Source organism: Lycium barbarum, chromosome 6 (assembly GCF_019175385.1).
Source record: "Lycium barbarum isolate Lr01 chromosome 6, ASM1917538v2, whole genome shotgun sequence".
Classification (NCBI taxonomy): domain Eukaryota; kingdom Viridiplantae; phylum Streptophyta; class Magnoliopsida; order Solanales; family Solanaceae; genus Lycium; species Lycium barbarum.
Genome location: NC_083342.1, coordinates 101,740,832 through 101,812,920, shown reverse-complemented (window position 1 = coordinate 101,812,920; position 72,089 = coordinate 101,740,832). Strand labels below are relative to the sequence as shown.

The following is a 72,089-nucleotide window of genomic DNA, read 5'->3' as shown; positions in this document are numbered from 1 at the left end:
AAACGGAAACTTAGAATAGACAATCGGATGAATGTACTACTGCATATTGAGTGATCGACAACATATAACTTAAAGAAGCTGAGCAGAAAATTATAGTTACCTGTGATATATTCGTTACAACTCTAGTTAACACGTAAATGCTAGCTACTCTATAATACAGGCCATTTTTCAACCATCGCTTCCAAGAAGGACCACGTTGAATTGTCTTGTGAGATACTTGTTTCACCCTGCACAAGATATGTTATGCAGCAGTATCTGAAACCAGATCCAAATACACATTAAATCTGGTAGTTTGTTTCCTCATTAAACTGAGAAGGTAACAAACCTAGGCTCTTTAGTTCCAAGATGAAATATAATTACAAAGCAGCATCCGATCAAACCTGTGATAGTTGCCAACAAGTGGTACTGCAAACGTAAAATGGTTAAGTACAACACAAAGCACGTGCTCATGCATACATAAAAGAGAACTTGATGTACCTGCTCCTTGATTTCAACTTGTTTGACGGATGAATTGAAAATGAAAAATCCAATTCCATATACGATTAGGCTTGCAACCTTCCCCAAATATTGGTTCACAATAACAGACGAGGAAAAAGGTTAGTTTGTTTAGTATTACAGCAAATTTGCAGGTAAGACAAGTTATGCACGGAATAATGTAACAGAATATCAACCATTGTAAAAGCATTGCGACAGCTGACGCATGCCACTCTACTTGTTTGATCCAGGGTAATGCCATTCACCATTGCCCTACAACACGTTTATAATTTTAGCCAAATAATAGAATGATTCTGTACAAGAAAATATGAACACAAAACTTTATTAATTTTGAAAGAAAGATATGAAAATCACTTGCACATGAGAATAGATGAGTTAAGATGATTACATATGTGATACTTGAGTACATGACCATCCACCACTGAAGAGTATATCAAACATATAATATCCAATCATTTGCACAAGAGGCGTATCAATCCCTATAATTTTGCATGGAACGCAAACACCCCAATAAAATGAAGAAAAAGCAAGAGAGACAAGAACAGAGCCCACAGCATGCCATATTTTGAAATGTCCAAATCTGTCTATCTGTTGAAAAATATAAGCAAAACAAAGCAATTCATGATCGGAAATTTTCTCATGCATATCAAAAGCTTGAAGTGAAACATTTAGTATAGAAACTTCTAATGACATTACATTACATGCTTTTCAAGTGTAACAAAAAAAAAAATGGATATTGTGGAATGACTAGGTAATGATATGAAGATATATACCAGTTCGCCAGCAATTATGGTCATGGTTGCATCTGTGAATTGCCCTGTAATTGCTAGTGCTGCAACTTGCCTGTGAAACAGACCAAAAGTAGAGTTAAATCAACCAAATCTCATAATGAAGTTCAAACTAGTGTGCTAAAGCCACTGAAATCAAGTATCTTCTAATGATGCTCTAAGCTAATACTTCTCTTTCCAAACTTCTCTGAAACAAACTTTTAGGTGTACATCACAATCCACAGTAGTATCCTTGTCACAAAGAAGTAGTAGCAGGATTATGCAAAAAACCATCTTATACTGGTTTAAGAAGTCCTTTTAGTTTGGCTTTTCTATTTTGGCTTTTCCATAAAATCTTGGAATACCAAAACAAAGACCACCAAGGATGCGGTGGAATGGTAAAGGGTTTTTCCACCTCCTTTAACCAGAGGTCTTAGGTCTGAGCTAGGAATGAAATTCTCTCGGCAGGGAGCACTAAAATACGGAATCGTGGGCTTTCTAAGGCGTGAATTCGGATTAGTTGGGACCAGTAGGTTCTGAGCACCAGATGGTTAAACGAAAAAAAAGGAACGTAACAGCAAAACAAAGAAAGAATTGCCTAAACTAGCTGCAACAAGATGTTCATATAATATAAAACAAGATATAAAAGGAAAGATAGATCTAATGAATTGAATAAATGCAAAAGGGAGTGTGCAAACCTTGGAGGCATTCCAATACTGGTCAAATAGAGCAAGAGGTAAGTGTACCAATAGGTGGATGTTATGTCATTAAGCACATGACCTACACCATACGCTAAAACAGACCATCTTCCCAGTGGCTTTGATTCATCATTTTCCATAGTGCTACCAGTCATGATGGAATATGCATATTCCAAGAATTCAGATTCCCAAATTCACTGAAAAAATCTGCGACCTGTTTTTATAACAACACAAACTATATAGCTTATGAAATGTAATTAAATGCTAAATTAATCAAGTCTTAAATGACACTAAAATTGGTTTAACAACCTTGGAGTTCTCTGCCGTTTGATGAAATGCAGAAATTCTTTGACATAAACGACACATCAAATCTGTTTGACATGGACTGCAGGTTCCTCAATCAGAAGCAAGATATTATATATAATTAAAGTATGGTGACACCTCCAATTAAAAACTATTTTCAACTATTGCTTGCTGATTCAAGTTTTCCTGTAGAGTCATCAGCCAAAGATCCATCACAAACAAGAAGCCAATGAATGCAAACGTGAGCGCCATTTAGTCCAATTCTTGTTTTAGTGATTTTTCTTCTGTTCTATCAAAGATAAGTTTTTCTAAAAAATATATATAGTACTTTAATTCAAGAAATGCAATCATGAATAAAAATATTATTTTACGAACTCAAGGGCGTGGCCTAACTGTGAATAAACAAAAGGGTTAAATTCCAGTGAAAAAGCAAAAGAAATGGGTGATTTATTTCATCTGACTAAACTATGATGTGTAAATTGTAAATTTACTTGGAAACCATGTTGGTCAGAGGGAATATGCAAACTCCAAGTGAAATAGTAGAGATGTGCCCCGGCAAGACAACATAAAAAATTCTGTGAGTATTTTCCAGTGAGAGACAAATTGTTTTCATGTATCTCATTTCGTAACAAATAACAAGACGTCAAATTAGGTCCTAATTATCGTAACTAACTTCCTGCAAAAATTATTCTCAGGTGTTTGGCAACTGAAACGCAATCTTAATTGCTTACTAACTGTAAATTTAAAACGTCCACTCCTTAAAAATATCTAGATTACGGTGACAGAAAAAGGTCATTTGAGGAAAAAAAAAAAAAAAGGGCATTGAGTACTTCTAAAGCCAATATATTTTTTGTTTGACAAAAATTGCTTAGAAAGAAAGTTCTATCAAAACATAAAAAATCACGTATTTGGGTACCCTCTTGTGTGGACATGATCTAATGTCGTTATCAGCCAAAAACAAAAAACTCCCCAATGCATATTCATTAACTGAAGTTTATTTGCTCTAAGTCTATGGGGCGTCTATAAAGCAGAAGTTTAATAGTGTGAATATGTTAAAATCCCCCTAAAGTATCATTTTGCGAGTTTTATATGTTGGATGTTCACATTATCCCCTAGACTATAGCTCCCTTAAGATTATCCCTCCCCCCAACTTGCCGAGAGGCGTGTGGGAAATGAAAAAAAGTCTTAAAAATGAGTCCACCCGGCACAATGAGTTCATGATAATTCAGGGGGTTTCTGTGGACACCCAATAATTTAGGTATGAAACTCGCAAAGTAATTGTTTAAGGGGATTTTAACCTATTCACTCAAAAAATCCACATATACTGCCACTTGAGACTATTTGAAGGAGTACTTGGAGCGTAATGTTCACACAATATGTCGTATTCCTCTAGAGATATTTTAATATGTGTTCATGGTATAGTTCAGTTTTTTTTTTTTTTAACTATTACAGTAATAATTTAGATATGAAACTCGCAAAACAGTACTAATAATCTAGTGAATTTTTAACTTATTCTCTTTTTTAAATATTATATTTTTTAACCTATAAGCAAGAAGATATTGGGACATTTTATAGAATAAATAAGAGGGAGAATTCTTGAGTGGTAGTTGGATTAACAATATCTGATTGTCTCAAATCTCAACCACCACCCTTTACGGGTAATCGAGATGGTGACCTCTTACAGAAAAAAGATAGGGAATGATTTAAATAGAGCCCCCCTGCCTTCATCTGCAATGGCCCAGACCATTGTTAGTTCTATACAGTGATGTCATGCAATAGATGCAAAGCTCAAGCTTTCATCATTCCTTTAAAGAAAAAAATATAGGGAAAGTTACACATTTGACAGCTAGTAAAAAATAATTACAGCCGAATTGAAAAAACTAATAGAGAAAGATACAGAATTTGAGAAATTTTCCTTGTATTCTACTTCATTGATGATGTATCATATTTATACAAGTATTGTATGTACAGAAAAATAGGGAATATCCTAAAACACTTGGTCTAATCTTATTGGTTAGAAAAAATAACAAACTCTGTACAAAACTTTTATTTGTCATGTTGCTAATTATGGTAGGACAGCTGTGTGCTGAGTTGTATTTGTTTCTGGGCCGTGCTTGACAATTGGGCCAACACCAACATAGTCTGTGTTTGTGGGAGTTGGGCTTGAGTGATGATTTGGCCCAAGTATTTCTTTATCTGGTCCAAGTATTTCCTTATATGATCCAACACATGGCTACTTCATAGACTTAGGAAATACCGAAGTTGACTTCTCCATTTCTTCTTCTTCACTTTGTTTATCGACATTATTGAGTTCAATAATGTCAACACCCCCCTTAATTTGGAGGGTAGGGGAGAAACACCCAACTTGCTAAGAATCGAATGATGAGAAGGCCGTGAAAGAGATTTGGTGAAAATGTCAGCGATCTGAGACGAAAAAGGCACGAAATTCAGGGAAATCAGCCCAGCGATGAATTGTTGCCGTACGAAGTGGTAGTCAAGATCGACATGCTTTGTACGCTCGTGAAAAAGGGGATTCCGAGCTATGTGTAAAGCGGCTTGGCTGTCGGAGTGGATCGGAATGGGAAGAGGAGGTGGCATCGACAAATCTCCTAAAAGACGATTCAACCAGGTAAGTTCTGCAACAAGTCTTCGCATAGATCTGTATTCCGCCTCTGCGGAAGATAGAGATACTGATACTTGTTTGTTTGATTTCCATGAAATAGGGGATCCTCCCACACTGATGAAATAACCACTTATAGAGCGTCTGGTGTCAGGACATGTAGCCTAGTCCGCATCACAAAATGCGAGAATGGACATAGAAGGAGAAGCATTCATGAATAGACCAAGACTAGGAGATGTGCGAAGATATCGTACTACGCGAAGAGCAACATCAAAATGTGGTAATCGAGGATTCTGCATAAATTGGGAGAGATGTTGTACAGCAAATGACAGATCGGTCTGGTATGTGTTAAATAATTCAACTTTCCTATGAGTCGTCTGTATGTGAGAGGATCCTTAAGCAAATCACCTATTGTAGCTGATAATCTTTGAGTAGGATCTAAAGGAGACGAGACGGTAGGCAAATGATCACAATTGAATTCTGAAAGCAATTCCATGGTAAATTTCCTTTGATTCACCATCAATCCTTGTGGTTCCCGAATAACTTCTAATCCCAAGAAATAGTGTAATTCCCCAAGATCCTTGATTTGAAATTCATTATGTAAAAATTCTTTCAAATGTGATAACTCAAGTGAATCATTTCCAGTAAGCAATATGTCATCCACATAGACTACCACTATGGAAATAGACTCACCTTGATGTTTAAAAAATAGTGAATAATCATTTAGGGAAGAAACAAAACCCTTAAAATTTAAAGCTGCCCTAAGTCTAGCATACCACTATCTTGAGGCTTGCCTCAGACCATATAAAGATTTCTTCAACTTGCATACCAAAAAATTAGGACTGGAAAGTTCCATTCCAGGAGGGAACTTCATATAGACTTCTTCTTGCAAATCCCCATGCAAGAAGGCATTATTGACATCTAACTGAGATATGGGCCAATTTTTCTTTGTAGCAACAACAAGCAAACACCTAATTGTTGTCATTTTAACAACTGATGAATAAGTTTCATTAAAGTCTATGCCTTCCCTTTGTATGTCCCCCTTACAACAAGTCTTGCTTTGAGTCTCTCTATAGTACCATCAGATTTGTGTTTTACCTTGTATACCCACTTACAAGGTAAAGCCTTCTTTCCACTAGGCAAGACAGTGATGTCCCAAGTCTTATTTTGTTCCAAAGCCTGAAACTCAGATTCCATTGCCTTTTGCCAACCAGGGTTGCATCATAGCATGGGCAAAACTGTTTGGTTCTTGAATTGTAGAAATAGAGTTCAACACATTCTGGTTATTGACAGATAAAGCAGAAAAAGAAAAAACTGGTGGTTGAATAGGAGTGGTGAAACATGCAGCAGTAAGATTTGTAAGATAAACAGAATCACATACATAGTCATCAAAGTAGGCAGGCCTTTGAGTAGTCCTCTGTGTTCTTCTTGCTGCAGGAATGGGAGAAGGATCAAGAATAGGAACATCCTGATCAGCAATAGGCAAAGCTTGCTCAACTAGAGGTGCATTAGGAACAGATTGGTCTGTAATTTCAATATTTGGTTGAGTAGGAAGAATATTGGGTGAAATATCTTCAGGGACTGGTGGTTGAGTAGAAAATATAGGGGGTGAAGGAACACTAGAAGCAAAAGGATAAACCTGCTCATAAAATTGTACATCCCTGGAGATAAACAATTTCTTGGTTTTCAAATCCATTACTTTGTAACCCCTATTTCCTGGAGGATAACCTAAGAAAACACATGGTACTGCCCTAGGTGCAAATTTGGGTCTGTTATGTGCCAAAGTGGAAGCAAAACATAGGCAACCAAAACACTTGAGATATGTGTAAGAAGGAGCTTGACCAAACAGAATGTGATAAGGTGACTTTTCCTTAAGAACACTTGAAGGGAATCTATTAATTAAAAAAGTAGCAGTTAGTAAACAATCTCCGCAGTAGGAAATATGTACTTTAGATTGATGTAGTAAGGCCCTAGATGTCTCAAGAAGATGTCTATGCTTCCTCTCAACAATCCCATTTTGTTGAGGGGTGGCAGTACAAGAGGTTTGATGTTGAATCCCCTGTGATGCAAAATAAGAAGATAAAATAGAACCAGAACCTAGTTCTAGAGCATTGTCTGACCTAATAGACTTTACTTTCGTACTAAACTGCCTCTCAACCATGCCTAGAAAATTTTTGATCATGGGAAAAGCATTACTCTTGGTTGTTAACAAGTAAGTCCAAGTACCCCTGCTAAAATCATCCACAACATTTAAGAAGTATTTAAAACCATCATAGGTAGGATGCTTATAGGGTCCCCATGTATCAATATGAATAAGTTCAAAAATTTTCTTGGTTTTAATGGAACTCTGTGTAAAAGGCAATCTAGATTGTCTTGCAAGAGGGCAAACATCATAAATGCAATCATCAGAAGAATTAGGTAAATTGAAACTAAGATTTCTTATTGTAGTAAAGGGCATATGGCCTAGCCTTTGATGCCAAAGTCTTACATCATCCTTACCTCTTATAGGAACAGAAAAACAACTACTAGGAACATTACAACTTGAAATAGATTTGCTAGACTTAGTGCTAGTACTTTCTTGAAAAAAAGATTGAACAGAATTAGAAGAATTGAGCAAGTAGATCCCATTCCTTTCTTCACCAAGAACCAAAGGCTTCCTCATTGAAAGGCCCTGTAAAAGACAACATGTATGAGAGAACGTTAGAGTACATATGAATTGAACACAGAATTTATGTACTGAGATTAGGTTTATTCTGAATGAGGGGAGAAATAGCACATCCTTCAACACTAGGTCAGGAAAAAGAGGAACAGATCCTGCATGAGTCACCTTGACAGTGAAAAAGTTAGGTAATTTAATGGTTAAAGGAACTTTTAGAACTGATAAGGTAGTGAAAACAGCAGGATCATAGAACATATGCTCTGAGGCTCCTGAATCTAGAATCCAACACCCAGAATTTGCATAAGTAAAATATGCTCAAGGATTGTTTTGAAAGATACCAGCATATTGAATCACATTAGCTTGCACATCTGAAGGTGCATTGGGAGGGAATGCACTTTGCCCGAGTTGTACACTCTGAAACATTTGATTCAACTGCATATACTGATCCTGGGAGAAAGCTCCATTGGCAATACTAGGGTGCACACCTGTAGGTTATCCCTGAGTGAAGGGTCCAGACATCTGCTGTCCATGCCCTGTGAAACCAGGCTACATACTTGCTACTTGCCCTTGAAAGTAAGGTCCAGACATCTGCTGCCCATAACCTGAGAAGACAGGTTGAAAACCTGTTGATACATTGTTAGCAATTCTATTAGAATTTTGTGCTTTCAAACCCTTTGTAAACTTAAAATCTGGGGGGTATCCTATCAACCTGTAACACTTTTCAATTGCATGTCCTGTTCTCTTGCAATATGAGCAATAAAGATTGCTATTATAGTTGTTTTTCTTTCCTTTGGAATTCTGATAGAAATTTCCTGCACCAGATTTCTGTTGGTAAAAATTTCCTGCACTAGACTTCTGTTGAGTCACATGAAAAGAGGATGTTGCTCCTGGGAAATGTGGGTTAGCATAAACCTTCCTTTGTTTCTCATCTTGAATGAGAAGAGAATAAGTTGTGTTAACATTTGGTAAAGGAGACAACATGAGTATGCTGCTTTTTACAGGTGCATAAACCTCATTTAAACCCATCAAAAACTGAATCAACCTTTTATCTTGGAATGATTTAAGCATCTTTTGTTTTCCTTCACAGGATCAAGCATAAGAACAACTTACCTTGGTGTACAAGGTATCTAGCTCATTCTAGATCTTCTTTATTTTGGTGTAATAAGCTGCTATGCCTGATGCACCTTGTGTTGAATCCACAAGTTCTTTTTGCAGCTGATAGAGTTTGGCCCCATTTGGCTGACCAAACCTATCCTCTAGATCTTCCCATAGCTCCCTAGCACTTTTGGAATAAAGGACACTTCCAGCTATGTCCTTTGATAGGGATTTCAATAGCCATGAAGTCACCATGTTGTTGCATCTATCCCAAAGCTTGTGCTCAGGTGAATCTGGTAAAGGAGCTTTGCAGGTTCCATCAATGAACCCCAGTTTGTTCTTTGCTGCAAGTCCAATGAATATGGACCTCTTCCATCCACCATAGCAATGACCATCAAAGGTGAAGTTGACAAGATTCATGCCAGGTGAATCTGAGGCATGAAGATAGTAAGGACTGCTAGAATCAACAGACCCATTGTTAGGAGTTTCTTGTGTTTGAGTGGTGTTTTCAGCCATTTGTGTTGATGTGAAGAAAAAGAGATCACAGAAGAAAAAGAAGGAACAGATTCAAGTTGATATTAAAATGAAAGAAAAAAAAATGAAGCTTCAGTAGATGAGGATCTCACTGGTGCTCTGATACCAAATTGAAAAAACGAATAGAGAAAGATACAGAATTTGAGAAATTTTCCTTGTATTCTACTTCATTGATGATGTATCATATTTATACAAGTATTGTATGTACAGAAAAATAGGGAATATCCTAAAACACTTGCTCTAATCTTATTGGCTAGAGAAATAACCAACTCTGTACAAAACTTTTATTTGTCATGTTGCTAATTATGGTAGGATAGCTGTGTGCTGAGTTGTATTTGTTTTTGGGCTGTGCTTGACAATTGGGCCAGCACCAACATAGTCTGTGTTTGTGGGATTTGGGCTTGAGTGATGATTTGACCCAAGTATTTCTTTATCTGGTCCAAGTATTTCCTTATATGATCCAACACATGTCTGCTTCATAGACTTAGGAAATACCGAAGTTGACTTCTCCATTTCTTCTTCTTCACTTTGTTGATCGACATTATTGAATTCAATAATGTCAACACTAGCCAAATATATAACTCAAAGAAGCTGAGCAGAAAATTCTATAGTGATTTGTGATATGTTAATTATCACTGTGGTTAACACATAAATACTAGCTACTCTGCAGTACAAGCCATTTTTCAACCATCGGGTCCTGCAGTTATTGTCATCGTTGCATCTGTAAATAGACCTGCAGTTGCAAGTGCTGCAACATTTTTGTGAAACAGAACAAAAAGTAGAGTTAAATCAACCAATCTCATAGTGAAATTCAATACTGGAGGCTATATCCACTAATAAACCAACAATATCCAAGCATTTGTAAGCCCTAAAATAAGTCAAACTTATTAATTGAAAATACGATCTTAACATTAAATTTCCCTTTCAAACTTTTATGTGGCAATTTCTTCAATATACAATCACACATGCATTCAGTGGCGGAGCCACATTGATTTAAGGGTGGTCAATTGAATCCTGTTTTGCAAAAGATTACGCTGCACATAGATGAAATTTTCTTTTGACATTAGGAAAGCTTTCAGTATAGTGGCAAAGGGTGTTCGATATCCCGTATGTTACTCCCTAATCCTACAACGCAATGGGAAAATTTTAAGGAAAAAAAAAACGCAACATAATGGTTTAGCGGTTTGAGAGTCCCCTTGCCTCCATTGTCTTCGCCCCTGCAACATCTATATTGATATCAACTTCATGATATCCTGGCACAACAAGCGGTAACGGAACTATGCAAAACTTCATATCTTGATTTTAGTCCTTTCACTCTTTTGTTTACTTTTGTTGGCTTCCCTTTGAGGAAATCTAGGAATAGTGAAACAAAAGAATTGCCAAAACTAGCTGCAGCAAGATGTTCTGCAAAAGCTCATCCAGGAATTGAAGTTTATGGATTCTTGAGAATTTACTAGTTATATTAGATGATTTTTTAAGACAGATATCAAGTTTGAACCAAAGCTACTCAGTTTTGGCAAACTTGTATCGGAACGGTACATCCAGCCTTGGATGCTCGTGTATATGAAGCAGAGATAAACAAGAAGAGATGGTTCAAATTTCAAATGGATGGAAGAAAATTGAAGAAATTAGAGACAAGCTTTGAAAGAAGAATTAATTTTATGCAGGAACCTTGGAGGCATTTCGATACTGTTCATATAGATAAGTTTGAAAGTAAGTGGATGTTATGTCATTAAGAACATGACCTACATACACCATATGCTAAAACAGACCATCTTCCCGTGCTTTGCTTCATCATCTTCTCCTCTGTTACCAGTGATGATGGAATTTGCAACTCTAAGAATTTAGATTCCCAAATTCACCAAAAAATCTGCAATTATTGGCCAGAAGCAGGATGTTTACTAACAATTAAATTAAACTATGGTGACGCCTCGTTTGGAAGTTATTTCCTTTGAATAAATTATAATCACTCTCAATTTTACTAGGCACGAAGTTTAAGAAATAAAAATAGACTTTTGAATCTTGTAGTTTTAAATTAAGGTTGTGTGTAATCTTTTAAATTTTGTGATCTTAAACTTATGTTAGAAGTGGAAATTAAATTTACTAATTATAGAAAGATGCATATTTTTGAGACAGATAAAAAAGGTAAGTAAAACACTTAAATTTGAATAGAGGAAGTAAATGATAATGCAACTTGACAAGTATTCTTTCACTTCAAGCAATATTGAACTGAAAAACAAACACTATATTTGTCAGTGAGAAACATCATTGAATTGTGTTGGACGATTCACCATTTTCCTCAGCCGTAGCGTCATAATTATCATCTTGGATTCGTGTACTCAGTATCAAAGAAGTCATTTTTATGATAAATATTTTTCATAAAAAATAATTTTTTGAAAAGTCTTTGTTGGCGTTTGAGTAATGAGAGAGCATGTTTTCTGAAAATAAACTTAATGTTCATTTGAACAAGTGATATGAACATAAAATTTATAATAAATATTGGAAGTAAATTGATTCGGTCCATTAGTGAAGGAAGTCATTTTCCCTATATTGATATATTCAATCACCAGAAATTACTTCCTCATGAAAATATTTTCTTAAAAATTGGCTTCCATTGTACTAAATAAACCTCCGATCCTCATTTAGTGATAATACTAGGAGTAGGAATAAAAAGGTACAACACACAACTCGCTATGTATTAAAGAGACAGAAATGAAGATAAGAATTGAAGCAACCTTCACGGAGTGGTGGATAACTCACTACAACTTGTTAAGGCCTCATTTGTTTTTATTAAAATTAATACGTCTGAATCTGAATGAACATATAAATGATTAAGATGTTGTCTCTAGGTTTGAACACTGAATGATTAAGACTGTTTATTTTTCAATATCTGAATGTGCATAATGTATTTATTTAAACATAATAAATATACAATTCAAATTAAAAAGTAACTAAATAGTAGAAAATACATACTCCCTCTGTTTCAATTTGTTTGAACCTATTTCCTTTTTAGTCCGTACCAAAATGAATAACTTCTTTCCTAATTTGAAAACAAATTCACTTTATGAATGATTTACAGCCACACAAATTTTCAAGGCTTATTTTGAATCACAAGTTTCAAAAGTCGTCCCTCTTTCTTAAATGTCATGCCCAGTCAAATGGGTTCATATAAATTGAAACGGAGGGAGTACAAAATTTAATAAAAAAAATATTATTTGATAAAAAAAAAATGAAACATTTATGTTCACTAGTAATGGTGGAGATGTTTTGTAGTCGTGGTGGGTAGTGAGTGGGGGTGGAGAGATGAGTGGGTGGTGGATGGTTGGGGGTGAGGGGTGGGAGGTAGTGGGGGCAAAGTTGGTGGGGAGTGGGGGTGGGTGGTGTGGGGTGGGATTGAGGTTGGTGGTGGGGTGGGGGTGGAGTGGAGAGTGGGTTGGGGTTGGGGTTGGAGCTGGTGATAAAAAAATTTCATACACAAATACTTTTTAATGATATTAAGACTTGATTCAAGATCTTAATGATTAAGACTTATTCAGATCCAATAAGTGCTAAGATCTTAATGCAAACAAATGCACTTAATGGCTTAAGGTCTGAACCATTCAGATTCAGACCTCTAATAAGTACAAACAAATAAGGCCTAAGACTGGACCTAGCAACTCAACAATCAACTACTTTTTCGCCTTCAACTGTATGCACAGGGGAACAAATAATGAGTCAAAATGATCCAGTAAGATCCTCAACTTACCTTTATCTTAACCCTAGAACAACCTTGAAAATTAAAGTGCATAATGATAGTATAAAGCTTAAACAAGTATAAAACAATATAAAGTACGCAACGATTCGCGATATCAAAGCAAGATACACACAAATACGCTCAAATTGCTAAAGTGATGCTCAATAGATAAACATACAATTGTTGCTGGTAAATAACTGCTACAGAGAATTAGGTTTCTTAGCCTACATGTCTTACCCGTCTTCGATACGTTAGTTGCCTGTCTGATTCGCCAGGCACGGTACATTAACGGTGCCTTACTTTGTAAGATCAAATCCACGTTTGACTTGCAATTGAGATACTGATGCAAGTTCTTTCGCTCAGTATTGTTGAGTCATTATCTGCTAAGTGGCATAATACGCCCATCTAAAAGGAGTGCGGGGTTGTTATCCCAACATCTTATGTCCCACAAATAATACAATACAAATATCATAAACATATTATTAGCTATTAGATATTCTATTTATATAAAAGTGGTTATTATAAAATATGACATAGAAATCGATTTTGAGAAAAAACTTGACTTTTATAATGAAGTGTTGTTGTAGAAAGGTCTCACTGACTGTATATATGATCGCTTGATGTGGAAGTTGTTAGTTAAATTAGAACAATATTGACCAAGAACTAGTCGATAAATCAAATATCTAACATATAAAGTGCTGCGAAAAAAACATTCTCACTATCAACACAGATAACAAACATGTTCAATAATCAATCAGCTGCTAGAAACTGCTAAGTAGACATGTTGAATATCAATAACTTTTAAAAGCATCATGGAACAATATGAATATACAAAGTTAAGGCCCTTGTGGCAAATACCAAATGCTTTAAAGTAGTTATCTAGCTCATACTCGTCTCAAACATGAAATAGGTAAGTTTAAATACATCAAACAACTCAAATATCATGCTTTTACTGAAAAGCAAGCCAAACAAGAAGCCTACGATATCCCTTACCTCCTGATCGAACTTAACTCAAAGTCGTACCTTACTCGTGAGTTCCTTGCTCACGACTGCCAATGTAAGCAAATATGTGTCATAGGAGTCCATTATATGTATTAGACGAGATCCCGTATTTTTAGAGCGCTCCGAAGTCAGAGTCAACGAAACTCAACCCATTAGTCAACCCTCGCGTCAACGGTCAAAATTCCCAAATAAAGTTCATAATCGTATTACCTATTAGCAAATGAATCTAAATCAATTATAAAAATCCAATTTTGACTTATATGGCTATTCTAATTGCTCAATTTTCCTTTTTTGAACCTAAGTTTAAACTTCCCAATTTAGACTATGAAAATTCAAGAAATAATGGTTCAAATTACTCAAAATTTATGTATAATAACAAGATTAGTGTATGGAATTAATACCTTAAATATTAAGCGGAATCTTCACCCTTTTGGATCCTTATAGCAAGTTGTTGAAATTTGGACTTGTGTTAATTGGTTATAGCCCGTAAGGATAGTGATGTGACCCAAGTGGTGAATTCGTAAAGACCTGATACCAAATCATTTTTTTGTGCGGATTTCCATCCAAAGGCACTGGTCTTTAATTTTTGCTTTTCGCCTTATATCATGAGGTTTGGGGTTCGAACCTCGGTTCAATAAAAAAAATCCACAAGGTAGAGTTTCGTAGCAAAACAAGGCCTATTCGGGCAAAAGTTTGGCCTTAAGGCAAACTTTGCCTTAAGGTAGAGTTTACCTTATGCCTGAAGGCAAAACTTTACCTTAAGTAGAATTTGCAGTCAAACTCTGCCTTAAGATAAAGTTTGAAGCTCTGCCTGAAGGTAGCAAAACTCTGCCTTGTGATTTTTTATTTTTTTTTAATTTTTGACAAAGCGGGAGTTTGAACCCAAAATCAAAGGGTTTGTAACAAAGGGAAAAAATTAATGACCACCAATTTGAGGGGCAAAAATTAAAGACCACCCCCGAATAAAGGCAATCGTGCAAATTGCTCATATTAAATTGTTATATTTGTGAATAAACTAGGCCCAATAGCAATTATCCTGTGATGGGTAGGCCTTCTCTATAAATAGAGGCCAACCGTCCCTTTTCCTAGTTATATAAAAAAAAAAAAAAAAAAAAAACCCTAGTATATTCTGACTTAATCGTCAATTGCTGTTGTTGCTGAATCAATAGAGATAAACAGTATGTGTATCTAACCCCAACACAAGATATGATTTTAGATTTGTTTATCTTCCTTACTTGGTATCTTTAAAAAATTGGAGAATTTCATCAAATATTTTGTCCACGTGCATTTAACATTCTCCATACGTGTAACGAGAATCGACTCAATATTCACCATGAGTTTGTTCTTTAAACTCATTTTCTTCAATTCTTCTTTGTTAATACAGATAACGATGAGTTTTATGATCTCGCCACTATCCATTGCCTTATTGTTGTAGATTTATATCAAGTAATGCACAATTTCACATCATACATAGCACGATTTGTAGGCAATAAAATAGAAAAGGAACATATATTAACTAGTTTATAAGAATTTTTTGTTACTTTATTTGCTTAATTAGTTAATTTTGATTGCTCAAAATTTAAGAATTTACAATACATGTTTATGTATCACACAGAAAGCCTCGTTCCAAATTAAAAGGACCAGAAAAAGATTACATATTTGTGGATTTTTATATCTTAGCACTATATTTGACGAAAGAACCAAGATTTAAAGGCAATAGAATGCACCATGCCGCATTTGTTGGCAAAATGTTAATTTGAACTCTCTTGATCCTACGTGACTCCTCCCCTGCCACAAGATGTTCTTGAAAATAATTTAACATCTTTCCAACTGGTGACAAATGTAACAAATATTAATCATCTTTGATAACTAGACTAGATTGGTGTATTTAGGTCTTAGAAAGTTTTACTAGTCATTTTTTTAAATAAAATTAACAAATATTGTATGTGAAATTAAAATTAATACACACCCTTGTAATTGTCTACTTGCTTGGAAGTAATTAATTTTGTTGTAATTAGTTGAAATAAAGATAATTTGCTATTTATCCTTAAGCCAGTACAAGGTGATAAATATACATTTTATCTTAAAGTAATGAAAACTTTATCCTATCACTAATTGCTACTTTACAGCTTTTGATGTTGATCTTTGAGTAGCTTTTTCAGCTTCAATTTCCTTTTCAACTTCCTTGGTTATCAAGTTCAAAAAATTAAGAAAATTCACCAATTCTTTTTTATCCGCACATAATTTATCATTTTCTAGGCATGCAACAAGGGTCACTCCATTTACTTGAATTTGTTCTCCAAACCCATCTTCTTCAGTTGTCCTTTGTTGTTAGCAATCGTGGCTGCAATGAATTTCTTGATCTCATCACTATTCATATTTTTGTTGCTGCAAACTTAGTATTGAATAATATTGCACTATTTCACACCCCTAAAGTAGCAATATTTATAGGTAAAAAGGCATACAAGTATAGTAAGGGCATCATATTACCTAGCTAAGATAGACTATTAGTATCTTTGTCACATATATATAACTACATGCTGAATTTTCATACTATGCATTTTGCATCAGCTTTTCGAAATATATAACCAAAAAAGAATTCATATTTAAATGCATTTAAAACTAATTATAATTATAAGATTCAAAAAAACAATCTTATAATTAGCTTAAATGCACTTAAATCAGAATTCGCTTTTGGTTATAGATTTTGAAAAGCTGATGCATAATACATAATATGAAAATTTAGCAAGTAGTAATATATATATATATATATATATATATATATATATATATATATATATATATATATATATATATATATATATATGTGTGTGTGTGTGTGTGTGTGTGTGTGTGTGTGTGTGAGAGAGAGAGAGAGAGAGTGACAAAGATACTAATAATCTTAGTTAGGTAATATAATGCTCTTACTATAGTCATATGCCCTTTTTTACCCATAAATAGTGCTACTTTGGGGGGTGTGAAATAGTGCAATATTATTCAGTGCTAAGTTTGCATCAACAAAATAGGACAGTGATGAGATCAAAAAACTCATTGCAGCCAGGATTGCTAACAACACAGGCAAACTGAAGAAGATGGATTTGGATAACAAATTCAAGGAAATGGAGTTGACCTTTATTCCATGTCTAAAAAATGATAAATTGTGTGCCGATAAAAAAGATTTGGTGAATTTCCTTATTTTTTTAACGTGATAACCAAGGAAGTTGAAAAGGAAATTGAAGCTGAAAAAGCTATTCAAAACTCAACATTAAAAGCTACAAAATAGCCATTAGTGATAGGATAAAGTTTCATTTCTTTAAGATAAAATGTATATTTATTTCCTTCTATTGGCTTAAGGATAAATACATTCTCTTTATTTCAAGTAAAATTTCCCTACCTTATTTAATGTCATTTGTCTTTGTTTATAAATTCCTTTATTTCGACTAGTAACTGCAAGAGATTGGTAACTAGTTATTCCAAGCAAGTACTTAGACAACTTGTATAAGAGTGCGTATTGATTTCAATTTCACATGCAATGTCTGTTAATCTTATGAAAAAAACACTAGTAAAATTTTTTAGGACCTAAATATGCCAATCTAGTCTAGTTATTAACATTGACTAATATTTGTTGCATTGTCACCTATGGGAAAAAAACGTAATTGTTTCCCCATATGTTTCTCTACGAATTTGTGAATTTCCCCCCGTATGTTTCTCTATGAACTGATTAATTTGTTTTTAGGTCTACCCCTTGCCTAATTTTTAAAACGATAAATTGTAATTTTTTTACGGGGCATCCTATTTTGGTCGCATCATTTAATTGGTACCCGCTTTGTGTTTTATTTTGCACAAATATTCTACTTTGACGCACCCTATTTTGGTCTCTCCATTTAACTGGTACCCGCCTTGTGTTTTATTTTGCACAAATACCTTGGAATTTTGTTTTGGTCGTCCCATTTAACGGGTATCCATCTTGTGTTTTATTTTGCACAAGTACCCTACTTTGGGGCACTCTATTTTGATCACCACATTTAACTCATACATGTCTTGCGTTTTATTTTAACACATATACCCTACTTTAGGTAACTTTCAGACAAAAGAACTCCTCCTCCTTAGTTGTTGTAGTAGTATTTCTCGAATTTATAGCATTTGGAATATAATGTTTTGAACAAATTTCAAAGATAAAAAATGAGTTTAAAATCAAATGGGTCTTGAAAACAATGACAAATCACCATTATTGCAAAATGAGTTTGTTAGATTTGTTGTTCTTCTGACAAATTGATGATTGAATTTGTTCTTTATGATATATGGAACTTATATTTTAAATTTGAGCTTATTTGGAGTAGATTTGAGTGTTGAATCGCGTATTGGATCGTTGAAATTCGAAGAATAAATTTTATTTTTTGGCAAAAACAAATTCAGACACACATGACTGAAATGTTAGCCAATTTTACATACACTTCAATCATGTACAACTTAAATTCAGCATTACACGAAAAATTCAGACCCACATGACTGAAATTTGAGCTCATTTTTATATGCACGCGTATATGCAAAATTTAAAAGGGTGCTGAATAAGCTTATTTGATTTGTCGTTATTTTGACAAATTGATTATTGGAGTTTGTTCTTTAGGATATATGGAACTTTCTTTTCAAATTTGAGCTTATCTGGAGTAGATATGGGTGTTGAATTGTTGAAACTCGACGAACAATTTCTTTGTTTTGGCAAAAAAATTGGGACAACAACACAAAATACCCCTAAAATGCAAAATATTTACCTGCTCCATGCCCCCTCTAAACTAATTTTGCTTCTTACCCAACGGTCAAAAATATACCCCTGAGTCCAAAATCCTTCCTCCGTGATACCATCATAGTTTATTTATATATCATGATGGTATTATGGAGGATGAAAAGAATGACTGAAGCAGTCTTCCATGATATCATCTCAGTATGTTTAAATACCACAATGGTATCATGGAGGACTTAGCAGTGTCTCATTGAAGGACTGAAGCACTCCTTCATGATACTATCACAGAATATGTATATAAAATGATGGTATCATAGAGATTTTGTTTTAGAAAAATGTGTCTTTTGAATAATGAACATGATACCATCTCAACATATTTATATACGATGTTGATATCATAATTTTGGGGGCATATCGAGTAAATAGTTTTGGGGGCATGAAAGTAAGAGGGGTATGAGCGGGTAATTATTTTATTTTCAGGTGACATCGACATTCTTTCCCCAACAATTTTAGATACACATGACTAGAATTTTAGCTAATTTTTACATGCACTTTAGTCATGTACGACTGAAGTTCAGGCATACATGAAAAATTTAGACACATGATTTCAGGAGAAACAGTCTGATGGTTGGACTTGTAAAGGCCACACTTTAGACTCGGATGTCTGAAGTTTCCAAACTCAGACGCAACTGTCTGGTGTTGTGCACGAAGCGGCTAAACTTGAAAAAAACAATTTCAACCTCAAGCAAAATTTAAATGGCGTTCCGCCACGATTAACCCCTCTTTATGGCCCTGTTGTCAACTTGGTAACTAGGAGCCCGTTTGGATTGGCTTATAAGTTGCTTATAAGCTGTTTTCAGCTTTTTTGAGTGTTTGGCTGGCTAGCTTAAAGTTATTTTGTGTTTAAAATAAGCTCAAAAAAATAATTGGGCCCATTTGACTTAGCTTATCTAAAGCAGCTTATAAGCTGAAAACAGCTTATAAGCCAAAAAAAATAAGTTAGACTACCCCAACTTATTTTGTTTAGCTTATAAGCTGCAAATAGCTTATAGGCATAAGCCCATCCAAACAGGCTTAGATATTGTGTACTTTTGTTATGACAGAAATTCTGTAATAAAAAAATAATTACTATCATTTCAACTTAAAACTGAAAATAATAATTCGTATGATCGGATGAGAATTATTTCGTAGCACACTGTTAAAGGAGTAAAGAGAAAGAATTTCAAAATTCTGTAATTTTTGTCTGAACTCTACGGAGGACACCTGAGCTCAAAAGGTCTCTTCACTTCATTGTTTATACTCTTTGAGCGTCAAATTTGATATATACTCTATGTTGAAACTTGTTAGGTGTTTGTCCTAATTTTTTTAATCATATTTGGATTTGTTTTAGAGAAGGACAGAACACTTAAAATAATTGATTTTTTACTTTTAAAAATAAAAATATTCTATATTTAGCTAATTCTATTTCGGAGGAAAAAAAGTTAGACTTATATAAATTGAATATCCTTCCTTCTCAGTTTTCACTTTGAACATCCACAATATAATTCTGTTAAGAATTAAACGAGCGATGCAGTAAAACCGATTAGGATGCACCAACACAAGAACAATAATGTGAGAAAGCAATAAACGTAATGAACACAAGATTTACGTGGAAACCCAAGACGGGAAAAATCACGGGGCGCGGAGCGCAGAGAAATTAAATCAACTATAAGGTGAGGAGTACAAAACGATCTCAACAGGGTGTCGAAGCACAGCGAGATCAAAGGAAACGAAAGATTATAATCTCTCAATGAAAACTCTCTCTAACCTAAGTGCGGAATATAGTCTTATGTGTAGTCTTGATAGTTGTTCTCTTTTTCTTGATGTTCTGACCGAAAATCTCCTTTAAATAGAGGTTGAAGACGTTCAAAATCCCAGTTGGAATGGGACAAGCCAGTCGAATCCCAGTTGCAATGGGACAATTATCGAATCCCAGTTGCAATGGTACAATTTCGATAAACCCTTTTGGGACATATTCTAATAATCTCCACCTTGGACCAAACTACATCAACATCAACACTCGTCACCCCATAAAGCCCCGAAGGGCAATTTAAGCATGAAGAACACCAACTAAGTCTAAGCAATGCTTAAACTTAGTAATAGCACGCGTCTTGCTTAACATATCTGCGGGATTCTCTGACGTGTGAACTTTCTTTACCACAATCTCCCCTGCAGCAATAGTATCTCTGATAAAGTGGTATTTAACGCTAATATGCTTGGTCTTCGAGCGATGAGAATCGGCCTTGGTAAGATGAATATCACTCTGGCTATTAGAAAATACAACGGTAGTACCCTGTTGAACACCAAGATCAATAAGAAGACCTCGCAACCATATAGCTTCTTTAACACCTTCAGTTGCAGCGATATACTCAGCTTCGGTAGTAGAAACGGCTGCAATAGAATGTAATTGTGCTTTCCAAGAGATAACACCAGAGCACAGTGAAAAAATGTAACAGAAATAGACCTCCTACGATCGAGATCACCACCATAATCAGAATCAACGAACCCAACAACATCATAAGACAATGCCTTGGCTCCATTAAATACCAAACCAATATTAACGGACCCTTTCACATAACGAAGAATCAACTTCACGGCTTTCCAATAGGATTATGCATCTATCGGCTCACCATGCTTACCGCAAAAGCTAAATCAGGTCTAGTGCAAACCATAGCATACATAAGGCTACCAACAACACTAGCATACAGGATAGTAGATATCCTCTCAATGTCCTCCTCAGACTAAGGACAAAAGTCAGCAAACAGTTTGGAATGAGCAGCAAACGGAGTAGAAACAGGTTTACAATCAAACATATTAAACCTATCGAGGACTTTCTCAAAATACTTCTTCTGAGACAGGTAAAGCTTCCCAGCTTTTCGATCTCTGTAAATCTCCATACCTAGAATTTTCTTAGCTGCACCAAGGTCCTTCGTCTCAAACTCAGAACTAAGTTGAGATTTTAACTTGTTAATCAAAGACTTTTCTTTAGTATAACAACAAGTAAACGAACGAACCACCAGAAAACTGTCGAAAATACACACAATTATCATACTTACTATGTGTGTTGTCTTGCCCAATCATAAAGGAATCGAACCTTTTGTACCACTGTCTTGGAGCTTGTTTAAGGCCATAAAGAGATATTTTCAACCGGCAAACAAATTGCTCCTTGCCAGGAACAACAAAACCCTCGAGTTGCTTCATATAAATTTCTTCTTCTAACTCTCCATGAAGAAATACAGTTTTAACATCAAGTCGCTCCAACTCCAAGTCAAAAGAGCAACAATAGCAAGTAACACTCTAATGGAGGTATGACGAACAACAGGAGAGAAAACTTCATCAAAGTCAATACCTTCCTTTTGGTGGCAACCATGAACCACTAAGTGAGCTTTCCATCTTGCTTCTTCAGCCCCGGGAATACCAACTTGTAGTTTGTAGATCTATGTTGCAGTCAATGCATGATGGCCTTTGGGAAGTTCACATAACTCCTATGTTTTATTTTTGTGCAAGATTTCCATCACTTCTTGCATAGCCACTAACCAATTTGAGAAATTAGGACAAGAAATTGCCTCAAAGTAAGTAGAAAGATCAACTCTTTCTGGAATTTCTTGTGCAACTGCAAGAGCACAAGCAATAAGCCCATCATCATCAGTGTCAGCATATCGAGCGGGCTTCTTTATAACACGTCTCAATCTATCACGAGCAATAACATGATCATTCCCCACCAGTGACTCGACGGGACGTGTGATCCTAGTACTCGGCTCATCAATAGGAGCCTCTTCGCGATCCTGAGGAACTGTAGAAGAAATAGGGCCAACTTCGTGAGCTTCATGGCTCACTTCTACCTCCATCTTCTCACTGGCAATTTTCAATTCATCATTACCTGTGGAGGAAACAGTGGACTCTTTCCCAGAAGATAACATAACAGCCTCATTAAAAGTTACATCCCGACTCTGAATAATTTTCTTGGAGATAGGACACCACAAACGATATCCTTTAGACTCATAAGCATAACCACTTAACAGCCCTGGGGGCTGCTTCCCATCGTTAACATGAGCAAAAATAGTGCATCCAAAAACTCTAAGAATAGAGTAGTCAATGAGATTACCAGACCAAACTTCTTCGGGAATTTTAAAGTTAATAGATGAATGTGGAGACAAATTGACGAGGTAACAAGCCGTAGAAACGACTTCGGCCCAGAAATCACGGTGGTGCCATAGACCAGCATTTGATAGCATACAACGAGCTCTCTCAAGTAATATTTTGTTTATACGTTCTGCAACTCCGTTCTGCTGGGGCTTATGAACGAGAGTCTTATGTCTGGCAATACCATAAATAGCGCAAAACTCATTAAACTCATTACTACAGAACTCCAAACCATTATCAGTCCTGAGCTTCTTAATTTTTCGGCCAGTCTGGTTCTCGACAAGGGCTTTGAATTTCTTGAAATAGCTTCACTTTTCTGTCTTAGGAAATAAACCCAGACCTTGCGAGAAAAATCATCAATGAAAGTCAACATGTAGCGTTTTCCTCCAAGATAAGGAACTTTGGAGGGACTCCATAAATCTGAATGAATATAATCAAGAATGCCCTGTGTACGGTGTTTTGCTATGGATAAACTAACTCTCTTCTGTTTTTCAAAAACGCAATGATCATAAAAGTCAAGTTTACCCGTACCAGTTTTACCAAGAAGACCTCTTTTGCTCAGAATGGTCATACCTTTCTCACTCATATGGCCCAGACGCATATGCCATAAACGGGTAAGATCATCATCGGATAAGAAAGTAGAAACTGCTACAGACCCCGTCACAATTGAACATTGTAGGTAATAGAGAGTCCCACATCTTGTTCCTTTCATCAAGATCAGAGCACCTTTTGAAACCTTGAGAACTCTACCTTCAGCTGAATATTTACATCCAAGAGATTCAAGAGTACCCAGAGAAATAAGGTTTCGTTTCAAAGTTAGGAACATGATGAACGTTGGTCAAGGTCCTGATAACACCATCATGGGTCCTAATTTTTACAGTACCAATCCCAACAACATTGCATGGGACATCATTTCCCATTAGGACAACACCACAAGCTTTCTCATATGTTGAAAACCAGTCCTTATGAGGGCACACGTGATATGTACATCCAGAATCAAAAACCCATTCAGAAGAATTTTTCTTATCAACAGAGACAGCCATCAAAACATCACCTTCAGAATCATTTTCAACAACTCCTGCTTTAGCGGTTTTCGACAGCATTTTGTTATTTTCTTCTCTCTTGAGTTTATTCTTCAATTTCTGACAATCACCAACTACGTGATTTGTCTTCTTGCAGTATTTATAGAATTTATCATTGTTGAATTTACGGCCTCTAGACTTGGACCTAAAATTCTTTCTATTACTCCCTCTACCATGGGATCTTCCTCTAACAAACAAACCTTGTCCTTTGTCTTCAGAACACACTTCAAAATTAAATTTTTCTTTGGACAACAAATTAGATTTGACATCCTCATAACTCAGTGTTTCATTACCACCATATAGCATGATTTCTTTAAAGTGGTTATACGTAGAGGGTAGGGAGACCACCAACAATATTGCTTTATCCTCATCTTCGACCTTAACGTCAAAATTTTCTAGGTCAAGAATAACAGAGTTGAACCCATCAAGATGATTTTGAATGGGGGTACCTTCAGCCATAGAGAATGTGTATAACCGTTCCTTCAGACGAATTTTATTTGCGAGATTTTTCGTCATGTAGAGTGACTCTAACTTCAACTAGAGGCCTGCAGCAGTAGTCTCACATGAATAACCTCGTGAAGAACCGTCTTAGATAGACATAGTTGGATATTTGAAAGTGCCTTTTCATCCAGTTCCTCCCATTGATCATCTGTCATAGACTCGGGTTTCCTGGATTTCCCAAGAAGAGCCTTCTTTAATTCGTTCTGGATGAGAACGACTTGCATTTGAACTTTCCAGATACTGAAGCTTATTGTTGACACGCAATTTTGTCCCACCTTTTTTTCAATTAATTTATCTGCGTTTCTTGATCATTAATAAATTTGGACGAGTTATTTACTTAACAAAACACTATGTTAATACTTTCAAATATTTATTACGCTGTTATTTATTTTAATAGGAAATTGTATTATATATTCGAAAGTGGTTAATCCTAGTCCAAATTATTAAGGTGAAGATATCCACATAAATTAATTAAGGGGAGGAAAAGGGCCTAAAATTCGGATAATGGCCCAAAACACCCATATTTTACACCCACAAAAGCCCACTAGCATATTACCCGATCCAGCCCAACTCCCGACCCGGTCCGCCCCCTTTCCTTTTCATCAGCTTCACCATCAACCCTAAGCAAAAGAGAACAGTGCCGCACCTTACCTCTCCTATCCCCCATTTCCATTTCAAGTTAAACCCTACTCTCCCTTTAGCAATGGCAGGTTTTGCCTATCCATTTTCGTGCAACGTAGCCTTCTCTCTCCTTCGCTCTCTCTCTACCCGACGAACTTGGCAAATTCACAGATTGCTTTCACCCTCACAGACCTGCTACTCCCTTCCCATACAAGTCTGCTCTCTTCAGCAATGGAGTCAACACAAGGAGACGAAATGCCTTTCTGAAAATCGATTGGTAAGAGACAACGATTTAATCGAAATTCAAACGGATATATCACTTGAAATCCCGCTCATTTTTTTGGAATGACAAAACCCTAAATCATCCTATAAATACCCACGTTTTGATTCAACAAAGGAGAGCTTTTTTCAGCCGCTTGAACATTTCCTCTCAAGTATTTACATTTTTAGTCGCGATATCTGGAAAAAAAGAATTATCATAAAAAAGATAGCCTCACTCAAAAAAAAAAAAAAAAAAACAGCCAACAATTACTCTATTTTCTTTTTTGTTTTTGTTTGAAACTTTAGTTACTTTAATCAGGTTCGTTCGAGTTCGAGCATAAATCTGTGACGTCGACGCCCCACTTCACTGTACCCACAAAAGGTCGGTAAACCTATTTCCTGTCTTTTATTTTTCTTTTACAGTTCTTGCTGTTTCCGTATGTATGTTTTTTTTAGTTTTTCGTTTGGTCTTGGTTTGCTGTTTAATTATGCGTTTAGTTGTTGCTGTGTTTAGGCAGTATTGGATACTATGGCTGCATCTGGTTTAGTTGGTGTTCTCTGACAGTTTTAACTAGTTCATCTCTGTTTGGATTCCGCATTGGTATTCATGCTAATTCATGTGATCAGTGAGTCTCAATATTTATTTGCTGGGCTATTTGAATTAGGATAGATTAGAGTATTGAAAATAGCTTATCAAAACAACCGTTGTTTGGTGCATTAATTCGATGTACTGAAAATGTCAATATAGTTTAAGTGTCGATGAGAAATGGCTATCTGCACCAAGTGTCCAAACTGCTAGCCTGTCCTCTCTGTTTACTTGCCCTTCCTGTGCGCATGCATATTGATTTCCCATTTGCCTTCTCTGCAAATTAGCCTTATACGTGAATCTTCCCAGTGACTTTAGGCACACATTAATGATGTTAGAATTAACTCACCGTGTGACTTATGTGCCTTAGATGGCTAATATGATTTGATCTTTTCAAAGTCCCTGTTTACTCCCTGCCTTTAGCCATTCATTCTATACTTGGAATTGACTCCTGCATTCCCTTTCATGCTCCTCTTGAACTTACAACCATGGCTGCAATATCATTATGGGGTGTCAACTCCTTGATAAGTCTGCTGCGATGACTTCCTACTGGGAAATATTCCCGCTGTGTCTTTACCGTGTAGAAACGTTCCACTTATCCCTGCATTGATGATTTTGAGTTGGTTGTCAACCTGATTTGCCTCTGCCCATTTTTCTTCACCCTTAAGGTTGCTTTCTGTCTGTAGATTTCTATCAACTTGAATGCTAGTTTAGTTCAGTGGTTTCGGGTCTAGTTTCCGCTTAGTGTTAGTGATAATTTGCCTAATTTTTATACCATTTGGTCTAGACACTTGTTTGTTTGTTCAATGTTTTTTTATTGAAGTCGTGCTAAGGATTAGTAGCTTAATGGTCTTACATGGTCCTATATGTTATACCCCATTTTAACCCGAGAGTTAAAGCGGAGTACAACATATTAGAGATTCTTTTTTTGCTTGTTTTAAAGAGTCGCCACCTAATTGATTTTTACGGTGAATTAGGACACCTAATTATTAACTAAGATAAAGTTAAATCTAAACCTCTGTTAATAGTCTGCTAAACAGTATGATTCTAGGTAAGGGTTCTATATTATCCTAAAGGGAAGGGATTAGGCATCCTCTAGAATCCGTTAACTACGGTTGTCCGACCAAACTTAGGTTAACTAATTAAAGTAAAAAATGCAAATATAGTGTTTGAACTTTAAGAAAACGGCTTGTAAATGCTGTTGGGGTTTTAAAAGAAAATATACTAATACTTTGAAATAAGACTTATAAATGTTATTGAGCTTTAAATGAAAATATAATAATGCTATTTAGAAAATATAATGATTTACATAAGAGGAAATTTTAAATGCCATTTAAAATAGAACTTATAAAAAGTTGATAAGGCTTTAAATAAAAATGCTATTTAGAATGAGATTTATAGAAAACATAATAATTTGCATAAAAGGAAAACTTCAAATGCATGTAAAATAAACTCATAAATGTTGCAAAGATTTTAATGCTATTTAAAATAAGATTTGCACAAAATATATATAAATAGAAGAAAATGCGGATTTGTGCAGTGTTTTAATAAATATTTGAAACAACTCGAATGGTGAAATATTAATTGATTCTTTTGCAGTTCACAAGTGTAAAAAAAAAAACGAAATAGCTAATGTGGATTTTCGTATCCTTTTGTTATTTCAACTAACCATGATTCAAATTTGAAGAGTTATTTATAAAATATACTTGAATTCATATTTGCGTATTAATGACGTGTTGAAATGTATATGATAGTAAGAATAAAATATTACTCCCTTTATTTAAAATATAAATAGTCATGCCGTCAATTGTCCCAAATAAAATAAATATTAGGCGTTATAAATAATTTTAACATGAAAAAGAAGAGAATAAGCTTATGGAATTAATTGTTAGTTTTCCTTAAACTAACTACCCATTACTAAAGCTAAACCTACTAATTCATTAGGATTTATCTAAACTAAGAAAACAAACAAGCAAAAGTTAGTTGCATAATACAAATTAAATGCACAAAATAAATAGAGGAGTAGATCATTCTAAATGGGCTCAGCCCATTTTCAAAAGAGCTGCTGCAATCGGACTGCTGTTGGGCTTTGGCCCAATAATAATTTTACATGCCGCTGCGGACTGTTGCTGCTGTTATGGGCCTTGGCCCAGAATTTTTGTACAGCTGATGGGGCTGACTCGATAAGAATGTTTCGTTGGGCTTTAGCCCAACATTGAATGCGGAAGGAGACGAATCCCTCGGATTCGCACGCGGTGGTCATACATAAAAATAAAAAAAAAAGGAAAAAGGATTAGTATCTAATCGATAAATATATGAAAATACACATTCAACAGGTCGGTGGGTTATGTATATTCCATGTATATTTTAGATATATCTCATATATACACACTCATTATATTTTAGATATATCTCATTATAAGCAGTAAAACGTCTACTGCTTATAATGCCACATGCTGGTTACATTCTTACTCCTCCTATTCATTCTAACAATTAAAAAAATAAAGAAGGTAGAATATATGAATACAGAACAAAGAAAAAAAAACAAACGCTTACATAGAGCAGGCCAAACCAAGCCATACGTATTCAAGTCAGGGGAATACAATTCAACATTAGAAAATAGGCAAACTTGCACCACCATATTTACTAGCATCAAAACAGATTAACAAGTCTTTGCTAACCACAAACCGGAATAGTCAAAACCAGATAAAGTGATGACCAAAATGCGTATTGAATTTTCTTCAGGTAAATTGCCAAACAACTAATTTAGCTTCTTACTAATAAAGAAAGGGCCATACTAATAGAGAAAAAGAGCCATGATCTATTTTCAAATTATGAATTGCTCTTGGCCAAACTTCAGCAAATGGGTTCATTTTCCAATTGAAAAATCAGTAAAGAAATAGCACAGATCACAGAATATTTTTTGTCTGAGAAGGTCTACATATTAGATCACTGAACATTCTTAGCAGAATTGATTGAACAAATGTTACAACAAAACATTACTCCTCATGAATGGGTATTGATAGACAAGTTGACTTAATGTGAAACATTCTTGACGTGAGCTAAACGGGCATTATGCGCACTTGAAAACCCCGGAAAGGAAACATAAGAAGATATCTTTTAATATATTGCAAACTGAAGAAAAGTGATTCTTTAGAGACTTCCTCACATTTTACTACTTTGGTCCGTATTTTATTAGCCTTGCATTTAACTTTCCAAGTTCCATTTTTTACAGCCAAACACACAGCTTTCCCTTTATGTTTACCAGGGCTAAGCAGACACTTCAGCTTCCAAAACTCCTGAATTGTTAAGAACAATGACGTCCCCCTCAGACAAACAGGTCAATACTCAACCATGAACCATTTTAACCAATCTTTTATCATAAACAAATCAGCAATGTGTCACTATCAGAGATACTCATCTGATGTAAGCTTTATGCCCTTTTAATCTGGTTAACTAATTATAGTTCAACCATGTGGTTATTCATCCGACAGTCTCCAAAAAAACAGATTCGCGATGCCATTTTTGTAAGATAAGGAGACTGTCAAACACTTTGAACACTTACTGACAGTAAAGCTATATTTTTTCCATGTTGAAGTAAATTTCAGGAAATCAAAGTTATCTGTTCCCCACAGTTGACTGAAACAGACTGAATGCTAACGCGTTTAAACCTTTTATGGCTTTACTAATTTAAACAAGATGTGGTTTGGAAACAACAAGGTCTAGATAATTTAATCATACTTCCAAGCATGTATGTATGGACCAGTATCCTAACCTTAAAACATATCACACCATTCTCAAATTGAACAAACAAGTTAGGCCACCTTGAGTGTATTTTATACTAATTACAATTCTAGGCAGAACAACCTCAATGACTAAACATGGCTTCATGCCCACTACAACACTAGGCGAATAAACTGACTGGCTAAACACAGTTCCCTATCAACTGCCACACAAAGCGAAGCAAACTAAACAACTAAACACAGTTCATACTAACTACCATACTAGGCAAACACAAACTAAATAACTAAACACATAACAAATTGCTCATGATTGCATAAAAACTAACAATAAATAAGAGGATGGACCAGATCTGGTCAACTTTAGCGAACTTAAGGGATGATATGCATGCGGATATATATTAGGATGACAACAGACTTATTCGAAATATAAAGGACAATTTGGATTAAGAGCAAATTGAACCATAATAAACATCAACCTCTAAACTTCATCAGACCAAACTGATGCTTGACCTTGCTAGACATGCTTTCAAGTGCGCACAACAATTAACAGAGCACATTATAACGTATAAATAACTACTAACGCATTAAGAACCTAAACCAGCGTGAAAACAAGGAAGGTAATGGTCACACACAGCCTTAAAAAAAATACTAACCACATGCTGGTATTGTTCAAACGACATAACGAGGACCAAATTATCCACTAAAGAGTAAAACATACTAAACTTAAACTAAACAAGAACTGAACCAAATCAATCTAAGCAGAACGGGAATTACATCTATCAACATTATCGCACTGCCTAACTAACAAGCGTGTAAAGCATATAAAAAACACATAATACAAAGCAGAGAGTACTCAATTCATGGATAAATAAATAAAAGGGTGTTAACTGACCTTCTTCGGGCGCAGCGAAGTGAGGCGAAGGTTTCGATCTAGTCTCGAACACTTCAAATTTCTTTCGAAACACTAAGAGCTCCAAATTTGTATCCACTTCGAATCCAAACAGATACCAAAGGAGTAAGACAAAAAAAAACAACGATATAGACTTTGATACCGAAAACTGCAACAACTACTGAGCGTTTAAAACTTTTTGGGAATTTTTAGCGACTGAAAAAAAAAAAAAAAAAGACCTAGTTCTTAGGGAATTTCATCGATTCAAAAAGAAACGAACAGATTCTTGGGGTTTCAAGAACCCGTTTTAGTGAGGCGATTTTGGGGTTCTCTTCCTTCAAAAGGGTCTCAATGCTTGGGGAATTAAAAAAACATGCAACAGATTTTCGATCCCCCAAAAAAAAAAAACCTCCCCGCTTCAACTAATCAAAACCCTCTTTTTATAGGGTTTTCGTTGAGAAAAAGAAGTGATGAAGGGCACAGAGGAGCGGGGAAGACAAGGCTAGGTGGGGAACAGGGCATGGTGGGGGAAGCGGAGAACAGGGGGTAGTGGAGGAAGCGGAGAAGAAGGGAAGGAGAAGAGAGAGAACAGGGGCGGGGCGGGGAAGCGGCGGAGGTAATGAGGAAGTGAAGGGGAAACCCTAAAAAGGGTTTCCCTTATTTGGATGAAAAAATGGATCGGACCCGGTCCATTTGTGGACCGGGTCAAATTTTAGACTGGGTATTAAAAGGATGGACTAGTGAATTAAAACATGGACTGGTCTAAAAATTGAGATAAAAAATATGGTCTAGTCCAAAAAATATTAGGAGTTAATCGGACTTTTATTTGAGGTCCGGTAAGTCAAAATACGGACCGAGTGCAAGAAATGGTTCAGCTTCTAAAATTTGAAATAAAGACCCATATTGATTAGTAATATACTGAGTATGACAAAATATTGCCTAATACAAATGTGTAATTATTAGGACTCGGGTAATAAAATTATATGATGCTATAATAGCCGTGCAATATCATTTTAACAATAAATAAACGCTGTCATTTAATTGTGCGAAATAAAATGCGATACGTGTGCAGAAATTGGTAAAAAAATGCTGAGAAATGCAAGTTTGAATAATACTAAATAATAGCAGCAAATAAATAGCGGTAGTAATACTGCTAATAACAATAATGATAATGGTAATAATGATAATATTGATGATAATGGTGATAAAAAATAATAATAGATATAATAATAATAGTAATAACAAATATTGATAATTAAAAATGATAATAATTAATAATAATAAAGATGATAATAATTAATAATAAAATAATAATAATAAATAACAATTATTGATAGTGGAAAAATGTTAATAAATTAATAATAATAACAATAATAGTGGTAATAATAAGATAATAATGATAATAATAATAAGAAATAATAATGATGATAATAATAATAATAAATAACAATTATTGATAAAACAATGATAATAATTAATAATAAAATAACGATGATAATGATGATTAATAATTGATAACAAAATAACGCTGATAATAATAATAGTAATAATAATAATTATTATTATTATTATAATAATAATAATAATAACTGTAGCGGAATAATAAAACGTGGGTGCATATTTTTTAATTTCTCAAAACACTAGAAGCATTAATAGGTATTTCGGGGGAGAGGCGGGACAAAATTGGGTGTCAACAACTTGTCCCTCTTTGCCTGACAATGATGAAAGAATTTTCGGGCAAAGACGTTGACTTAGTAGCCTATTTTGTCCCGGCTAGAGGATTATGAAGGACTAAGGGTAAAGAAAATTACGGCCGAACTCTGGTCTCTGAATCGCCTACATATCTCGGGTTGCACGAGAATCAGGCCGTGTGTAGTTCTGAGAAGACTATGACACCTATGACTGGCGACTCACGATTTGATGCGATCTTCGCAAAAACATATTGTCCCAGTGTCGAATTATGATGACACTGGGTATTGTGATAGAACCCTGAAAATTGATTGTGCTGGAATGTGAACGAGAAATTTGAATTTGAAGCCGAGTGTTCGAGGTAGATCTTTGACCCTTGTCGAGAAGTTTGCTTGTCCTTCCCGACGTATTGCCCCAGTTCGCTGCCGAAGAAATAGTTCCACGTTGCGCTAAAAGCTCCTGCGAAACTAAAAACTAGATAAAAATAGTCAGTAAGAATAAATATTGAAATACAGCGATGCAAGCGCGGTGCAATACTGCTGCGAGCATATGCAGGGCATCAACAAAATAATAATAAAACAAGGCAGGTGCGGTGCAATGTTTTTATGCGGAGATTTAGAAAGGCGGTGCATGGCTCACGTGATATACGAAAGAGATGCAAGGGCGGTGCTCGGCTTTATGCAGAAAATTAAAAGGGCGGTGCATGGCCTAAGCAATATATGAAAGCGATGCAAAGGGCGGTGTACGGCTTTATGCATAAAATTTAAAGGTGGTGCTCAGTCTTATGCGGAAGTTTGAAAGGGCGGTTTATGGCCTAGGCAATATATGAAAGCGATGCAAAGGGCGGTGCACAACCCATGCATCATATGAAATGCGGTGCACAGCTTTATGCAGAAATTTAAAAGGGCGGTGCATGGCTTTATGCAGAAAATTAAAAGGGCGGTGCATGGCACAGGCAATATATGGAAACGATGCAAAGGGCGGTGCACAACCCATGCATCATATGAAAGGCGGTGCACAGCCTTATGCAGAGATTTAAAAGGGCGGTGCATGGCCCGGGCAATATATGAAAGCGATGCAAAGGGTGGTGCACAACCCATGCATCATATAAAAGGCGGTGCACAGCCTAAAATGTCCTATTAAAGGCGGACGAGCCTAAAATGTCCAATTAAAGGCGGACGAGCCTAAAATGTCCAATTAAAGGCGGACGAGCCTAAAATGTCCAATTAAAGGCGGACGAGCCTAAAATGTCGGTGCTTTTGCGAACAATGATGTTGCGTCTTTGCAGGGCATTTGAAGGTGATAATGTAATGCAGGTGCGATGCGATGCGGCTGCGCATACACAGAGGCATTTGAAAATAATAAAGCCATGCAAGTGCGGTGCAATGCGGGCAATGATGCAGTGCTTTCATAGGGTATTTAGTGCATATGCAGCGCTTTGGTTCGCGTTGACTCTGAAGATTTGGTTCTCGACGCTTTATGCTTCCAACTTTGTGTGGACTTGTAAACTCCGCCTATTTCTGAGTCTTGGCTAACTGGGACTGTGACGCACTGTGAAGAGCGTCCTTTTCCAAAGTTTCCTTTTGCCTGATGACTCTGTTGGCCATATACTCCTTCATTTTTCTCGATATCGCTTGCGATGATGCCCTAAAAAAATTTGTCCCAGTTTTGGCGCAGGAGGATGTTGGGCTGCGATGACGCCTTTAAAATTTGTCCCAGTTTCTGGCACGGAAGGATATTGAGCTTTTCGCAGACGACGAATCCCACTGAGGGAATCGGGTCGAGCGTAGTTCAGGTTACAAAGCAGAATGAAATTGAGATGGAAAGCGGCGCTCGACTTTATGCAAAAGCATCAAGAGGGCGGTGCTAAGACCATGCGACAGATAGAAGGCGGCGCTTAGCCTTTGCAGAAATTTCAAAGGGGCGGTGCACATCCCATGCAACATATAAAAGGCAGTGCTCAGCCTTAAACGTCCTATTAAAGGCGGACTAGCCTAAAATGTCCGATTAAAGGCGGGCGAGCCTAAAATGTCCACTTAAAGGCGGAAGAGCCTAAAATGTCCAATTAAAGGCGAACGAGCCTAAATGTCCAATTAAAGGCGGAAGAGCCTAAATGTCCAATTAAAGGCGGACGAGCCTAAATGTCCAATTAAAGGCGGACGAGCCTAAAGTGTCCTATTAAAGGCGGACTAGCCTATAATGTCCTATTAAAGGCGGACTAGCCTATAATGTCCAATTAAAGGCGGACTAGCCTATAATGTCCAATTAAAGGCGGACGGACCTATAATGCGGTGCTTTTGCGAACAATGGTGTTGTGCCTTTGCAGGGCATTTGAAAGTGATAATGTAATGCGGGTGCGGTGCGATGCGGGGCATTTGCAAATAATAAAGCAATGCTAGTGCAGTGCAAATGCTTTATGCAGGAATTTCAAGGGGGCTGTGCTCAGCCTTATGCGAAAAATTCAAAGGGCGGTGCACAGCCCATACAACGCATAAAGGCGGAATGAGCCCGAAATGACCTGCTTGATTTATGGTTACCAAAATTAGTGCGGAGCGAAGAGCCTTTGCGATGCTTGATTCATATACGGTGAGACGTGTCTCGACGCAGTGCGTAATTTGCGGCAACAAATATTCATGATGCAATGCCGAAGATTTGGGGACTTTCTACCCTGCCAAAATTTGCAACTAAAAGGTTCCTGCACTCAAAGAAATTTGTAAGTTTCAAAATTAATTAGTATCAAGTTGACTTTGCCCTTTGTTGTATCTGAATCTTGCAATTGCCGATTTGATACTGTGCGATGTCCTTCAAGAATAGCTAAAATATGTCCCTGCATTACTCGAAGAAAATTTTGTTAGTGTAAAATAACATGGTTGCCTTGCATTGAACACCAAAGCTTTGGCGTTGAATCTGCATTTCTTGAGGTGATGGCATTGCAACAATCTGGTGACGCTGATATATTGTTCGAGATTTCGATTCATGTTTTTTGTCGAATAATGATAGGCCATTTGCAAAGCTGCCCCAGTGTTGCTTTATGGGGAGGATGGAATTTTCACTATATTAAGACCGTGTCCGAGAATGGACTGCCTACTTATCCCGAAGGAATCAGGTCGAAAGTAGTTCATAACAAACTTTAGCAAAAATTACAAGAAGGAAAGTTGATCATGAGGCAAGTGGGTGGAGAACGCTAGTGACGGTAGATCATTTCAATCGTCTTACTTAGTTCCACGCTTCCTTTTCAAATGTCTCGGTGCCAATTTTGACAGATCACCGGTAACAATAATTGCATTTGCAACTGAAGGGCCATCATTGTCGCACAATTTATTTTGTTGCACACTTATCTTATCCTTTTCGATCATGTTCTGGATCTTATGCTTAAGGGCCGGGCAATTTTCTGTGTCATGACCTGGAATATTAGAGTGGTAAGCACAACTCTTGGACCAATCAAAATCTGGCGGTAGGCTTTTAGGGATCCATCCTTTCTTTGGCTTCAGGAGTCCCTTGGCTTTCATTTTCTCAAATATGCTGGTTAACGACTCTTCAAGAGGAGTAAAAGTGCGGAGTTTTGCGTGCTCTGACCGTCGTAAGCTAGACTGTGCTGGATCGGGTTGATATTGAATGCCTCGTTGATGAAGGTATATATGATCACACGAACATTGATAGTTCTGCCGTGATTGCGGCTGATGTGTAGACCTGATAGCTGAGTCGGTTTCTCTGTTTTTGCCTTGCAAATTGTTGAATGTCTCGACTTGAAAAGTTGCTTGTACTGATGAACTGTCAACAATTCTTCCTGCTCGAATGCCCGCTTCTACTTGCTTTCCAATTTGAATTAGATCAGCAAAGTCGCGCAACCGCGCACATAACAACTTTTCATAATATATGCCCTTTTGTATTTGGATGAAAGTTGAAATCAACTCATTCTCAGGCAACGGAGGACGTATTTTTGAAGCTTCCAATCTCCATCGGATGGCATATTCCTGAAAAGACTCATGTGGCATTCTTTCTATCTCAAGCATATCATACAGATTTGGACTAACCCCGATGTTAAATTTGAAATGTTCTACAAAGTCGCGGGCCATGTCCTCCCATGTGTACCATTTGCGAAAGTCTTGTTCTGTGTACCAATCTAACGCCAACCCTGATAGGCTCAGAATGAACAATTTCATTCTTATGGCTTCATCTTGTCCAATTCCCATTAATCTGCTACAATAGTCCTTCAAGTGCGTAATAGGATTTCCTCTGCCATTAAAGGTGTTGAATTTTGGCACTTTGAATCCTGGCGGCAACTCAACATTTGGAAGCATGCACAAACTTTCATATCTTAAGTTTTGGACATTTCTTGCCCGCATCTCTTCTTCGACAATTCTCCTCAAATTGTGAAGCTCTCTATCCGAGTCATTCTGATTGATTGCGTTCGCTTCATTTCTCAATCTCTTGTGTGGGTATACCGCTAGCTGATTTTGCTGGTTTTCTGTGAAGGGCGCTGCAAGTGCAGGCTTTTGGACATTAGGTATCAATATGACTTGCAAAGCTTCTGGTTTAATAGAGTATCTTGGCGGTATATTTGTAGGAGCTGGGTGAGGAGAAATAGTGAAGGAAATGTTTTGGGTAGAGCTGGAAGCTGAACTTGTGTTAGGAAGAAGGCTGAGGGTATTTCCCAGATTGACCAACACGCTTCTTTGTACTACATTCTTCTCGCTATCTTCATTTTGCGCTTGCACCAACCCCACACCGGTGTTGAAGGACTCAAATCTTTTTGCCATTGTATCTCGTCCTTAATGCAGATTCGCAGCCAAAACAATGTTCAATGCCAGATAACCCGTAAAAGAATGACACAAGAAGCTCTAGAATTTGCAGTTTGACGGTATCGTGACAGGCTGAATTGATGGCACATAATCCTGATTTGATTCGTCTTTAATCTCATCAACCTTCAAAACAGGTGTATAAAATTATTTTGATAAAAAATAAATTAAAAGATAAGGTTGAAATCAAAGCCGCATGGCTTTTGAGGCGAGGCCACAATGGCCCTGATTGGTAGACTTGATTGTTGATCTCGCGATTTTAAGTTCCTGCATTCAAAGAAAAATTCTCAGTTTGGGAGGGGGAAAGTTGATTCGTGTTGACTCGAAGCTTGACTTTGTTGACGCCCCATTCATCCTGTCTGTTTGGATCTTGCGGCCTCCGTTTAAAGCCTCGGTAGATGAACAGTAGTGAAATAATTTGAAAGAAAGCCTTCCATTTGAAAAAATATATACGTAAGTGTATGTATGTAAGGAAAGATATATATGAAAATATATGTATACAAGTTGTAAGATATTCCTGCTAACTTTTGATTGCGACACTTCCGAGAACTTTGAAAGGTCGTTTGTGTGTACTATTCTTGTCTAGTAGCCTTAATAGTGTTGATGTCCAACTTTCTCTTGTCTAATCTTCCAAAATATGCCCCAGTTTTGATTCTGAAGGGTACACTAAACCTATGCTATGTTGTGACCGAACCTTGTATAGGTTGCCTACGTATCCACCAAGGAATCAGGTCAGAACGTAGTTCGTACGCATAAGATATTTTGGATTTTTGTTATAAAAGCAACCGAACCCTACGTGGGCTGCCTACGTATCCCACCATGGGAATCAGGTCAGTGTAGTTCGGAACGCATGTGAATGGCAAAAATTCTAACCTAGTATGACCGAGTCCCTATGTGGGCCGCCTACGTATCCACCGAGGAATCAGGTCAAGCGTAGTTCGTAACTAAAGGAAATGTTGCAAACTAGGTTGTCTAACCTAATGGCGTACTTTGATTTCTTCTTGAATTGCCAGCTTTTAGGCTTATGTTGTCACCTATCAGCTATTTCAATTTCTCGAGTGGAATCTTGTCTTGTCCCCTAGTTTCTTTGTTACTCTTTCAGGATTTGTCTATTCGTTCATGTCACAATCGTAGAGTTGGCAGATTTGATAAGTAAAGTAGAAAATAAATGATTAAGGAAAATCCGAAATGCATTCATAGTTTTGCAATTCAAGCTTCCACAAGGTGAAGCAAAACAAACAAAATTTTGGGTACGGTTCAAGCATCAATAAAAGAAAACAAGTTCACTACATGTTCATGCCACCAAGGCTCCCGGCGAATCAGGGACGGAGTACAAGTCCAGTTCTTCAGAGTCTCTCCTGGTTCTGTACCCTGGATGGTTGGTGTCTCAGTAGTTGTTGCAACCATCTTCACTGGCACTTGTTTTCGGATCATCCCCACAGGCGCAACGAACGTTGATGACACGCCTCTCTCCATCTTTTCCAATTGGCGTAACAGCCTCCTTCCGATTCTTAACTTTTCGATAATTATCATGTTCACGTTGGCGTTTTCGTGAGTAGGAAAAGGGATGGCGATCCATATCGAGTTGAGCTCCAGTGAGCTGGATTGTTCCTTCCTTAATCAAGGCTTCGATTTTGCTTTTGAAGCCATAGCAATCCTCAGTGGCATGCCCCGGAACTCCAGAATGATACGCGCAATGCTTGGAACTATCAAACCATTTTGGGATAGGATTGAGAATTTTCCCTTCAATAGGTTGTACCACGCCTGCCGCTTTCAGTCTTTCAAATAGCTGAGACAAAGGTTCAGCGAACTGAGTGTAATCACGGGTGTTTTTTATGACAGGGTTTGGACGGGCTCTATGTGTGGTATGTGGTCGATTTCGGTGGGTGGAAATTTGGGCAAATTGGTATGGACGTAAGTTTTGATATTGAGGTGCTCGGGGTTGGTAGTAATTTGGTCGAGTACTATAGACAGGGTAAGGGAATAGTGGAGCTTGGTAGGGTTCAATGTAATGGTAAGGGTAAAAAGGTTGTTGTGGATGGCCAAAGTACGTAAGGACTTGATTTGGTGGGTTTAGAGGAGTAATTGTAGGTGGTGGGTTAGTGTTGGTGGGTAAAGCAATGTAAGGAGTGTTACCTAGTGATTGATTTGGTGGGTTGACGGGTGGTGGATCAGGAGCGGCATAGGTAGTGTAGGTGGGTGATTGATTCTGTGGAGGGGTGTAGATGGGCGATGGATTTGGTGGATTTGCGGAGGTGATTGGAGGTAAGTTGTTGTTGGTAGGTGCATTGTTTTGTGGAGGAAGATGTTCTGGAACTAAAGGTTCAAGTGATGGAAAATGAGGCGGGTTTGGTGCGACACTCCTAGGTTCAGGAGGTGGACTTTGGAGTGTAATGGATAAGTTGGTCATGTTTCTAACCCGATTTAGCTCTCCACGTAGATCCTCAATCTCTTGAGTCAGGCGGGCGATATGTTCATCCCGTTGAATAGTAGTTCCGTGTTCAAAAATCTCGGGAGGGTCATTAGAAACCATGATGCTTTTCGGGCTAGTTGAAATAGATGCGGCTGGACCAGACGTAATATTTGCTTTTCCTTGAACAACCCAGCTGCGTTGAGGTAACGATGATGTCTTTGACCTTGTGATGTAAGGATGGTCGGCCATTGAGTGTCAACACGAATCAACTTCTTTTTTGGGAATAAGATAAAAGAAACATAAAGTATAAATGATGTTAGTCTCGTGAACATATCTAGGTAAAGTCATGATCATGTAGCAAATAATTCATCAAATAAAGTCAAACAAATTGTCAAACAAGTATATCAAACAATAACGCGTCCTAATATGCATGTGATCTCTTTGTGCCAGAGGTAGGCCTATCGTCGTTTGAAGGGTAAAGTGTGTCATAATATGTCATCCCGTTGCTTTGATTAATTAAACAGATTATATTTCTCAAATAAAGTACAAGATGATGCAATATTTATTACATGTTAAATGAATACAACATAAAGTGTTTCCTAATTTAAGTAAAGTAAATACAGTTTCCTATGTCTAACTTCTAGCTCCATTTGTGCTGTCTTTGATCTCCATCATTCGTTGTACTCCAATGCAAATCCATACCTGTCATAGAAATATTAATCATGCCCTCCCTCCTAAAGTTTAATTAATTAGAGCAAATAGTCAATATTTAGGCACAATTATCCTTCAAACATGCACATAAAGTATGATTGGTGTCACTCGGGGTCGCGAACCCGCTTGGACGTTTGGGTAAAGTCATGTAATGAATTTAATACACCAAGGGTATTAAACCTCCTAGGTCATGAAATGTATGCTCCTAATAAAAGGGTGTTGGTTTAGCTCTATCTTAGGCTGACTAAGAGTTGGCTTCCTATGACACAAGGTTCCCCCAAGCGGACAACTTGGGAGTGGAAAGTCTGTGGCCGTCGACTGCACCGCTGATCGACTAAATCCACAAGATCAATCCAACTAAAGGGGTAATTTAGTAGTGAACGGGCGCGAACCGCGAAGCCGTTTTAAGTGTGTGAATGTGTGAGTTTTCCAGAAGTGGAGGAAATATGAACGGAATGACAGTTTAAGGAAAGCAATAACATACATATTACATAGAAAATTTACATAATAAAACAATCACTTAAAAGAACATAAAAGAAAAAAAAAACAAATAAAGCAACAATAAAGACAAAAAATAAAGAAAACAACCAAACATCCAACAAATTTAATTATTAACCTAAGTTGTTATGGTTAAGAACCTAAAAGTTCCCCAGCAGAGTCGCCAAGCTGTTATACCCCATTTTAACCCGAGAGTTAAAGCGGAGTACAACATATTAGAGATTCTTTTTTTGCTTGTTTTAAAGAGTCGCCACCTAATTGATTTTTACGGTGAATTAGGACACCTAATTATTAACTAAGATAAAGTTAAATCTAAACCTCTGTTAATAGTCTGCTAAACAGTATGATTCTAGGTAAGGGTTCTATATTATCCTAAAGGGAAGGGATTAGGCATCCTCTAGAATCCGTTAACTACGGTTGTCCGACCAAACTTAGGTTAACTAATTAAAGTAAAAAATGCAAATATAGTGTTTGAACTTTAAGAAAACGGCTTGTAAATGCTGTTGGGGTTTTAAAAGAAAATATACTAATACTTTGAAATAAGACTTATAAATGTTATTGAGCTTTAAATGAAAATATAATAATGCTATTTAGAAAATATAATGATTTACATAAGAGGAAATTTTAAATGCCATTTAAAATAGAACTTATAAAAAGTTGATAAGGCTTTAAATAAAAATGCTATTTAGAATGAGATTTATAGAAAACATAATAATTTGCATAAAAGGAAAACTTCAAATGCATGTAAAATAAACTCATAAATGTTGCAAAGATTTTAATGCTATTTAAAATAAGATTTGCACAAAATATATATAAATAGAAGAAAATGCGGATTTGTGCAGTGTTTTAATAAATATTTGAAACAACTCGAATGGTGAAATATTAATTGATTCTTTTGCAGTTCACAAGTGTAAAAAAAAAAACGAAATAGCTAATGTGGATTTTCGTATCCTTTTGTTATTTCAACTAACCATGATTCAAATTTGAAGAGTTATTTATAAAATATACTTGAATTCATATTTGCGTATTAATGACGTGTTGAAATGTATATGATAGTAAGAATAAAATATTACTCCCTTTATTTAAAATATAAATAGTCATGCCGTCAATTGTCCCAAATAAAATAAATATTAGGCGTTATAAATAATTTTAACATGAAAAAGAAGAGAATAAGCTTATGGAATTAATTGTTAGTTTTCCTTAAACTAACTACCCATTACTAAAGCTAAACCTACTAATTCATTAGGATTTATCTAAACTAAGAAAACAAACAAGCAAAAGTTAGTTGCATAATACAAATTAAATGCACAAAATAAATAGAGGAGTAGATCATTCTAAATGGGCTCAGCCCATTTTCAAAAGAGCTGCTGCAATCGGACTGCTGTTGGGCTTTGGCCCAATAATAATTTTACATGCCGCTGCGGACTGTTGCTGCTGTTATGGGCCTTGGCCCAGAATTTTTGTACAGCTGATGGGGCTGACTCGATAAGAATGTTTCGTTGGGCTTTAGCCCAACATTGAATGCGGAAGGAGACGAATCCCTCGGATTCGCACGCGGTGGTCATACATAAAAATAAAAAAAAAAGGAAAAAGGATTAGTATCTAATCGATAAATATATGAAAATACACATTCAACAGGTCGGTGGGTTATGTATATTCCATGTATATTTTAGATATATCTCATATATACACACTCATTATATTTTAGATATATCTCATTATAAGCAGTAAAACGTCTACTGCTTATAATGCCACATGCTGGTTACATTCTTACTCCTCCTATTCATTCTAACAATTAAAAAAATAAAGAAGGTAGAATATATGAATACAGAACAAAGAAAAAAAAACAAACGCTTACATAGAGCAGGCCAAACCAAGCCATACGTATTCAAGTCAGGGGAATACAATTCAACATTAGAAAATAGGCAAACTTGCACCACCATATTTACTAGCATCAAAACAGATTAACAAGTCTTTGCTAACCACAAACCGGAATAGTCAAAACCAGATAAAGTGATGACCAAAATGCGTATTGAATTTTCTTCAGGTAAATTGCCAAACAACTAATTTAGCTTCTTACTAATAAAGAAAGGGCCATACTAATAGAGAAAAAGAGCCATGATCTATTTTCAAATTATGAATTGCTCTTGGCCAAACTTCAGCAAATGGGTTCATTTTCCAATTGAAAAATCAGTAAAGAAATAGCACAGATCACAGAATATTTTTTGTCTGAGAAGGTCTACATATTAGATCACTGAACATTCTTAGCAGAATTGATTGAACAAATGTTACAACAAAACATTACTCCTCATGAATGGGTATTGATAGACAAGTTGACTTAATGTGAAACATTCTTGACGTGAGCTAAACGGGCATTATGCGCACTTGAAAACCCCGGAAAGGAAACATAAGAAGATATCTTTTAATATATTGCAAACTGAAGAAAAGTGATTCTTTAGAGACTTCCTCACATTTTACTACTTTGGTCCGTATTTTATTAGCCTTGCATTTAACTTTCCAAGTTCCATTTTTTACAGCCAAACACACAGCTTTCCCTTTATGTTTACCAGGGCTAAGCAGACACTTCAGCTTCCAAAACTCCTGAATTGTTAAGAACAATGACGTCCCCCTCAGACAAACAGGTCAATACTCAACCATGAACCATTTTAACCAATCTTTTATCATAAACAAATCAGCAATGTGTCACTATCAGAGATACTCATCTGATGTAAGCTTTATGCCCTTTTAATCTGGTTAACTAATTATAGTTCAACCATGTGGTTATTCATCCGACAGTCTCCAAAAAAACAGATTCGCGATGCCATTTTTGTAAGATAAGGAGACTGTCAAACACTTTGAACACTTACTGACAGTAAAGCTATATTTTTTCCATGTTGAAGTAAATTTCAGGAAATCAAAGTTATCTGTTCCCCACAGTTGACTGAAACAGACTGAATGCTAACGCGTTTAAACCTTTTATGGCTTTACTAATTTAAACAAGATGTGGTTTGGAAACAACAAGGTCTAGATAATTTAATCATACTTCCAAGCATGTATGTATGGACCAGTATCCTAACCTTAAAACATATCACACCATTCTCAAATTGAACAAACAAGTTAGGCCACCTTGAGTGTATTTTATACTAATTACAATTCTAGGCAGAACAACCTCAATGACTAAACATGGCTTCATGCCCACTACAACACTAGGCGAATAAACTGACTGGCTAAACACAGTTCCCTATCAACTGCCACACAAAGCGAAGCAAACTAAACAACTAAACACAGTTCATACTAACTACCATACTAGGCAAACACAAACTAAATAACTAAACACATAACAAATTGCTCATGATTGCATAAAAACTAACAATAAATAAGAGGATGGACCAGATCTGGTCAACTTTAGCGAACTTAAGGGATGATATGCATGCGGATATATATTAGGATGACAACAGACTTATTCGAAATATAAAGGACAATTTGGATTAAGAGCAAATTGAACCATAATAAACATCAACCTCTAAACTTCATCAGACCAAACTGATGCTTGACCTTGCTAGACATGCTTTCAAGTGCGCACAACAATTAACAGAGCACATTATAACGTATAAATAACTACTAACGCATTAAGAACCTAAACCAGCGTGAAAACAAGGAAGGTAATGGTCACACACAGCCTTAAAAAAAATACTAACCACATGCTGGTATTGTTCAAACGACATAACGAGGACCAAATTATCCACTAAAGAGTAAAACATACTAAACTTAAACTAAACAAGAACTGAACCAAATCAATCTAAGCAGAACGGGAATTACATCTATCAACATTATCGCACTGCCTAACTAACAAGCGTGTAAAGCATATAAAAAACACATAATACAAAGCAGAGAGTACTCAATTCATGGATAAATAAATAAAAGGGTGTTAACTGACCTTCTTCGGGCGCAGCGAAGTGAGGCGAAGGTTTCGATCTAGTCTCGAACACTTCAAATTTCTTTCGAAACACTAAGAGCTCCAAATTTGTATCCACTTCGAATCCAAACAGATACCAAAGGAGTAAGACAAAAAAAAACAACGATATAGACTTTGATACCGAAAACTGCAACAACTACTGAGCGTTTAAAACTTTTTGGGAATTTTTAGCGACTGAAAAAAAAAAAAAAGACCTAGTTCTTAGGGAATTTCATCGATTCAAAAAGAAACGAACAGATTCTTGGGGTTTCAAGAACCCGTTTTAGTGAGGCGATTTTGGGGTTCTCTTCCTTCAAAAGGGTCTCAATGCTTGGGGAATTAAAAAAACATGCAACAGATTTTCGATCCCCCAAAAAAAAAAACCTCCCCGCTTCAACTAATCAAAACCCTCTTTTTATAGGGTTTTCGTTGAGAAAAAGAAGTGATGAAGGGCACAGAGGAGCGGGGAAGACAAGGCTAGGTGGGGAACAGGGCATGGTGGGGGAAGCGGAGAACAGGGGGTAGTGGAGGAAGCGGAGAAGAAGGGAAGGAGAAGAGAGAGAACAGGGGCGGGGCGGGGAAGCGGCGGAGGTAATGAGGAAGTGAAGGGGAAACCCTAAAAAGGGTTTCCCTTATTTGGATGAAAAAATGGATCGGACCCGGTCCATTTGTGGACCGGGTCAAATTTTAGACTGGGTATTAAAAGGATGGACTAGTGAATTAAAACATGGACTAGTCTAAAAATTGAGATAAAAAATATGGTCTAGTCCAAAAAATATTAGGAGTTAATCGGACTTTGATTTGAGGTCCGGTAAGTCAAAATACGGACCGAGTGCAAGAAATGGTTCAGCTTCTAAAATTTGAAATAAAGACCCATATTGATTAGTAATATACTGAGTATGACAAAATATTGCCTAATACAAATGTGTAATTATTAGGACTCGGGTAATAAAATTATATGATGCTATAATAGCCGTGCAATATCATTTTAACAATAAATAAACGCTGTCATTTAATTGTGCGAAATAAAATGCGATACGTGTGCAGAAATTGGTAAAAAAATGCTGAGAAATGCAAGTTTGAATAATACTAAATAATAGCAGCAAATAAATAGCGGTAGTAATACTGCTAATAACAATAATGATAATGGTAATAATGATAATATTGATGATAATGGTGATAAAAAATAATAATAGATATAATAATAATAGTAATAACAAATATTGATAATTAAAAATGATAATAATTAATAATAATAAAGATGATAATAATTAATAATAAAATAATAATAATAAATAACAATTATTGATAGTGGAAAAATGTTAATAAATTAATAATAATAACAATAATAGTGGTAATAATAAGATAATAATGATAATAATAATAAGAAATAATAATGATGATAATAATAATAATAAATAACAATTATTGATAAAACAATGATAATAATTAATAATAAAATAACGATGATAATGATGATTAATAATTGATAACAAAATAACGCTGATAATAATAATAGTAATAATAATAATTATTATTATTATTATAATAATAATAATAATAACTGTAGCGGAATAATAAAACGTGGGTGCATATTTTTTAATTTCTCAAAACACTAGAAGCATTAATAGGTATTTCGGGGGAGAGGCGGGACAAAATTGGGTGTCAACAACTTGTCCCTCTTTGCCTGACAATGATGAAAGAATTTTCGGGCAAAGACGTTGACTTAGTAGCCTATTTTGTCCCGGCTAGAGGATTATGAAGGACTAAGGGTAAAGAAAATTACGGCCGAACTCTGGTCTCTGAATCGCCTACATATCTCGGGTTGCACGAGAATCAGGCCGTGTGTAGTTCTGAGAAGACTATGACACCTATGACTGGCGACTCACGATTTGATGCGATCTTCGCAAAAACATATTGTCCCAGTGTCGAATTATGATGACACTGGGTATTGTGATAGAACCCTGAAAATTGATTGTGCTGGAATGTGAACGAGAAATTTGAATTTGAAGCCGAGTGTTCGAGGTAGATCTTTGACCCTTGTCGAGAAGTTTGCTTGTCCTTCCCGACGTATTGCCCCAGTTCGCTGCCGAAGAAATAGTTCCACGTTGCGCTAAAAGCTCCTGCGAAACAAAAAACTAGATAAAAATAGTCAGTAAGAATAAATATTGAAATACAGCGATGCAAGCGCGGTGCAATACTGCTGCGAGCATATGCAGGGCATCAACAAAATAATAATAAAACAAGGCAGGTGCGGTGCAATGTTTTTATGCGGAGATTTAGAAAGGCGGTGCATGGCTCACGTGATATACGAAAGAGATGCAAGGGCGGTGCTCGGCTTTATGCAGAAAATTAAAAGGGCGGTGCATGGCCTAAGCAATATATGAAAGCGATGCAAAGGGCGGTGTACGGCTTTATGCATAAAATTTAAAGGTGGTGCTCAGTCTTATGCGGAAGTTTGAAAGGGCGGTTTATGGCCTAGGCAATATATGAAAGCGATGCAAAGGGCGGTGCACAACCCATGCATCATATGAAATGCGGTGCACAGCTTTATGCAGAAATTTAAAAGGGCGGTGCATGGCTTTATGCAGAAAATTAAAAGGGCGGTGCATGGCACAGGCAATATATGGAAACGATGCAAAGGGCGGTGCACAACCCATGCATCATATGAAAGGCGGTGCACAGCCTTATGCAGAGATTTAAAAGGGCGGTGCATGGCCCGGGCAATATATGAAAGCGATGCAAAGGGTGGTGCACAACTCATGCATCATATAAAAGGCGGTGCACAGCCTAAAATGTCCTATTAAAGGCGGACGAGCCTAAAATGTCCAATTAAAGGCGGACGAGCCTAAAATGTCCAATTAAAGGCGGACGAGCCTAAAATGTCCAATTAAAGGCGGACGAGCCTAAAATGTCGGTGCTTTTGCGAACAATGATGTTGCGTCTTTGCAGGGCATTTGAAGGTGATAATGTAATGCAGGTGCGATGCGATGCGGCTGCGCATACACAGAGGCATTTGAAAATAATAAAGCCATGCAAGTGCGGTGCAATGCGGGCAATGATGCAGTGCTTTCATAGGGTATTTAGTGCATATGCAGCGCTTTGGTTCGCGTTGACTCTGAAGATTTGGTTCTCGACGCTTTATGCTTCCAACTTTGTGTGGACTTGTAAACTCCGCCTATTTCTGAGTCTTGGCTAACTGGGACTGTGACGCACTGTGAAGAGCGTCCTTTTCCAAAGTTTCCTTTTGCCTGATGACTCTGTTGGCCATATACTCCTTCATTTTTCTCGATATCGCTTGCGATGATGCCCTAAAAAAATTTGTCCCAGTTTTGGCGCAGGAGGATGTTGGGCTGCGATGACGCCTTTAAAATTTGTCCCAGTTTCTGGCACGGAAGGATATTGAGCTTTTCGCAGACGACGAATCCCACTGAGGGAATCGGGTCGAGCGTAGTTCAGGTTACAAAGCAGAATGAAATTGAGATGGAAAGCGGCGCTCGACTTTATGCAAAAGCATCAAGAGGGCGGTGCTAAGACCATGCGACAGATAGAAGGCGGCGCTTAGCCTTTGCAGAAATTTCAAAGGGGCGGTGCACATCCCATGCAACATATAAAAGGCAGTGCTCAGCCTTAAACGTCCTATTAAAGGCGGACTAGCCTAAAATGTCCGATTAAAGGCGGGCGAGCCTAAAATGTCCACTTAAAGGCGGAAGAGCCTAAAATGTCCAATTAAAGGCGAACGAGCCTAAATGTCCAATTAAAGGCGGAAGAGCCTAAATGTCCAATTAAAGGCGGACGAGCCTAAATGTCCAATTAAAGGCGGACGAGCCTAAAGTGTCCTATTAAAGGCGGACTAGCCTATAATGTCCTATTAAAGGCGGACTAGCCTATAATGTCCAATTAAAGGCGGACTAGCCTATAATGTCCAATTAAAGGCGGACGGACCTATAATGCGGTGCTTTTGCGAACAATGGTGTTGTGCCTTTGCAGGGCATTTGAAAGTGATAATGTAATGCGGGTGCGGTGCGATGCGGGGCATTTGCAAATAATAAAGCAATGCTAGTGCAGTGCAAATGCTTTATGCAGGAATTTCAAGGGGGCTGTGCTCAGCCTTATGCGAAAAATTCAAAGGGCGGTGCACAGCCCATACAACGCATAAAGGCGGAATGAGCCCGAAATGACCTGCTTGATTTATGGTTACCAAAATTAGTGCGGAGCGAAGAGCCTTTGCGATGCTTGATTCATATACGGTGAGACGTGTCTCGACGCAGTGCGTAATTTGCGGCAACAAATATTCATGATGCAATGCCGAAGATTTGGGGACTTTCTACCCTGCCAAAATTTGCAACTAAAAGGTTCCTGCACTCAAAGAAATTTGTAAGTTTCAAAATTAATTAGTATCAAGTTGACTTTGCCCTTTGTTGTATCTGAATCTTGCAATTGCCGATTTGATACTGTGCGATGTCCTTCAAGAATAGCTAAAATATGTCCCTGCATTACTCGAAGAAAATTTTGTTAGTGTAAAATAACATGGTTGCCTTGCATTGAACACCAAAGCTTTGGCGTTGAATCTGCATTTCTTGAGGTGATGGCATTGCAACAATCTGGTGACGCTGATATATTGTTCGAGATTTCGATTCATGTTTTTTGTCGAATAATGATAGGCCATTTGCAAAGCTGCCCCAGTGTTGCTTTATGGGGAGGATGGAATTTTCACTATATTAAGACCGTGTCCGAGAATGGACTGCCTACTTATCCCGAAGGAATCAGGTCGAAAGTAGTTCATAACAAACTTTAGCAAAAATTACAAGAAGGAAAGTTGATCATGAGGCAAGTGGGTGGAGAACGCTAGTGACGGTAGATCATTTCAATCGTCTTACTTAGTTCCACGCTTCCTTTTCAAATGTCTCGGTGCCAATTTTGACAGATCACCGGTAACAATAATTGCATTTGCAACTGAAGGGCCATCATTGTCGCACAATTTATTTTGTTGCACACTTATCTTATCCTTTTCGATCATGTTCTGGATCTTATGCTTAAGGGCCGGGCAATTTTCTGTGTCATGACCTGGAATATTAGAGTGGTAAGCACAACTCTTGGACCAATCAAAATCTGGCGGTAGGCTTTTAGGGATCCATCCTTTCTTTGGCTTCAGGAGTCCCTTGGCTTTCATTTTCTCAAATATGCTGGTTAACGACTCTTCAAGAGGAGTAAAAGTGCGGAGTTTTGCGTGCTCTGACCGTCGTAAGCTAGACTGTGCTGGATCGGGTTGATATTGAATGCCTCGTTGATGAAGGTATATATGATCACACGAACATTGATAGTTCTGCCGTGATTGCGGCTGATGTGTAGACCTGATAGCTGAGTCGGTTTCTCTGTTTTTGCCTTGCAAATTGTTGAATGTCTCGACTTGAAAAGTTGCTTGTACTGATGAACTGTCAACAATTCTTCCTGCTCGAATGCCCGCTTCTACTTGCTTTCCAATTTGAATTAGATCAGCAAAGTCGCGCAACCGCGCACATAACAACTTTTCATAATATATGCCCTTTTGTATTTGGATGAAAGTTGAAATCAACTCATTCTCAGGCAACGGAGGACGTATTTTTGAAGCTTCCAATCTCCATCGGATGGCATATTCCTGAAAAGACTCATGTGGCATTCTTTCTATCTCAAGCATATCATACAGATTTGGACTAACCCCGATGTTAAATTTGAAATGTTCTACAAAGTCGCGGGCCATGTCCTCCCATGTGTACCATTTGCGAAAGTCTTGTTCTGTGTACCAATCTAACGCCAACCCTGATAGGCTCAGAATGAACAATTTCATTCTTATGGCTTCATCTTGTCCAATTCCCATTAATCTGCTACAATAGTCCTTCAAGTGCGTAATAGGATTTCCTCTGCCATTAAAGGTGTTGAATTTTGGCACTTTGAATCCTGGCGGCAACTCAACATTTGGAAGCATGCACAAACTTTCATATCTTAAGTTTTGGACATTTCTTGCCCGCATCTCTTCTTCGACAATTCTCCTCAAATTGTGAAGCTCTCTATCCGAGTCATTCTGATTGATTGCGTTCGCTTCATTTCTCAATCTCTTGTGTGGGTATACCGCTAGCTGATTTTGCTGGTTTTCTGTGAAGGGCGCTGCAAGTGCAGGCTTTTGGACATTAGGTATCAATATGACTTGCAAAGCTTCTGGTTTAATAGAGTATCTTGGCGGTATATTTGTAGGAGCTGGGTGAGGAGAAATAGTGAAGGAAATGTTTTGGGTAGAGCTGGAAGCTGAACTTGTGTTAGGAAGAAGGCTGAGGGTATTTCCCAGATTGACCAACACGCTTCTTTGTACTACATTCTTCTCGCTATCTTCATTTTGCGCTTGCACCAACCCCACACCGGTGTTGAAGGACTCAAATCTTTTTGCCATTGTATCTCGTCCTTAATGCAGATTCGCAGCCAAAACAATGTTCAATGCCAGATAACCCGTAAAAGAATGACACAAGAAGCTCTAGAATTTGCAGTTTGACGGTATCGTGACAGGCTGAATTGATGGCACATAATCCTGATTTGATTCGTCTTTAATCTCATCAACCTTCAAAACAGGTGTATAAAATTATTTTGATAAAAAATAAATTAAAAGATAAGGTTGAAATCAAAGCCGCATGGCTTTTGAGGCGAGGCCACAATGGCCCTGATTGGTAGACTTGATTGTTGATCTCGCGATTTTAAGTTCCTGCATTCAAAGAAAAATTCTCAGTTTGGGAGGGGGAAAGTTGATTCGTGTTGACTCGAAGCTTGACTTTGTTGACGCCCCATTCATCCTGTCTGTTTGGATCTTGCGGCCTCCGTTTAAAGCCTCGGTAGATGAACAGTAGTGAAATAATTTGAAAGAAAGCCTTCCATTTGAAAAAATATATACGTAAGTGTATGTATGTAAGGAAAGATATATATGAAAATATATGTATACAAGTTGTAAGATATTCCTGCTAACTTTTGATTGCGACACTTCCGAGAACTTTGAAAGGTCGTTTGTGTGTACTATTCTTGTCTAGTAGCCTTAATAGTGTTGATGTCCAACTTTCTCTTGTCTAATCTTCCAAAATATGCCCCAGTTTTGATTCTGAAGGGTACACTAAACCTATGCTATGTTGTGACCGAACCTTGTATAGGTTGCCTACGTATCCACCAAGGAATCAGGTCAGAACGTAGTTCGTACGCATAAGATATTTTGGATTTTTGTTATAAAAGCAACCGAACCCTACGTGGGCTGCCTACGTATCCCACCATGGGAATCAGGTCAGTGTAGTTCGGAACGCATGTGAATGGCAAAAATTCTAACCTAGTATGACCGAGTCCCTATGTGGGCCGCCTACGTATCCACCGAGGAATCAGGTCAAGCGTAGTTCGTAACTAAAGGAAATGTTGCAAACTAGGTTGTCTAACCTAATGGCGTACTTTGATTTCTTCTTGAATTGCCAGCTTTTAGGCTTATGTTGTCACCTATCAGCTATTTCAATTTCTCGAGTGGAATCTTGTCTTGTCCCCTAGTTTCTTTGTTACTCTTTCAGGATTTGTCTATTCGTTCATGTCACAATCGTAGAGTTGGCAGATTTGATAAGTAAAGTAGAAAATAAATGATTAAGGAAAATCCGAAATGCATTCATAGTTTTGCAATTCAAGCTTCCACAAGGTGAAGCAAAACAAACAAAATTTTGGGTACGGTTCAAGCATCAATAAAAGAAAACAAGTTCACTACATGTTCATGCCACCAAGGCTCCCGGCGAATCAGGGACGGAGTACAAGTCCAGTTCTTCAGAGTCTCTCCTGGTTCTGTACCCTGGATGGTTGGTGTCTCAGTAGTTGTTGCAACCATCTTCACTGGCACTTGTTTTCGGATCATCCCCACAGGCGCAACGAACGTTGATGACACGCCTCTCTCCATCTTTTCCAATTGGCGTAACAGCCTCCTTCCGATTCTTAACTTTTCGATAATTATCATGTTCACGTTGGCGTTTTCGTGAGTAGGAAAAGGGATGGCGATCCATATCGAGTTGAGCTCCAGTGAGCTGGATTGTTCCTTCCTTAATCAAGGCTTCGATTTTGCTTTTGAAGCCATAGCAATCCTCAGTGGCATGCCCCGGAACTCCAGAATGATACGCGCAATGCTTGGAACTATCAAACCATTTTGGGATAGGATTGAGAATTTTCCCTTCAATAGGTTGTACCACGCCTGCCGCTTTCAGTCTTTCAAATAGCTGAGACAAAGGTTCAGCGAACTGAGTGTAATCACGGGTGTTTTTTATGACAGGGTTTGGACGGGCTCTATGTGTGGTATGTGGTCGATTTCGGTGGGTGGAAATTTGGGCAAATTGGTATGGACGTAAGTTTTGATATTGAGGTGCTCGGGGTTGGTAGTAATTTGGTCGAGTACTATAGACAGGGTAAGGGAATAGTGGAGCTTGGTAGGGTTCAATGTAATGGTAAGGGTAAAAAGGTTGTTGTGGATGGCCAAAGTACGTAAGGACTTGATTTGGTGGGTTTAGAGGAGTAATTGTAGGTGGTGGGTTAGTGTTGGTGGGTAAAGCAATGTAAGGAGTGTTACCTAGTGATTGATTTGGTGGGTTGACGGGTGGTGGATCAGGAGCGGCATAGGTAGTGTAGGTGGGTGATTGATTCTGTGGAGGGGTGTAGATGGGCGATGGATTTGGTGGATTTGCGGAGGTGATTGGAGGTAAGTTGTTGTTGGTAGGTGCATTGTTTTGTGGAGGAAGATGTTCTGGAACTAAAGGTTCAAGTGATGGAAAATGAGGCGGGTTTGGTGCGACACTCCTAGGTTCAGGAGGTGGACTTTGGAGTGTAATGGATAAGTTGGTCATGTTTCTAACCCGATTTAGCTCTCCACGTAGATCCTCAATCTCTTGAGTCAGGCGGGCGATATGTTCATCCCGTTGAATAGTAGTTCCGTGTTCAAAAATCTCGGGAGGGTCATTAGAAACCATGATGCTTTTCGGGCTAGTTGAAATAGATGCGGCTGGACCAGACGTAATATTTGCTTTTCCTTGAACAACCCAGCTGCGTTGAGGTAACGATGATGTCTTTGACCTTGTGATGTAAGGATGGTCGGCCATTGAGTGTCAACACGAATCAACTTCTTTTTTGGGAATAAGATAAAAGAAACATAAAGTATAAATGATGTTAGTCTCGTGAACATATCTAGGTAAAGTCATGATCATGTAGCAAATAATTCATCAAATAAAGTCAAACAAATTGTCAAACAAGTATATCAAACAATAACGCGTCCTAATATGCATGTGATCTCTTTGTGCCAGAGGTAGGCCTATCGTCGTTTGAAGGGTAAAGTGTGTCATAATATGTCATCCCGTTGCTTTGATTAATTAAACAGATTATATTTCTCAAATAAAGTACAAGATGATGCAATATTTATTACATGTTAAATGAATACAACATAAAGTGTTTCCTAATTTAAGTAAAGTAAATACAGTTTCCTATGTCTAACTTCTAGCTCCATTTGTGCTGTCTTTGATCTCCATCATTCGTTGTACTCCAATGCAAATCCATACCTGTCATAGAAATATTAATCATGCCCTCCCTCCTAAAGTTTAATTAATTAGAGCAAATAGTCAATATTTAGGCACAATTATCCTTCAAACATGCACATAAAGTATGATTGGTGTCACTCGGGGTCGCGAACCCGCTTGGACGTTTGGGTAAAGTCATCTAATGAATTTAATACACCAAGGGTATTAAACCTCCTAGGTCATGAAATGTATGCTCCTAATAAAAGGGTGTTGGTTTAGCTCTATCTTAGGCTGACTAAGAGTTGGCTTCCTATGACACAAGGTTCCCCCAAGCGGACAACTTGGGAGTGGAAAGTCTGTGGCCGTCGACTGCACCGCTGATCGACTAAATCCACAAGATCAATCCAACTAAAGGGGTAATTTAGTAGTGAACGGGCGCGAACCGCGAAGCCGTTTTAAGTGTGTGAATGTGTGAGTTTTCCAGAAGTGGAGGAAATATGAACGGAATGACAGTTTAAGGAAAGCAATAACATACATATTACATAGAAAATTTACATAATAAAACAATCACTTAAAAGAACATAAAAGAAAAAAAAAACAAATAAAGCAACAATAAAGACAAAAAATAAAGAAAACAACCAAACATCCAACAAATTTAATTATTAACCTAAGTTGTTATGGTTAAGAACCTAAAAGTTCCCCAGCAGAGTCGCCAAGCTGTTATACCCCATTTTAACCCGAGAGTTAAAGCGGAGTACAACATATTAGAGATTCTTTTTTTGCTTGTTTTAAAGAGTCGCCACCTAATTGATTTTTACGGTGAATTAGGACACCTAATTATTAACTAAGATAAAGTTAAATCTAAACCTCTGTTAATAGTCTGCTAAACAGTATGATTCTAGGTAAGGGTTCTATATTATCCTAAAGGGAAGGGATTAGGCATCCTCTAGAATCCGTTAACTACGGTTGTCCGACCAAACTTAGGTTAACTAATTAAAGTAAAAAATGCAAATATAGTGTTTGAACTTTAAGAAAACGGCTTGTAAATGCTGTTGGGGTTTTAAAAGAAAATATACTAATACTTTGAAATAAGACTTATAAATGTTATTGAGCTTTAAATGAAAATATAATAATGCTATTTAGAAAATATAATGATTTACATAAGAGGAAATTTTAAATGCCATTTAAAATAGAACTTATAAAAAGTTGATAAGGCTTTAAATAAAAATGCTATTTAGAATGAGATTTATAGAAAACATAATAATTTGCATAAAAGGAAAACTTCAAATGCATGTAAAATAAACTCATAAATGTTGCAAAGATTTTAATGCTATTTAAAATAAGATTTGCACAAAATATATATAAATAGAAGAAAATGCGGATTTGTGCAGTGTTTTAATAAATATTTGAAACAACTCGAATGGTGAAATATTAATTGATTCTTTTGCAGTTCACAAGTGTAAAAAAAAAAAAACGAAATAGCTAATGTGGATTTTCGTATCCTTTTGTTATTTCAACTAACCATGATTCAAATTTGAAGAGTTATTTATAAAATATACTTGAATTCATATTTGCGTATTAATGACGTGTTGAAATGTATATGATAGTAAGAATAAAATATTACTCCCTTTATTTAAAATATAAATAGTCATGCCGTCAATTGTCCCAAATAAAATAAATATTAGGCGTTATAAATAATTTTAACATGAAAAAGAAGAGAATAAGCTTATGGAATTAATTGCTAGTTTTCCTTAAACTAACTACCCATTACTAAAGCTAAACCTACTAATTCATTAGGATTTATCTAAACTAAGAAAACAAACAAGCAAAAGTTAGTTGCATAATACAAATTAAATGCACAAAATAAATAGAGGAGTAGATCATTCTAAATGGGCTCAGCCCATTTTCAAAAGAGCTGCTGCAATCGGACTGCTGTTGGGCTTTGGCCCAATAATAATTTTACATGCCGCTGCGGACTGTTGCTGCTGTTATGGGCCTTGGCCCAGAATTTTTGTACAGCTGATGGGGCTGACTCGATAAGAATGTTTCGTTGGGCTTTAGCCCAACATTGAATGCGGAAGGAGACGAATCCCTCGGATTCGCACGCGGTGGTCATACATAAAAATAAAAAAAAAAAGGAAAAAGGATTAGTATCTAATCGATAAATATATGAAAATACACATTCAACAGGTCAGTGGGTTATGTATATTCCATGTATATTTTAGATATATCTCATATATACACACTCATTATATTTTAGATATATCTCATTATAAGCAGTAAAACGTCTACTGCTTATAATGCCACATGCTGGTTACATTCTTACTCCTCCTATTCATTCTAACAATTAAAAAAATAAAGAAGGTAGAATATATGAATACAGAACAAAGAAAAAAAAACAAACGCTTACATAGAGCAGGCCAAACCAAGCCATACGTATTCAAGTCAGGGGAATACAATTCAACATTAGAAAATAGGCAAACTTGCACCACCATATTTACTAGCATCAAAACAGATTAACAAGTCTTTGCTAACCACAAACCGGAATAGTCAAAACCAGATAAAGTGATGACCAAAATGCGTATTGAATTTTCTTCAGGTAAATTGCCAAACAACTAATTTAGCTTCTTACTAATAAAGAAAGGGCCATACTAATAGAGAAAAAGAGTCATGATCTATTTTCAAATTATGAATTGCTCTTGGCCAAACTTCAGCAAATGGGTTCATTTTCCAATTGAAAAATCAGTAAAGAAATAGCACAGATCACAGAATATTTTTTGTCTGAGAAGGTCTACATATTAGATCACTGAACATTCTTAGCAGAATTGATTGAACAAATGTTACAACAAAACATTACTCCTCATGAATGGGTATTGATAGACAAGTTGACTTAATGTGAAACATTCTTGACGTGAGCTAAACGGGCATTATGCGCACTTGAAAACCCCGGAAAGGAAACATAAGAAGATATCTTTTAATATATTGCAAACTGAAGAAAAGTGATTCTTTAGAGACTTCCTCACATTTTACTACTTTGGTCCGTATTTTATTAGCCTTGCATTTAACTTTCCAAGTTCCATTTTTTACAGCCAAACACACAGCTTTCCCTTTATGTTTACCAGGGCTAAGCAGACACTTCAGCTTCCAAAACTCCTGAATTGTTAAGAACAATGACGTCCCCCTCAGACAAACAGGTCAATACTCAACCATGAACCATTTTAACCAATCTTTTATCATAAACAAATCAGCAATGTGTCACTATCAGAGATACTCATCTGATGTAAGCTTTATGCCCTTTTAATCTGGTTAACTAATTATAGTTCAACCATGTGGTTATTCATCCGACAGTCTCCAAAAAAACAGATTCGCGATGCCATTTTTGTAAGATAAGGAGACTGTCAAACACTTTGAACACTTACTGACAGTAAAGCTATATTTTTTCCATGTTGAAGTAAATTTCAGGAAATCAAAGTTATCTGTTCCCCACAGTTGACTGAAACAGACTGAATGCTAACGCGTTTAAACCTTTTATGGCTTTACTAATTTAAACAAGATGTGGTTTGGAAACAACAAGGTCTAGATAATTTAATCATACTTCCAAGCATGTATGTATGGACCAGTATCCTAACCTTAAAACATATCACACCATTCTCAAATTGAACAAACAAGTTAGGCCACCTTGAGTGTATTTTATACTAATTACAATTCTAGGCAGAACAACCTCAATGACTAAACATGGCTTCATGCCCACTACAACACTAGGCGAATAAACTGACTGGCTAAACACAGTTCCCTATCAACTGCCACACAAAGCGAAGCAAACTAAACAACTAAACACAGTTCATACTAACTACCATACTAGGCAAACACAAACTAAATAACTAAACACATAACAAATTGCTCATGATTGCATAAAAACTAACAATAAATAAGAGGATGGACCAGATCTGGTCAACTTTAGCGAACTTAAGGGATGATATGCATGCGGATATATATTAGGATGACAACAGACTTATTCGAAATATAAAGGACAATTTGGATTAAGAGCAAATTGAACCATAATAAACATCAACCTCTAAACTTCATCAGACCAAACTGATGCTTGACCTTGCTAGACATGCTTTCAAGTGCGCACAACAATTAACAGAGCACATTATAACGTATAAATAACTACTAACGCATTAAGAACCTAAACCAGCGTGAAAACAAGGAAGGTAATGGTCACACACAGCCTTAAAAAAAATACTAACCACATGCTGGTATTGTTCAAACGACATAACGAGGACCAAATTATCCACTAAAGAGTAAAACATACTAAACTTAAACTAAACAAGAACTGAACCAAATCAATCTAAGCAGAACGGGAATTACATCTATCAACATTATCGCACTGCCTAACTAACAAGCGTGTAAAGCATATAAAAAACACATAATACAAAGCAGAGAGTACTCAATTCATGGATAAATAAATAAAAGGGTGTTAACTGACCTTCTTCGGGCGCAGCGAAGTGAGGCGAAGGTTTCGATCTAGTCTCGAACACTTCAAATTTCTTTCGAAACACTAAGAGCTCCAAATTTGTATCCACTTCGAATCCAAACAGATACCAAAGGAGTAAGACAAAAAAAAACAACGATATAGACTTTGATACCGAAAACTGCAACAACTACTGAGCGTTTAAAACTTTTTGGGAATTTTTAGCGACTGAAAAAAAAAAAAAAAAAGACCTAGTTCTTAGGGAATTTCATCGATTCAAAAAGAAACGAACAGATTCTTGGGGTTTCAAGAACCCGTTTTAGTGAGGCGATTTTGGGGTTCTCTTCCTTCAAAAGGGTCTCAATGCTTGGGGAATTAAAAAAACATGCAACAGATTTTCGATCCCCCAAAAAAAAAAACCTCCCCGCTTCAACTAATCAAAACCCTCTTTTTATAGGGTTTTCGTTGAGAAAAAGAAGTGATGAAGGGCACAGAGGAGCGGGGAAGACAAGGCTAGGTGGGGAACAGGGCATGGTGGGGGAAGCGGAGAACAGGGGGTAGTGGAGGAAGCGGAGAAGAAGGGAAGGAGAAGAGAGAGAACAGGGGCGGGGCGGGGAAGCGGCGGAGGTAATGAGGAAGTGAAGGGGAAACCCTAAAAAGGGTTTCCCTTATTTGGATGAAAAAATGGATCGGACCCGGTCCATTTGTGGACCGGGTCAAATTTTAGACTGGGTATTAAAAGGATGGACTAGTGAATTAAAACATGGACTAGTCTAAAAATTGAGATAAAAAATATGGTCTAGTCCAAAAAATATTAGGAGTTAATCGGACTTTGATTTGAGGTCCGGTAAGTCAAAATACGGACCGAGTGCAAGAAATGGTTCAGCTTCTAAAATTTGAAATAAAGACCCATATTGATTAGTAATATACTGAGTATGACAAAATATTGCCTAATACAAATGTGTAATTATTAGGACTCGGGTAATAAAATTATATGATGCTATAATAGCCGTGCAATATCATTTTAACAATAAATAAACGCTGTCATTTAATTGTGCGAAATAAAATGCGATACGTGTGCAGAAATTGGTAAAAAAATGCTGAGAAATGCAAGTTTGAATAATACTAAATAATAGCAGCAAATAAATAGCGGTAGTAATACTGCTAATAACAATAATGATAATGGTAATAATGATAATATTGATGATAATGGTGATAAAAAATAATAATAGATATAATAATAATAGTAATAACAAATATTGATAATTAAAAATGATAATAATTAATAATAATAAAGATGATAATAATTAATAATAAAATAATAATAATAAATAACAATTATTGATAGTGGAAAAATGTTAATAAATTAATAATAATAACAATAATAGTGGTAATAATAAGATAATAATGATAATAATAATAAGAAATAATAATGATGATAATAATAATAATAAATAACAATTATTGATAAAACAATGATAATAATTAATAATAAAATAACGATGATAATGATGATTAATAATTGATAACAAAATAACGCTGATAATAATAATAGTAATAATAATAATTATTATTATTATTATAATAATAATAATAACTGTAGCGGAATAATAAAACGTGGGTGCATATTTTTTAATTTCTCAAAACACTAGAAGCATTAATAGGTATTTCGGGGGAGAGGCGGGACAAAATTGGGTGTCAACACTATATAGGTCAGTTTGCTGCTTGACTTTGATGACTTAATTTAAAAGCATAACTTGTTTAGTGATAATCCTTAGTCTCCTATTCACAAGAAGTAAGACAGATATGAAGCAATGAAGGTGCTTCCCGACATAGCAGAACTTACTTTGAAAATTTTAAAAAGAGAGGAGTCAAAGCTAGGATAACGCCCCCTCAAACACACAGTTCCAATTCAATTCCTGATGAGTAACAGTTCAAACGTCATCCTTTCAGCTCTATATTCACTCTGTCTCTTTCCTTGCTTGTGGAATGCTTATTTTAAAAGTCCTGTTTTGAAGTTTTGGTTTCGGCTTAACGCGGATGTGTAGATTAGTGTAAAGAATCAATGGATTTTTGTTTGTCTTGATGTTCCTTTGTGTGCTGAATGGCTAGCATGCTTTTAGAATTTGTCTGCTTTATTAAAAAAATTATTTCCTTTGGGTCAAGTTAGCATGTCAAAGTTCTGCTCTTGTCTGCTATTTACGTGGTGTTTTACTTTGTTTCAGCCATTGATTTCCTTTTATTTGAAGTACTGGTCTTGTAAATCCCCACTTTACTAATCCCTCTTCTTTTCATTTCTTTGGCATGATCATCTCGCATACGAGTCCGAGGGACTCGTTTTCTTCTGTATTTGGCGTTGGGCTAAAAGCCCAACATGACTCCGCTCTCTGTCCAGCCGCAGCAGTCCGCAAAAAAATGACTGGGCCAAAGCCCAACAGCAGCCTAGTCACAGCAGTCCTAAAATGGGCTGAGCCCAATTAACTTATTTGCTCTTCCATTTCATTTTTGTGCATTTAATTTGTGTTGTATGACTAACACTTTTGTTTGTTAATTTAGATGAACTTTAGCAAATTATTGGAGTTTAGTTTAATAATGAGTTGTTAATTTAAAAGAGAGCTAACAATTAATTCATAGGTTTTATTCTTTTTTTATATATGTTAAATTATTTATAGTATCTATACTATTTATTTATTATTAGAATAATTGATTTTAAAAATAGCATGACTACATGTTTTGAGAATCAGGATTCACTCTTACTATCTTAGAAATTTAAAACGTTACACTAACGTTAACTTATTTTGAGAAATAAAAAGGCAAACTAATTCCCATGGGTAACTGTTCCACTTTAATTCCTTTCCAACATTCGAATCCCGTATTTGTTGAAACAACCTCTACATAGTTTATATTGAACTAGTACTTTTTCTATAACGTAGTTTATATTGAACTAATACTTTTCTATAAAACCCTTTAAAGAGTTTATTAATATTAATCTTACAAACGATTGTTCTAATTTATTAATCGGCATAATTTATTTTCTCTAAGTACATATAAACGTTATACATCCCATTTCTTTTAGTTTATTATAACTAAACTCTTTTATGTATATTGTATTTCCTACCCGTTCTATTTTAAATAGCATTCTTATATATCTATCTAAAACTTTAGCAATATTTATAAGCTATTTCCTAGACATTCAAAATATTATATTTACATCTTAGCCTAATTAATCAACTCTAAGTCCGGTCGGATTAATCATTATTAATGGAATTTAGAGAATGCCTAATACCTTCCCTCTAGGTTAGTTGAATCCGTACCTAGAATCTTTTTGCTTTCGTAGACTTTAAAATAGAGCCAACTTTAGATAAATAATATTAATAAATTTTAGGTGCCCTAATTCACCGTAAATAATTAGGTGGCGACTCCTAACTTTAAATAACCCCGGAATTACCCGGAATGTTATAAACTATTTTGACTTCGGTTAAAAAAGGGTATAACACCTATCTTGCCGTCGAACTTCTCGATATCAAACTTGGTTACGATAAACATCGTGGATCTTGAACTCTCTGATACCACTTGTTAAGAATTAAACGAGCGATGCAGCGGAACCGATTAGGATGCACCAACACAAGAACAATAATGCAAGAAAGCAATAAACGTAATGAACACAAGATTTACGTGGAAACCTAAGACAAAAAAAAATCACGGGGCGCGAAGCGCAGAGAAATTAAATCAACTATAAGGTGAGGAGTACAAAATGATCACAACGGGGTGTCGAAGCACAATGAGATCAAAGGAAATGAAAGATTACAATCTCTCAATGAAAACTCTCTCTAACCTAAGTGTGGAATACAGTATTATGTGTAGTCTTGATAGTTGTTCGCTTTTTCTTGATGTTCTGGCCAAAAATCTCCTTTAAATAGGGGTTGAAGACATTCAAAATCCCAATTGAAATGGGACAAGTCAGTCGAATCCCAGTTGGAATGAGACAATTATCGAATCTCAGTTGGAATGGTACAATTTCGATAAACCCTTTTGGGACATAGTCTAACAAATTCTTTAGGGCTGGGGAGTCACGTTTGGGCGGAGAATTTGGGAGAACACCATTATAATTTTGCACTTGTATAAATTTCTATAAATGTAAATTTTGTGAGGTTCGTAAATTCTCCACCTGTATCGGTGTAAGTGAATTGACCAAGCTAATTTAAACTATTGTGTCTCTTTTATATATTTTCATTTTATTATTATCTCACTTGTTATCGTTGAAGGTTTGTGCTGTTAGCTTGCGAAAGACATCTGATTATTCAATTCTCACTAAATTTAACCTTAATATGTAAATACTTAATACTGTTGATAACTTTTAATGTTTTCCCCTCAAAGTATTGGAATTACTCTACGAAATCTTACCAAGTTTTAAAGTAGTTCGAAAGGGAAAATATAACAAACTTAAAATGGACATATCTATATGACAAAAAATAATTGCTCTCCTAGTATCAGTCCTGAGAAAATATTAGTGAATATCAATAAAAGGACAAACAAGACACAGGTAAAGCAAGAATACAAGGATCATCCTTTTAACTAACTGATAGTTTTAATTATTATGACAGAAATAAGCTTAGAATCATATGAAGAAATTTGAAGTTAAAGACCAAAGGAGGACTGCTCCAATAATAACTTCTAATCCAAACCATCTATTTCCAATATGACAACCTGCAGATTTAGCACTTGCTGCACCAGCATGGGCACCTCTGGGACTAGATCCAACTGCAAAAAAATTGGAAGACAAAAAAAGAAAAGAGTTGAACCTTTATACATTGACATTATAGAAGATTTTATACATTATTAAGTCTCATAAATGATAATTACAGATAATGTCCAAAAAAAAAAAAAAGGTGAAATTAGTACGCTAGAAATAAGGCAAGTTACTTGCAAATTGCAATAACAATACATTGATAGTATAAAAATTTTACACCATCAGTATGTATAAGTGAAATCCATAAGAGAAAAGAAGAAAAAATTATCAAATCCCCTGAATCACCAATTTTTCTTCGAGTAGGTGAATTTTAACTTGGAGAAATTTCTTAAAAAATGTGAAAGAACATAGCAGTATAAATTACCAGAAGGCATGGGGCTATTTGCAAGTGGACTGCCAGCAATGCTGCTTGAACCATGGCCTATTTGATAAAATACTTGAGCATCGGGTGAATTTGGAGGCAAGTGGAGAAGAGCTGCATATCATTACAATTTACCAAACATCAACAAAGTTAGTTTGTCAAGGATTAACTTGTTCATAAGGAAAATCATGAAAGCACACAAGTATTTAGAGGCTGCTGGCATCAGTCAAGCTGAATTTCTACAAGGACCAACATTCTCCATCCGGAAAACTTACAACAAACTGAGAGGTGATTTCCCAAAAGTGCAATGGAGGAAAATGTTATGCAACAACCAGGGATGCCCAAGGTGGATTTTCATCCACTACCTAGCTATATCTGGCAGGCTAGCAACCAAAGATAGACTTATCAAATGGTCCATTAACTGCAACCCAATCTGCCCACTATGTGAGAACTGGCCAGAAAGCAACAACCACCTATTTTTTCAATGCCCAGTAACACATGAGGTGTGGGAAAAGATACTAACATGGCAGGGGATCCAGAGGCAGATATATACATGGGACCAAGAGCAAAGATGGGCAAACAAACATGCACATGGAAACAATGCAAGAGCTGAAATCTATAGGATGGCCTTATCAGGATGCATATATTACACATGGCAGGAGAGAAATATGAGAGTGTTCCAACAGAAGAAGAGGAATACAGCAGCACTGGTCAAACAGATCATACAAGACATACACACCAAAGGAGAGAAGAAGCCAAGAATTGCAAAGAGACTAAGAGAACTGAATTTTTATCCGTAAGCTATAGCTAACAGGAACATGTAAAAGAGCAGAATTATTTCGTTTTTGTGTTTTGATGAACTAGAAGTTGGGGCTCAATGTCCAACTCTAGAGGGTCCTGATCATGAACTGTGTAAATATTTACCCTGGTAATATAAATCAATAGTTACCAAAAAAAAAAAAACTTGTTCATTTGACAGAAACAAAAATTAAAGAGATTTTTTTCTTAAAATAGTAGTAATATTTGGATATTCAGTAGCTACAAAGATATCAATCAACACACCAAAGGTTATGGTGGAGTAATAAGTACTCCTACATCTTTAACTAGAAATCTCGGGTTCAAGCCCTGGGTATTGACATTTTTGGTGGGGAGCGCTTTCCCTCTCAAAGTGGGACTTCCTGGCGCGAAACCAAATTAGTCGAGCTCCAAAGCAGATACCGGACACCGGATGAAACATTAAAAAAAAAAAAAAAAATATCAATCAACACATTGTCCTCCGAGGGTTAACACCCCATAGATCATTTACAGGAGCGGCTCAACGGAATTGATGGCCTAAAGCGGACCTTATGCAAAGGCCGTAAATTTAATTAATAAAATTTTATATATGTTTATTTGATTTCTTCTCTTTTGTTTCGTAATATGGTGTATGAACCATCTTGTACATATCTTGACCATATTCGACCACCTACTAGTTCTCACCGTATGTAGTAACTTTATTTACCAAGCTTTCGGTAATATCTTACAAGAAACATCGATTAGATAATATTGGTATAAGTTCTCTTCATCTAACGGTCTCTATTATTTGTATTACTGAGTAGATGTTAAACTAATTTCATAAATTTGAAATAGTTCGTCCATTTTGAATTAAAAAATTATTTAATCCACTATTTATATAAGATATAATTAACTATTAAAAATATTACGAAAGACTTTGTTTTTAAATATCAATATCGTCATCGAATTATTCTTATGAAATTTAAGTATTTATTTCACTTAGTTGAGGCAGAGTTTCAGCCTGCCTTCCACCAAACATAAAAAATCTTAGAGCTGCCCTAACATATCCCGGTGAAGAGTTTCATCTTTGATTTCGACAAAGGGCTTTCCTCTTATCTCTCAAATTATAGGCATTGAAGCGATTGAGAGAAAGTAAGAAAACTATTGTGCACACGCCCGACCATCCTGCAATTGCACACGCCCCCCCCCCCCCCCCCCCCCAATCTCCCTTTTACTAATATAATAGAAGGTAAAGCAAAAACAAGAATGAAATTACGAGCAAAAGGCAGGGTGCCTCTCTTATAAGAAAATATGATGGTACTACACTTGATAATGTCATAATGAGAATTTGTGTAAAACTGAAAAATACAAGTATTGTACTTACCAGGGCATTCAGAAATGTTAGCAGGGGCTTGACAAACAGAGGGCAGGGTTAAAGCAAGTGTAACATTGAGCTGTAGCCCCAAATCAGGATCATTTCTATCCTTAATTAGCAAACAAAGGCACTTCTTGTTAGCTTTCAAGACTTGTTTCAATCCAGTGCAGCAATCTGGTGTCGGAGCTGGTGCATTACCTCCAACATAAGGCAAGCATGTTGCTAAACCAATTAATGATTGTGTACACTCTTCTTTGTCCTTTTCTGTGTCTGAATTTCCAAATACACATAACATGAAGAACAACACCAATATGAATTGATATTTTGTGTTGCAAGAAGCCATATTGAAATGTTGCTAGAGGGAACTGAGGTGTCTTGAGCCCTGTTTTGCCTTTTGGTAGTAGGTATCTATTATGAGAAGATAGTGATAGTAAAAAGATATATAGACATTCCTTAGGCTCTTCAAATGAACTTATATATAATCACTATTGTCACCAGTCATTGAACGACTTCTAGAATGTAGTTTTCCTCGTCTCAATTTATGTGATATAGTTTATTTGGATACGGAGTTTAAAAAATCAATGAAGATTTTAGAATCTTGTGTTCTAAAATAAGCCAAAAATATCTGTGTAATTATAGATCATCTCGTTAAGCGTAAAAAATAAAATTTAAAGTTAAATTATTATCAAATAAAAAAATATATCATTATTTTGGGACAAACTAAAGAATAAAGTATATGACATAAATTGGGATAGGGAGTAATATTCAATTGACTTCCTCTTGTCACAAACAACAAAGAGAGGCAGGTGTTTGGCTGGATGAAGTTAAGGAAATATTACTCAATGCTTTGTTGTGGTTGAAAAGTGTTCACACAACCTTTTCAAGCATTTTCTCTTTTCTTTTTTATTTTTTATTTTCTTTTTTTTTGTCTCTAAGAATTGCTGGCTTTGTTATGGAAGATTCCAAGGAGTCAAGGACCACTAAGTGAAGAACTGAAAATTAATCAAGAAACAAGAAGCTAATTTTTTCTAATAACTGTGGGTCTGGATTAGTTTGAGCGCATTTTAACTAATTTCATGTGGTATTTGTTATATTTCTTGACCAACACAAGTATGGAGTAATTTTGTCCAACAAAACTTGGTCAGATGAAAAGAAATTACTTAATATTTTTATTAATATCTTTATTTTCACTGAAATTTAAACCTAAAACTTTATTATTTTCAACTCATCTTATGACCACTAAATTACTCACTTTGCAATAAGAAGCTAATTTCTTTTCAATTCTTAATTGAGGATGGGAATGTGGGTGGATATACAAAATGGGCCACTTTACCAACCCACTATAGGATGTGAACCAATGAAACCTGGACCGCTACTTCATGCTCAGCTGATTTCTAGAGTTCCTTTTCCGTGCTGTTATCATTGGTTTGTCTTGTTTAAATTTTGCTCTGACATCGTTGGAGCATGCTTATGATGTCATTTTCCACTCATTTTGTGGATCAAATTAAATTAGCTAATTAATTTGTGGATTAAATCGTGTAATAACATAGTAAAACTTACACAAATAACTACCTTTTAACAGCTTCTAACAAGCTATAACTATAAGTTGAAGATTTTAAAATTCGTAGCTACTTTTAGCTGTATGTCAGTTGTATCTCGCGTTTTTTAAATATAATGAAATATAGCGAAATACAGTGAAATACAGCGTGCTGTTGAATAAAAAAAAAGGCTATATTTATGGCAATAAAATTCTTTTTCAAATTATATGGTAATTTGTATTAATGGTTCCATGATTCATGCAAACCTCATGAGGTTCCATTACAGCTAACGTCTCTCTATCAAAATAACTCCATTCAAAAAAATTTTGCTGGTTTTTGTTGTATTATGTTGTATTTCGCGTTTTTGAAATACACGAAAATACAAAATTTGGCAAAGTAAAAATAGGTTGTATTTATGGAACATATTCTCTTCTTTCATTTTAAATGGTAAGTCAAATTAAATCAACCATGTATCACGCAACGGCTGAAGTTCCATAACAACCCACGTTTCTCTCTCCACATTGCTCCATTCCAAACTTTTAGAAATACTTCCAAATATAGAAAAATATACACTCGAATACAATGAAATATGGTTGATTGTTTAAGAAATATAAAATTGTAGTATGCGTATATACAATGGAATACAATGAAATGTATCAAAAATTGTGTCGTAAATTAGAAATACATTGAATTATGGCGAAATATACTGAAACAGTACACTGAAATATACTAAAACGGTACATTGAAATATAGCGAAATATACTGAAACACCACAATCACAAACTCTACCGAACCACCACAACAACTGGAAAAATCCTCCTCCTTCCTCCACCGCCTTTCTTCCGATCCACCATCCTGCTTCGCTCCAAAAACCCTACCGAACCACCACAACAAATTGGAAAAAACCTCCTCCTTCCTCCGCCGCTTTTCTTCGATCCACCACTGTCCTCCTCCACTCCAAAAACAATACCGAACCACCACCAAAAACCAATAATACATGAAGCATATGGAGTTCAGATCTGAAAAGCTAGAACCTTAAGGTTTTTTTCGAGTTTGGAGATGGAGATGGTAGTAATAGTGATGGTGGTGGTGGCGCCTCCGGTGAAACCCACTGCTCTCTCTTTTTCAAATCTGAGTGTATTCTCAGATTTGGCGTCGTTCCACCACTGTCGCTGCCACCTCATCATCATCAATAATAGGAACAATGGCAGCGACATCGACAGCTTTAGCAGCCGCTGGAGTAAAGTCATGGTTGTTATTCGACTAGGAAGCAACAACAACTTGTGCAACAACGATGTTGCTACAGTTTCTACGAGCTTTAACGCTCAGTTGCCTCACGAAGTTTGGCTGAAGGAGAAGAGAGGTCGAAGATAGAGAAAGAGAGGGAGGGAGGCAGCAGTGAGGGGAAGCGGAGAGAGGAGAGAGATTTTTTTTTTAGGGTTTGGAGAAGATGATAAATCTTAAATGTGTAGTGAGGGAGAATAGAGAGGTACATGTATTTCAAAAGTTATTGGACCAGTTATGAAATGTAATTTTGGAAAAATAAAGCTACAAACATTAAATAAAAAATAAGGTAGTTATTATTCATAAATAAGTCTTAGAGATAGCTATGACAAGTAAATTTTCCAATAACATACAGGGTAAAGGCCGGGCCTTTTCACTAGAAGAGACAATGTCATGGTCCAGTCCAGGCCCAACTAACATTGTCCACTCCAGTTCAACTTATGGGCCTCTTGAATTTGTTCCTTTGGACTTTAATCCAAAAGATGCCTGAGCAATTAGAAGCGGATTTAAAATTTAATTTTTATAGTAATTTCACGTTAATATATAATAATCTAATTGAGTTTACGATAAAACTATCAAGTTCACATAAATTCATAACTTACACTGTGAATTCGCCTTTGTCGACAATTAAGTTCTTGGTTTTGCCTTATATGACCCTAGGGCCAAGCTTGTTCTAATGTGATATTTATAACAAGCTTTACAGTGAATCACTTTGAGGCTTAATTGACTGTCGTCACTCTTTCAGCGGTCCGTAAACTGTTACAGACAAGTGACTGTGACTATACTTCTTGGCTATCTCAAGTCAAAATTACATGGGAAAGGAGCATAACCCTCAAAATGTAACAAAGCACTTAATTAGGAGCTGTTTGGTTGCTTGTTAGAATTATGCATGTATTAATAAGGTAAATATTAGTTATGAATGTAAAATTAATGCAAGAATTAATTATGTAGATATTACAATGTATACATTATTTTTTTGAATGTTTTGATTTGTTGTTTAGATATTACAATAAATTTTATGAATAAAATGTTTGTTTATAATTATACCTTTTGGAATTTTGAGAGAAATATATTTAAGTTCACTAATTTTGTCTTTAATATATTGAGAAGAGGAATAACCTAGAAGTGACCAACATCAATATCTCCATTCTCGCTCTTCAGAGCGTAAATTTCTCATTTCTGTATTTTTATTCATGTATTATTAATCTCTATATTATTCTTCTAGCCAATAAAATAATAAATAAATTGATTCAAAACTTATACATATTTTATTTATGTGGGATTATAAAATGATAATCAAATACCAAACTTAGTGTGCTAAATTTTATACAAAGTGACTAAAAAACTATCAAACATAAATATATTAATTTTCATACATAGATAATTCACTTTCTAACGAACAACCAGACTACTACTTCGTGAAAGTTGTGCTCCATAAGCACTTAATTACATCTAAGCAATTAGGCAGCAAATTTAGGACTCACGATCGCCTAGTCGAAAGTGTTAAATGACATTTTAGTGAAATCTCTCTGTAACATTTTTGTTCCTTTCAAGATTTTGACTTTTATAGCGAAGGACTGTTATTCATCTATAACATAATTTATTATTTAAATCTTATTTGAACAAAACGATGTATATTTCTTTTTTCATTTTTTAATTTTATAAGAATTATAAAATTATTTAAATTTTTAATCTCAAAGATATGCATACTTCACTAACTAAAATCTAAAAATATTTAATACAATTTCAATAAATTCATAACTAAATGTATAAAGATTTAAGCTGTAAGGCACGCACATTAAAGAAGGGAAACCTTTTAATGATGGAAATATATATTCATATGATATTTTTGTCATAAATGAAATATATATTTATATGATATTTTTGTCATAAATGATGTATCAAAATATTTGGTAATTTAAGAGATTCTATTTTCCTGAGTTGAGGGTCTATCGAAAACAACCTCTCTACCTCCCAATGTAGGGGTAAGGTCCACGTACACTCTATGGTCCCCAGACCCCACTTGTGAGATTATACTGGATATTGTTGTCATCTTAGATATTCTATTTCTATAAAGATGGTTATTATATTATCAAAAAAGAAGATAACTACCCTAAAGGATTGTACTGCTGTTATAAGTAAAAAGCAATTATAGAGAGGTAAAATATGACATAGAAATCAATTTTGAGAAAAACTTGATTTTTAGAATAAAGTGTTGTTGTAGAAAGGTCTCGCTGATTGTATATATGATCGCGTGCGTGGTGTGAAAGTTGTTAGTTAAATTAGAACAATATTGACCAAGAACTAGTCGATAAATCAAATATCTAACATATAAAGTGCTTCTGAAAATGTATTCTCAATATTAACACCGATAACAAACATGCTCAATAATTAATCAGCTGCTAGAGACTGCTAAGTAGACATGTTGAATATCAATAACTTTTAAAAGCATCACGGAACAATATGAAAATACAAAGTTAAGGCCCTTGTGGCCAATACCTGGTACTTTAAAGTATTTATCTAGCTCATACTCGCCTCACACATGAAATAGGTAAGTTTAAATATATCAAACAACTCAAACATCATGCTTTTATTGAGAGTTTTGGGCTAAAATAATCTCTTATGCATGGGAGTAGGTTTATTTTGGTCCCTCAAATATAATCCTGAGCATATTTAATTCTTTAACTATGCTAAAGTGGAGCACTTTTGGTCTCCCTAACAGAACCCCTTTTAAAAGTATGGTGTTAAACCCTTGTGACACTCACGTGACTCGTAAGAGACCAAATCCATCAGACAAAATGCAAAGCTGAGTAATGACATTTCTCTAGAAAATGTAACTCATGTAAGATATTAGCAAAGCAACTCATAATATTTGGATTATATGGTTGTTAATCAACTCTTAAACGGCAATTTGACAGCACACATGGAACTGTTCCACTTATTTTGGAAGCATGTGAATATGACATTTTTTTTTTGGTATTTATTAAAAAAAAATTGTTTTAACAACCGTCATAAATTGTCTTAATTGGTGAAACCGCTCCAATTTTTTTCCGAAATGTGAATGCAAATTTTAAATATGCTCAGAGTTATATTTGAGTGATCAAAATTTCTGTCTGTTTCAATAAAAAAATCAGCTTCTTCCAGCTGATTAAAGCTTTCTACAGAGAGAGTAGGGCTTTTTCCAGTGAATGTGTTTCTTCGTATGAAATTGGGAGAAAAGGCAAATGAGTTTAATATTTTTGTCCGATGGGTTTAGCCTCTTGCAAGTCACGTGAGTGTCACATGGGTTTAACATTGTTACCTTTTGAACAAGTTTTGTTAGAGAGACCAAAATTGCTCCACTTTAGCATAGTTAAGGGATTAAATATGCTCAGAGTTATATTTGAGTAATCAAAATGAACATACTCTCATAAATAAGAG

The 72,089-nt window shown here is 36.1% G+C and overlaps 3 protein-coding genes across 4 annotated transcripts in view; all 3 read right to left on the bottom strand.

Moving 5' to 3' along the window:
- The window catches only part of LOC132645079 (uncharacterized), a 4,527-nt gene extending 1,294 nt beyond the window's left edge, over nt 1–3,233 (bottom strand). The window contains exons 1-8 of one of the 2 annotated variants that reach the window (XM_060361848.1): nt 2,270–3,233; nt 1,961–2,174; nt 1,269–1,338; nt 884–1,083; nt 672–747; nt 478–555; nt 326–405; nt 101–227 (exon numbers count right to left, since the gene is read on the bottom strand). In XM_060361848.1, the coding sequence (XP_060217831.1) occupies nt 101–227; nt 326–405; nt 478–555; nt 672–747; nt 884–1,083; nt 1,269–1,338; nt 1,961–2,115 (786 nt within the window). In that variant the 5' untranslated portion in view covers nt 2,116–2,174; nt 2,270–3,233. The remainder of the gene's footprint in view (nt 1–100; nt 228–325; nt 406–477; nt 556–671; nt 748–883; nt 1,084–1,268; nt 1,339–1,960; nt 2,175–2,269) is intronic. The other variant, XM_060361847.1, reaches the window with a different exon arrangement.
- A 5,446-nt stretch (nt 3,234–8,679) lies between these two features.
- Nucleotides 8,680–9,153, bottom strand: LOC132644272 (uncharacterized). The gene has a single exon (XM_060360859.1). The coding sequence runs from the start codon at nt 9,151–9,153 to the stop codon at nt 8,680–8,682; it is 474 nt and encodes a 157-aa protein (XP_060216842.1).
- A 53,924-nt stretch (nt 9,154–63,077) lies between these two features.
- LOC132645078 (non-specific lipid transfer protein GPI-anchored 14-like) lies at nt 63,078–66,298 on the bottom strand. The gene is made up of 3 exons (XM_060361845.1): nt 65,857–66,298; nt 63,702–63,812; nt 63,078–63,348 (listed from the first exon to the last, which is right to left on the bottom strand). Exons 1-3 carry the CDS (start codon nt 66,188–66,190, stop codon nt 63,206–63,208), a joined length of 588 nt encoding a protein of 195 aa, XP_060217828.1. The 5' UTR covers nt 66,191–66,298; the 3' UTR covers nt 63,078–63,205.
- Nucleotides 66,299–72,089: the final 5,791 nt, after the last annotated feature.

What these genes read in the sequence shown, in the direction of transcription:
- LOC132644272 (XM_060360859.1), bottom strand. Translation starts at nt 9,153, where the DNA reads ATGGCTGAAAACACCACTCAAACACAAGAAACTCCTAACAATGGGTCT.
- LOC132645078 (XM_060361845.1), bottom strand. Translation starts at nt 66,190, where the DNA reads ATGGCTTCTTGCAACACAAAATATCAATTCATATTGGTGTTGTTCTTC. An exon ending in TAACATTTCTGAATGCCCTG is followed by an intron (nt 63,813 to 65,856) that starts GTAAGTACAATA and finishes AATGATATGCAG; the next exon opens with CTCTTCTCCACTTGCCTCCA. An exon ending in AAATAGCCCCATGCCTTCTG is followed by an intron (nt 63,349 to 63,701) that starts GTAATTTATACT and finishes ATTTTTTTGCAG; the next exon opens with TTGGATCTAGTCCCAGAGGT.